This window comes from Pelobates fuscus, chromosome 1 (genome assembly GCF_036172605.1).
Source record: "Pelobates fuscus isolate aPelFus1 chromosome 1, aPelFus1.pri, whole genome shotgun sequence".
Classification (NCBI taxonomy): domain Eukaryota; kingdom Metazoa; phylum Chordata; class Amphibia; order Anura; family Pelobatidae; genus Pelobates; species Pelobates fuscus.
In genome coordinates, this window is record NC_086317.1 from 318,966,095 (window position 1) to 319,030,684 (window position 64,590).

Here is a 64,590-nt window from a genome sequence, read left to right on the forward strand (position 1 = left end):
ATAATGTGTTGCGGCCCATGCTGCTGGATTAGCTTGGTTCAAAGCACGGGCTCTATCCTCTAGTGCTTTAATGGCTGCTTGATTAATTCTTGTCCTTTCCTCATTGTTAAACAAAGTCATTAATAACTGCTGGCAATCAGCCCATGTCGGATTATGCGTCTGTACTATTGAGGTGAACAGATCAGTCATAGCTTGTGGTTTCTCAGTATACGAGGAATTGTGGGTCTTCCAGTTTAAGAGATCGGTTGTAGTGAATGGGACATATACGAAGACTGGGTCAGCATGTGCCATTTGACCTGCGGCATCGATATAGGCTGACCCGGGATTCAGGCGAAGAGGCATCTGATAGTGCTTTAATTGTTGGGTACCGGTCAGTTGTCGGGTTTGTATGGGGCTACGTAGAGGGGCGTCAGTCATGGGTTCCGGTCGGGGAGAGATAGGGCATGGGGATGTGGGAACTTGGTTTTGGGAAAAGGTTGTAAATAAAACACTTCGAGTCGAGCTAGAAGAAGCTTGACCGGAAGTCTGAAGTGGCGCCAAATCAGGGTATTCGGATTTAATGGGGGTTGGTTCTGATTCCGGAAGGGGAGATTTAGTACGAGAGGGGGTGGATTCTGTACTGGAGGAGGAAGCGGAAGTGGATGGGGGTAATGAGGGGAGGGTTGCAGGACTTCCTGCATTTGCGTCACTTCCTCTTAACGGAAAGTAAGGGGGCGGCAAAGGGATCTCGGACTCAGGGGGCGTGTCCAAAATGGGCCTAACACCAGTCCTAGTGGACAAACAAGTCCTAGCTACCATGAGGCGACACTGCTCCTCGTGGCATGTCTGAAGCCATTTTGGCGAGTCATTTACGGCCTGTCTCCAACAATCAATATAAGGAAACTGGCCGTAAAGTTCAGGCCTACCTGATACAGCCACGTGTAAGCGCTGTACCAGGGTTGGATCCAAACTGCCACGTGGCGGCCATGCCGCAACCAAAGTAGGCCACTCCCTAGTACACAAAGTGACCAAACGTACAGGAGACATTTTAACCCCAAAATCACAAGTTTTGAATCCCTTTTTAAAATTCTTCACCATACAACCTAAGGGATCCGGAATCGTTGACTGCGACGCACCCATACTTAACAATGGAACGTCGTCGACAACGAATACTATGCACGCGTACTATTCAACAGTCACACCCGTTTCCTCTGGCAACAGCACCACGTGGTACAGTTACCAAGTGAAACGTACACAATAATACAATAAACACTCAGGGAATTCCCGTACACACACAGCTGTTACACCAGTCACTAGATAATCAATATTATGCCCTTTGGCGTAACTATACAGTCACCCACGCTATAATTCTCTATATATGAATTACCCGTCTATAACACACCCCAGTAACATCGTCTTTTACAAATAGCGGTTACAGTACGGTTAGCATAGGTCAAAGCACAAGTTAAGGTCACAATACAATTATTAGTGGTTATGGTGTTAAAACATGCAATAGACGACAATGATTAGTACTTATATACAGTGTCAGTAAATATACAGGGTTATGGTACCGTGCACTATAATACAGCAACACACTATTAACACTCTCGCTAGACGGCTGAGCTCGCGCTATCTAACAAGATATACACTTTACTAAACAATCTTTATCACATTTACAATTCCCAACTAAACTATTGGCCAGTACCTTGAATGGACTACCTAAAACTATATACACCCGTTTTGGTTAGCCACACTGCCCAATCACCACATATAGCGAGCTAGAGAACCGAATTTACACAGGCGCCTCTTAGTCGCACTATCAAAAGTCTAGTGGGTTCCAAATTTACACGCCTTCCCACTTAGCCCAGATAGGTTGAGAGCTAGCGAACCGAATTTACACAGGCGCCGCTTAGTCTCCCGGTCCCTCCGACCTAGCGAACGTAATATACACCCTAGAACGCTAGTCTAGACAAGACACCGGTGTCCGGCTAGGGCTATTTACACCAGGACCCCGCCTGACTAACAAAATCAAACGGTCTGACTAAAGAGCGTTCGATCGAGCGGTGCGCCTTCGCTCCTTCCCTCCGACAGAGGGGGCAGATACACAGATTCAAACCCCTTTGGGCCTACCGCACAATCGGTATACCCCTAGTGGGTCCTGCCGTCTAAAACAGCAGTTGTCTTACCTCCTCGTTCCTGAACCTGAGTTCACACTCATCGACGGGGACACCCCAGCACTTCTTACGTAGAGGCCGATGATCTCCTGGACAACAGACCAGTGGCGCCGAGACGAAGGGAGGTCCACGCAGAAGTTCAGGGGTGCAGCCGTAGAGAACGTGGGCAAAGATAGACCGTCTCACGCCTCTGCCTCTCAGCTACCGTTGAACGATGAGCTTCCCGGCCAATGCACCAAATGATACCGGAGAAACTGACGGAAGCCAAGCACAGAGAGATGGACACAGGTTTCTTCAGGAAGGAAGAGATTCTTTATTGGATCACCGATCGGGACTCAGAGGGACTAATGTCACCAAAATACAGCAAGTTCTGAGCCCCGGACAATAGTGCAGGCTCCTTATATAGGCAGCCTCCCATATTAAGCTCCACCCGCACATTCTCTTAACCAATCAACACAAATAAGAATTAACTTCCTGTTTGACCGCATGGCCTGTCCAGCACAATGGAGGAGGGGAATACTATATCCTGTATTTTTGCACATGCTCCGTACACTACTGATCGTATCTTGCCACGTGCAACCAACTGATCGATACGTCAGCATATGCACGTACACATGCCACGTGGTAATCTCGGCCTACTAAATTTATTTTTACCGAGATTCCACCACATAAGTACTGTATATGGGGGGTGCTGTTGTACTCATGGGACATTGCTGAACATAAATATGTGTGTTTTATTGCAGTAAAAGCTAACAGTATTATGACATTTACAGTTTAAAATGCCATGTAGAACTTGGAAAATAAAAATAAAAAAATCTTAATCTCTCAAACTATGTTTTATATAAAATATATTTGCTGTGAAATGATTGTTTCTCCTGAACAAAATGATATTTAATACATATAGGTACACTAAATACAAGAGAGGTAAATTATGGTTGATTTTGTTGTGATCAGAACTAAAACTAGTTCAATTGCCTTTGTCCTTAAGGGGTTAAGGAAAGTATAAGAATTGATGACATGTTCACTTTAAATCATTCTAAATCAGTGTTTTACTGGATTATACCAAAGGAAAAGCTGACCTGACTGTGGAACAAATACCGGTAATATTTATTTACAAAGCACCATCACATTCATGCATTAGAAAGAGCATAAGTAAAGTATGTCATGTCATTATACGGTCGTACGTAAATATAGCACACACAACAATGTAAAAACACTATACATGAAAGATATGACTACATCATATCTGTACAGCAGTGACTTTCAACTACCGTATATACTCGAGTATAAGCCGACCCGAAAAAACTGAGAAAACTTATTGACTCGAGTATAAGACTAGGATGGGACTAGGGTGGTAAATGCAGCAGCTACTGGTAAATTTCTAAATAAAATTAAATAAAATGAGATCCTAAAAAATTATATTAATTAAATATTTATTTACAGTGTGTGTATATAATGAATGCAGTGTGTGTGTATGAATGCAATGTGTGTATGAGTGCAGTGTGTGTGTATGAATGCAGTGTGTGTGTGTGTATGAGTGCAGTGTGTATATGAGTGCAGTGTGTGTGATATAGATTATTTTAAGCAAACAAATATGTTTGAATGACTATCTGTTCCTGTCCAAATCTGAGATGATTAAATTGCGTATACGCAGAAGTAAATTCACACTGACACATGCAGTTCAGGTTAAAATAACTTCAGAAAATTTAATGGCATCTGGAGAAAAAGCGGGCTCGCAGACCCTTATAAGAGCAAAATTACATCATCATTGAATATCAAGATAACAACAAATAAACATCATTAATTGGTCTATGTATTAAGTGGTAAGTTAAATGCCCTCCCATCTATATTAGTAATTGGCTTAGGGGTTTGAGTGGCTAGTGGGGCATCCTCCCATCATGGGATGTCGTCATTTCTGACAAGGGTAAGACATGAGATTCAGTCGCCATTGCTCTTTAGCACGAGGCTCACTCGATGGGAGGTGGAATCTGGCAGCCAGCCATTTTGAGTTTAGCTTCAAGGTTAGTTTCTCAGGCTTTTTAGAGAATGGACATTTCATTAGCATGGGCTAGCTATGGTATACTTTGTTACATATTACAGGAACTTGATAATTCCGGTGTTAGTCATATCTTTCTAGAAAATACATACAATACATTCTCTTTCTAATATTCTAAATGCTGTTAGGAAAATCTGTCATATAATGAAGTTAGATGGAGTTAATGGAGAAATTTAATAAAGGTTTAATAAAGGTTTTTAATAATTCTACATCAGTCCCCCCTATGAAATGTTAGATTCTAAAAAGAAACTTTATTTGTTAAAGGGACACTATAGTCACCTGAACAACTTCAGCTTAATGAGGTTGTTTAGGTGAGTGCTACAGCTACCCGGAGCCTTTTTCTTGTAAGCACTGTATTTTCTGAGAAAATGCAGTGTTTACATTGGAAGCTTGGAACACCTCTTGTTGCAGTCAATCAGACGGCCACCAGAGGGACTTCCGAGTTCAGAGGCCCTAAAAAGGCCTCTCGTCCGATGCATTCTGGGTGAATGCATCAGACGGGCTATCAGCACACAAAGCACTGTGAACGCGCTTTGTGTGCTGACAGCCTGTCAGCACTGCTGTGGGCGTGGCTTCAGCTGACAGCTGAAGCCCGAACCCACAGGGATGCTGTCCGGCCACAATAGTGGTTGAACGGGGGGGGGGGGACGGACCTACTCTCCTCCCCCCCCCCCCGGCCCCCACCCCTGAGCGGTGAGTGGGGGCCCTAAAAATAAGGGTGGCACATACTGCCCCCCCGGCCCCCACCCCTGTGCGGCGGGTGGGGGCACTAAAATTATCAATAAGGGGGGACCTATTGTCCCCCCCCGGCCCCCACCCCTGTGCGGTGGGTGGGGGCCTTAAAATAAAAAATAAGGGGGGGACATACTGCCCCCCCCCGGCCCCCACCCCTGTGCGGCGGGTGGGGGCCCTAAAATTCACAATAAGGGGGGGGGGCCCTAAAATTCACAATAAGGGGGGGGGGCCCTAAAATTCACAATAGGGGGGGGACCTACTGTCCCCCCCGGCCCCCACCCCTGTGCGGCGGGTGGGGGCCCTAAAATTCACAATAAGGGGGGGGGGGCCTACTGCCCCCCCCCCCCCGGCCCCCACCCCTGAGCGGTGGGTGGGGGCCCTAAAATTCACAATAAGGGGGGGGACCTACTGCCCCCCCCCCGGCCCCCACCCCTGAGCGGTGGGTGGGGGCCCTAAAATTCACAATAGGGGGGGACCTACTGTCCCCCCCCCGGCCCCCACCCCTGTGCGGCGGGTGGGGGCCCTAAAATTCACAATAAGGGGGGGGACCTACTGCCCCCCCCGGCCCCCACCCCTGAGCGGTGGGTGGGGGCCCTATAATTCACAATAGGGGGGGGACCTACTGTCCCCCCCCGGCCCCCACCCCTGTGCGGCGGGTGGGGGCCCTAAAATTCACAATAAGGGGGGGGACCTACTGCCCCCCCCCGGCCCCTACCCCTGAGCGGTGGGTGGGGGCCCTAAAATTATCAATAGGGGGGGACCTATTGTCCCCCCCCGGCCCCCACCCCTGAGCGGTGGGTGGGGGCCCTAAATACAAAGGGGGTGGGGACCCTAGTTAACCCTCTCCCCCCCCCCCCCCCCCAAAAAAAAAAAAAACTTATCTCCCTACCTACCCCCCTCACCCTAAAAATAATGAGGGGGGACCCTTTAACTAAAAACCTGTAAAGAAAAAAAAAATAAGATAAAAACAACTTACCATTCGATGTTTTCTTTCTTCTAAAATCTTCTTTCTTCAGCCCCAAAAAAGGCCAAATAAAAATCCATAATAACCGACGCAATAAAAAAAAAAAAAAAAAAAACCCGAGCGCAAAAAAAATAATCCATCTTCACCCATGGAGGGCTCCGCGCAGACTGAGCTCCGCAGGGCGGGGGAAGGCTTATAAAGCCTTGCCCCGCCCTGCAATTAGGCTAAGAACACTCTGATTGGTGGGTTTAAGCCAATCAGAGTGCTCTTTGTCATTTTACAAGCGTGGGAAAGTTCTTTGGAATTTTCCCACGCTTGTAAAATGACACAGAGCAATGTGATTGGATGGCTTGAAATCCATCCAATCACAGTGCTCTTTGTCATTTTACAAGCGTGGGAAAGTTCTTTGGAATTTTCCCACGCTTGTAAAATGACACAGAGCACTGTGATTGGATGGATTTCAAGCCATCCAATCACATTGCTCTGTGTCATTTTACAAGCGTGGGAAAATTCCAAAGAACTTTCCCACGCTTGTAAAATGACAAAGAGCACTGTGATTGGATGGCTTGAAATCCATCCAATCACAGTGCTCTTTGTCATTTTACAAGCGTGGGAAAATTCCAAAGAACTTTCCCACGCTTGTAAAATGACACAGAGCACTGTGATTGGATGGCTTGAAATCCATCCAATCACAGTGCTCTGTGTCATTTTACAAGCGTGGGAAAATTCCAAAGAACTTTCCCACGCTTGTAAAATGACAAAGAGCACTCTGATTGATAGAAAAGGTCGCTATCTTCTTTTGCAGTGCATAATAAACAATGTTCAATACACACTAGTTAACGTGTATGGCCCGCCTGACAATCATCACCTTTTCCTGGACCAAATTTTGTCGTTAGCTAACGCCCATAAATTCGGAAATGTCATAATTGGAGGCGACACAAATTTCATCCTAGATCAAAACCTAGATACGACCTCCTCCGCCAAGATTTCAGGCAATACCACTAAACAAAGGACACGCTCCATTTCCCTTCTGGAAAATACTCTTCAAACACACGGGTTTATTGATATTTGGAGAATTCTACACCCCCTACTCAAAGACTATACATTTCACTCCTTAGTTCATAACTCGTACTCCAGAATAGACCGATTCCTCATCCCTGCCACACTCGCACCTCAAATAGCTACAGCGGACATAGGTACCATCACCTGGACAGATCATGCCCCTATAGTACTGAAATTTGCAACGCAACACCCTACTAGTGGGAACCGCACCTGGCGTCTAAATGATACCCTCCTGACCGACCATAAACTAGTGACACAAATCACCAAAGAATTAGACACCTATTTTAGTTTAAATGACACTGGAGAAATCGGTATAGAAACTATTTGGCAAGCCCACAAGGCAGTCCTACGAGGCCAATTCATAAAACATGCTAGCCACAATAAGAAGCTTCGGACACAGGCATATATTGATCTGCACAAGTCACTAGCTAACCTCACTCGCATTAATAAAATAGCGCCATCACATACCGTCACACGGCAGATTCATGATCTACAGTCAAAACTGAAAGACATGGAACTGGAAAAAACTACCTACTTAATGTCGAAAATGAAACACAAATTCTTTAAAGACGGAAACAGAGCAGGGAAGACGTTAGCAGCACAACTCAAAGCTAAGACACTATCGTCTAAGATTGCATATCTCACTGCAAAACAGGGCGAAAAGATCACAGATCCACAAGCAATTGTGGAGGAATTTAGCCGCTACTATAGCGGCCTATATAACCTGGCTAAAGAACAGGACTGCCACCCCCCCACGCAAAACGACATCGACACATATCTGAAAGACATCACCCTACCGACCCTCACCCCAGAAGACTGTCAATCCCTAATACGACCCTTTACGCCCCAAGAAATAAAAGACGTTATTAGACAACTACCAAAACATAAATCACCTGGCCCGGACGGGTTTACAAACTCATACTATTATACGTTCCAAGATCTTTTAGTACCCTACCTGACTAAATTGTTTAACCGCTGCTTTCAGGATGGCGCTTTGCCTACCGCCATGCTGCAAGCTTTCATCTCAACACTACCCAAACCTGGGAAACCCCCAACCCAATGCTCCAATTTCAGACCCATATCGTTACTAAATTGCGACACAAAGATCTATGCCAAACTTTTAGCAAATAGAATCAACCCCATCCTCGCCCGCATTATCCATAACGACCAGTCAGGTTTTGTTAAAGGACGGCAAGGTACAGACAATACCAGGAAGATTCTTAATATACTATCCCATATTGACGCGACACACACAGAAAGCCTCCTGTTAGCCTTAGATGCCGAAAAGGCATTTGACCGTCTCAATTGGACATACATGATTTCAGTCTTACATAAATTCGGATTCCCTCGAGAACTAACCCGAGGTATCATGGCTCTCTATAAGGACCCAACAGCTCGAGTATCCAACTCAGGTTTTACCTCGCTGCCGTTCAACCTCTCGAACGGTACCAGGCAAGGCTGCCCGCTCTCCCCCCTCCTCTTCATCCTAGCGCTAGAACCCCTAGCACAAAAAATCAGACACGACCCACTTGTCTCAGGAATACAGATAGGGCAATCACAGTTCAAGCTTGCTATGTTTGCTGACGACATTTTAGTTACCGTTGGTAACCCAGATACTTCTCTACCACGCCTTACACACCTCCTACGAGATTATGGCAAAATATCATATTATAAACTAAACCAAAGCAAAACACAGGCCCTACCCATTCATATCCAAGCACCAACAGTTGACAAATTAAAGAGGATATACCAATTTGACTGGAGACAGAAATACGTCACCTATCTGGGTGTAAAACTGGCGTTACACCAGCACACCACCCTATCGCTCAACTATGGGCCCTTATCACACACATGCACCTCCTTCTTCCAATCATGGAAACACATCCACCTATCTTGGTTGGGGCGTATTAATGTAATTAAAATGATCTTATTGCCAAAAATCCTCTATGTTTTTCGGATGCTACCAATCCAGGTACCACCACAAATGCTTAGAAATATTCAATCTACATTGTCCCGTTACATATGGGATAAGAAAAAGCCACGTTTACCCATGTCCTTACTCCAACAAACATCGCCTGAAGGAGGATTAGGTGCGCCTAAAATATCCGCATACTACGAAGCTGCAATATTAGAATCGGCCATTCGTGTCCATGCTGACAGAGACACGTTCCAATGGGCAGACATGGAACACGACAAGTCCACACCACACTCACTATTACATATCATGTGGTCCCCTAAAGTACACCGTCCCCCAAAACTCTCACTATACCCAACCTCAGCCTTAATGTTAAAATATTGGGACAAACTACTGTCAACAGTATCGGAAAAGGGAAAATACTGTGTAGAGGCTCCTATTGAGGCATTGACCCTACTGACTCCATGGTTGTCACTGAAGACCTGGGCCAAATATGGGGTTAAATATATCAAGGACATATGCACATCCTACTCTATCGAACCATTCCCCGACTTACAAAAACGTTTGCATCTACCAAACTCCCTGATATTTCAATATCTACAATTAAAAAGTGTGTTAACCTCCCAAGTCTCATGGCATCACACAATGCCCCCCCAACGTGTAAACAATACTATTGCCATAATGTCCAAGTGCCGAAACGCACCATTAAAGCCTAAATCTCTTTCGATATGTTACAAATCTATCCTAGATTACCATGCCCTCCACTCCTTTCACTTCACACGCCAGTGGGAAAAAGAAGGCATCTCTAACCTAACGGAAGATGCTTGGCTCAAAGCCACCAACGCCCTGAAAGGTATTACCTCATGCTTCTCCCATGTAGAGGCGCACAAGAAAGTGATCTACAGATGGTACCTAACCCCCCACAAACTGAATCAAATATACCCTAACACTAACCCCATGTGCTGGAGATGCTCGAGCACTATAGGCAATATGATGCATATTTGGTGGGAATGTACGGATATTCGGCCGCTCTGGTCCAAAGTACAAACAATACTAAACCAAATCCTACAACACGAAACACTCATTACTCCAGAAATAGCACTCTTGCTCCTTTACCCGGCTCACTGGGATCGAGCAGACAAAAAAATAGCCTCTATCGTGCTATTAGCAGCACGCCACCTAATAGCACAGAGCTGGAAGAGCACTATATGTCCCTCTAGAAGGGAACTCATAGAAAGGGTAAAACTATTCTACAAGTATGAACTGCTCACTGCAGACTCATATACGAAAAGACAGCGGTTAGAACTAATATGGAAGCCCTGGGTTACCCTCTTAGAGAAGGACAACCCCTAGGAGTCCGCTTATATGAAACCCACAGCATACAACAGCGGTACCCCCACTAACCAGAACATCACTACTCGATAATGTTAGGTGAATGATATGCCAACATAGGTTATCACAAACTATTACAGGTTATTTGCTCCTAGATTGGTACAACTCCCCACGTAAGAAAAGAAATGTATGAGCGCCCACTTACAACTGTTGCATGTGGACCATCGAATTTTGTGGATAAGCGATTTTGTACAAACGATACAGAATACTGTGAATGACAATGTAATGTAAAGAGCACTATCGACACATTATATGTATATATATAAGTACTGTTACTACAATTTGCTGCCTTGGTATGTACCCTCCCAAACCCCGCACCCTCCCTTTTTCTTTGTTCTGTATCCCACACCCCCTAAGTATTTGAAAAATAAAAATCTTAAATTTCAAAAAAAAGAGCACTCTGATTGGCTTAAACCCACCAATCAGAGTGTTCTTAGCCTAATTGCAGGGCGGGGCAAGGCTTTATAAGCCTTCCCCCGCCCTGCGGAGCTCAGTCTGCGCGGAGCCCTCCATGGGTGAAGATGGATTATTTTTTTTTGCGCTCGGTTTTTTTTTTTTTTTTTTTAATTGCGTCGGTTATTATGGATTTTTATTTGGCCTTTTTTGGGGCTGAAGAAAGAAGATTTTAGAAGAAAGAAAACATCGAATGGTAAGTTGATTTTATCTCATTTTTTTACAGGTTTTTAGTTAATGGTCCCCCCTCATTATTTTTAGGGTGAGGGGGGTAGGTAGGGAGATATTTTTTTTTGGGGGGGGGAGGGTTAACTAGGGTCCCCCCCCCCTTTGTATTTAGGGCCCCCACCCACCGCTCAGGGGTGGGGGCGGGGGGGGACAATAGGTCCACCCCCTTATTGATAATTTTAGGGCCCCCACCCGCCGCTCAGGGGTGGGGGCCGGGGGGGGGGACAGTAGGTCCCCCCCCTTATTGATCATTTTAGGGCCCCCACCCGCCGCTCAGGGGTGGGGGCCGGGGGACAGTAGGTCCCCCCCCTTATTGATCATTTTAGGGCCCCCACCCGCCGCACAGGGGTGGGGGCCGGGGGGGGACAGTAGGTCCCCCCCCCTTACTGATCATTTTAGGGCCCCCACCCGCCGCTCAGGGGTGGGGGCCGGGGGGGGCAGTAGGTCCCCCCCCTCATTGATAATTTTAGGGCCCCCACCCGCCGCACAGGGGTGGGGGCCGGGGGGGGACAGTAGGTCCCCCCCCTTATTGATAATTGTAGGGCCCCCACCCGCCGCTCAGGGGTGGGGGCCGGGGGGGGGGACAGTAGGTCCCCCCCCTTATTGATAATTGTAGGGCCCCCACCCGCCGCTCAGGGGTGGGGGCCGGGGGGGGACAGTAGGTCCCCCCCCTCATTGATAATTTTAGGGCCCCCACCCGCCGCACAGGGGTGGGGGCCGGGGGGGGGACAGTAGGTCCCCCCCCTCATTGATAATTTTAGGGCCCCCACCCGCCGCACAGGGGTGGGGGCCGGGGGGGGACAGTAGGTCCCCCCCTCATTGATAATTTTAGGGCCCCCACCCGCCGCACAGGGGTGGGGGCCGGGGGGGGGACAGTAGGTCCCCCCCCCTCATTGATAATTTTAGGGCCCCCACCCGCCGCACAGGGCGGGTGGGGGCCCTAAATTATTATTGATAATTTTAGAAAGCGAGCTGAGCTGTCAGTCAGACAGCTCAGCTCGCGAACGCGCATTCCGCGCACATGCGCGGTAAAGCGCTCAGGTTCTTCATAGGGCGGCATTCAATGCCGCTCTATGAAGAACGCGATTGGTCCAGCGCGAAGCCGTCCCATTGGGCCCCGCGATTTCGTCATTTTGACGAAAAAGGGGGCGCGGCCTAGCGGGGAGCTCGGCGCTGGAACGGAGGTAAGTTTTTAATATAAAACCACCGATTTTTTTTTTTTTAATGAATGAAAGTTCATATAAAAGCAAGAAGGAAGGCTGGGGGACCTGTCTTTCTTGCTTTTATATGGTGACTATAGAGTCCCTTTAATTCCAGAAGACACAAAACCCTATGAAGTAACGGTTCTTAAAGTCTTCTTAGTTCTTCAGAGGGACATCATAAAATAGACAAGCTTACATTACCATATGGACCTGTGTTATCTGGAGTATAGGCACAACAAGTCATGGTGACAGGTAGTATTTTACATACACCCCCCTTCTCAGCTAGAATCATGTCTAAGGCCATTCTGTTCTGGAAGGTCATCTGGGATGTGGCCTGCAACTGTTCGGCCAAGCCCTGGAGGGCATCTCTGGTGTAGTTGACAAAACGTTGTTGGTTGCAATAGATACAATAAATGAAAATTAAAATATTATTATTGCGTATGTACCTAACATAATTTTCCCCTATAAACAGCGAGGGCCAAGCAGGGGTTCAGACCCAAGTATACAGTGTTACAGAAAACTAAGATTTACGAAGGAGGGTCTGAAATTTACTTGGCCTCCTCCTTAGCCCAACAGTGTGCGTATACCTGTCGAACTAAAAATCAAAAGGATGTATATACTAACAAGGGGTACTGTGAAGTGAAGTTAAAATTTAATAAATACCTCAATGGCCGGCAGGCACTATCGGTTTAGATAAGAAAATTGAGGCTTATAACAATGTGAATGTAAAGCTGTATGTTCCCGTAATGTTGACAATGTTGGCTTCTGGGTAAGTCCTTAAACCGATGTGCACATGTACGTGTCATTGATTAAAAAATTAAAAAATAAAGAATTAAAAAAATATATATATATATATTATTATTAGCAGTGACGGTTTGGAAAATGGACTCAAACTTTTCTTTAACTGCAAAAACATCTGGTACCCCCCTTGGCACACCTATGGCATCAATATGTATGTATATATGTGTCAAACTTCCCTTTAGAGGGGTGCTCCTCTTTGTGTTCTGAAGCATGAATGTGGTGTGTCAAGAGTACCTTGTCATGTATTATGTGTATGGACATAATAACCTTGGCTAGGGCACATTTGCTTATTCATCACAGTATTAAACCTGTCCCACGCTACATCAGTGTAGGTGGACTCAGATCATTTAGTCAATATTAATATCACCACAAACTCAGGATGGGCAGATAATCCTGAAGAAGCTTGGCGTTTGAATTTCTTTAGCTTCACGAGGTCTCCTTTTGGGGTCCTCGGCTTTCCATCGATGGCAGGTGGTCAGGCATTATTATGGCGATCAAACACCTACTTGTTGGTATCTTTTTGTTTTCTAACAAGTCATTTTTCCTTTAGAGTCAAAGGTTTGTCAAAATCAACAAATGTTACTTCCCATGTTGCAGAGAGAGTCTTGAATCTGGAACAGTGAATCCACTGAGTGATCTCTGCAACTTTCACAATGCACTATTGGGGATATGGTCTTGGTTGTCACATTGATGACCGGCTAGGCTTCTGGCCATCCTGACAAAATGTCTATTATAACTAGTGCATATTTGACCCGGCAGCTCTTTGACACCTGGATATAGTCACTTGGATTCTTGAAAGGGATAGTGAGAGTTAGCTAGGTGCTTAGGATTCTCCTCCTCTTCTGCCGGAGCTGTCCTTGGCACAAATGACACAGGATCGGCAGTAACTGATGATTAGAGGAGTAATTCTAGGTGCTTCAGAGTATTTAAAGATCAAAGAGTTCATGAGGGTCTTGGATAGGTATAAAAATCCATGGGCCCACTGCCCAGTACATGTTTTTTGGGTAAACAGAACTTGAGAGTGTTGGAGTACAGCCCGTCTTCAAGGGTTGCCCCTTTCTGTTTTCCAGCTTTGTATTTCTTCAGGGTCAGCAGCTGCTTGTCATTCTTCAGAAGCTTGAGATCTGTGGATAGGATCTACATGGTGATTGTAGAAGTTTCTTCAGCGGACATCCTTCTGTCCACTTCCCTTGGTGCACTTGTGGCTTGGTTGGCAGCTTGGTCAGCTGAGTGGTGCTTCTTGTCTTCCAGATTGATCCAAAATCATGTGCCGCACCCAGGGCATATCTTGAGTCAGTGTAGGTATTGTCTTCCTTCAGGCATTTTGTATGCCACTGAGAAGGCTGTGAATTCAGCGTCTTGAGCAGATGTGGGTGAGGAAAGTGAAGATGCTTGACGTACCTGATCTTCTGTAGCAACAGCAAATCCAGTATGGTACCTTTCCTCTTTATCCGCAAACAGAGTGGAGTCAGGATCTGGTAAAGCTACTGCATGCCTTGTTGAGAGGTGTCTTGTTTCTTCTTTCATCTGTTCAAAGCAACCATGAGGAGCAGTAGAAGAGGTTTCCTCACCTATTTCTGTGTGAGATTGGGGGTATTTGTCTTTCTATTTACAGTTCTCTTGCTGACCCCCCTCTGTAGAGAGCTGATATTGATCTTTAGTGTTTCATGTTTTTGTTCTAATGAGTCAGGTTCCTTTCATGAGATTTCTGGGGACTTAGTGAAGAAAACATGAGGGACAGCCACCTCCCAGTGATGATACAGGTGTCTTACTTCCATGGGTATCTGGGTCAGGACCGCACTATTTCCTTGAGAGTGCCCAAAACAGGTCTTTCATGATGAAGTGTACCTCCACCAGTCTGAATAATTTTCGTTAGTGTGGTATTCCCCCCTGGGAAGTGGCGGAAGAGTGGCCGGAGCAACTTTTCTTCAAAATATAATGTCAGGTAGAGGCAGAGTTGTCTATGGGCGGAGGAAATTGGTAAGGAATAAGAAGGGAGGAAGCATATAAAGGATATAGATATGGTGGTGGGGAGATGGAGGAATGAGTAGTGGATGGAGCGAGAGGGGAAGAAGGTGGAGTAGGAAGGACAGGAGAAGTAGGAAGAGGAGAAGGTGGAGTAGGAGGAGGAGAAGGTGGAGTAGAGAGAGGAGTAGGAGGAGGAGAAGGTGGAGTAGAGGGAGGAGTAGGAGGAGGAGGGAGGAGTAAGAGCAGGAGGAAGGAGTAGGAGGAGGAGAAGGTGGAGTAGAGAGAGGAGTAGGAGAAGGTGGAGTAGGAGGAGGAGAAGGTGGAGTAGAAGGAGGAGTAGGAGGAGAAGGTGGAGTAGAGGGAGGAGTAGGAGGGAGGAGTAAGGAGTAGGAGGAGGAGAAGGTGGAGTAGAGGAGAAGGAGGAGGAGAGAGGAGGAGGAGGAGGAGGAGAAGGTGGAGTAGAGGGAGGAGTAGGAGGAGTAGAGGGAGGAGTAGGAGGAGAAGGTGGAGTAGAGGGAGGAGTAGGAGGAGGAGGGGGAGTAAGAGCAGGAGGAAGGAGTAGGAGGAGGAGAAGGTGGAGTAGAGAGAGGAGTAGGAGGAGGAGTAGAGGAGAAGGAGGAGGAGAGGGTGGAGTAGAGGGAGGAGTAGGAGGAGAAAGTGGAGTAGAGGGGACTGTAGATGAAGGGGAGGGATCGGTGGAAGAAATAAGCGGGGGTGGGCAGGTAAGAGAGCAGACAGGTGATGTAGCAGTGGAGGATACATCAGAAATCAAGACTAGGTAGAAATTAGGAGGCAGGTAGGATTCTCTTCCGCTATGGAGGCTGCAAATAGCCCATGTACAATAACTATTAACTGACCCTATGCTTTCCCTAGAGAAAAATAATAAAAGGCTAACATGCTCATCTTGTCTGCACAGGCCTCGAACGCTTCACTCCGTGGGTGTCCCGCAGTGGCTAACCCACTACATCTCCCACACCAGACTTGTGCCCGTGGAGACAGACGCTATCCCTGACTCTCGTTCTTTATTTTATTTATTTATATCTAACTTCTCAAAATGTAATTCTTACTTCTATCACAAATATACATTATCACAATTTTATGTCTCGCAAATGGGATAAAACTTATTCTACTCTTCACTGACAATGTATTTTTTTTTTTTAAACATACAAATTAAACAAATAACATTATCTTCTGTGAAATAAATGAAAAAGATAATGGAGATTTTGTTAAGCTTTAAATAGCTATACATTAATTCACCTTTCTTGTTTTCCAGTTTCTAGCTGTTAATGACAATGTACAATGTAATAGAGCAGCAGGAAATGCTAGCAGAGTGCTTGGTTGCATAGGGAGAGGTATTAGCAGTAGAAAGAGGGAAATGCTCATGCCATTGTACAGAACACTGGTGAGACCTCACTTGGAGTACTGTATACAGTACTGGAGACCATATCCTCAGAAGGATATGGATACCTTAGAGAGAGTTCAAAGAAGGGCTACTAAACTGGTTCATGGATTGTAGGGTAAAACTCACCGGGAAAGGTTAAAGGATCTTAACATGTATAGCTTGGTGGAAAGACGAGACAGGGGAAACAACACAGTAAAAGTGGAGACTATATTTAAAGGAAGGAAAACTACCACAACAAGGGGACATAGTCTTAAAATAGAGGGACAAGGTTTTAAAAATAATATCAGGAAGTATTACTTTACTGAGAGGGTAGTGGATGCATGGAATAGCCTTCCAACTGGAGTGGTAGAGGTTAACACAGAAAAGGAGTTTAAGCATGCGTGGAAAAGGCATAAGGCTATCCTAACTATAAGATAATGCCAGGGACTAATGAAAGTATTTATAATACGGGGCAGACTAGATGGGCCGAATGGTTCTTATCTGCCGTCACATTCCATGTTTCTATGTAAAGCACTTGCTGCTAGTAACAGATCTAGGATCAATACACTATAATGCCCAAAGTCTCAACTTCTATGCATATGCAATAATAAAATATCTGGGCTTACAAAAAAAATTATGTTAGTCAGTCTTTAATCTTGGAGGCAATCATTATCCAATAAAGACAGATTGGAACACACTCCCACCTTATCCATTTGTTAATAGTTAGGCTTATAATGTTTACTGGTTCCTTTTCAATTAGATCAAAACATTTTGAGACCAATCCTTAATTGTATTACCATTAAATTAAATTATTGAAACTCTCTGGCTTTTCCCTTTTGTAATTATAACTTTCCTGTTCATAATATGTGGGATTTAAGGAAGACAGCATGTCTTAAGATAGGATGAGCTTGATAGGAGTAGGTCTCGTCAGCCATGAAGTGACACGATATATGGGCGGATATGACCTCACTGATATGGTAAGGGCAGAAGTAAGGGCAGGAGCCAGGACTGATGTCACTTAAGGACAACCTTCTTTTGCTCTAGGGGCCATTTTCTTTTAGGGCATTTCAGCTTTACACTAAATTATAGCCTAATAAAATAAATCAGAGGAGCAACATTCTGTTCGGCAAAATGAAATACTAAACTATGGACAGACTTGACGGATTAAATAAGACAAATTCCATTGCTAACACTGAAGAGACAAAAACTGAATCGCAAGAATGCCACCCCCCTCACTCCTCCCCTCCCCCCCCCCCCGCACCTCTGCACACAGAGACCAAAAGCAGGAGAGGGAGGGAGGAAGGGGGAAGGTCCCGGGTGGGTCAGCAAGAGACGAGAGAAACTACAGGCACAAGATTTAACCATGTCACTGCTGTACAGTAACAAGACAGAAGGATAGTTACATTACAATTATTGCAAAAGCAAAGAGACACAAAAACACAACATTTAGTAATACTCTCAGTGAAACTCAATACAAAACCCCAACCCTCTACTAGGGTGGGCTTCTACCATCTAATGGCTAACACAAAATACAAAAACCCCACAGCATTTAAGATTGGATGGGGATGTTGACCGTGGTCAGCTACATTTCGGTCATTACTGACGGGATGATGGGAGTGGTCACCTCCTGGACGCCATGACAGGGCTCTGGCTGGGAGAGCCTTCCAGTAACACAATTATTATGATATACATACATTCTTAACTCTTTGTGATCTAGTTCTTCCTCAACCCAACCTTCCTGCTGAATAGCTCTTGCTACTCTGTACCAGTAAAGCATTATCTGTAAGCTTGCCTTTCTTCTCTGTCAGTAATCTACGCCAGCTTTCTGGCTGTAATCTACCACATGAAGGCACAGCAATCTTACACACCTTAGTAATCTTTTCAACTCCCTTAACTATCTCTTCACCCTCTCTGTCTTCAACTAGATCACACGCTAACCAGCCCTTACTGGGCTTTTATAATCCCTGTCCCATTCCCCCCTATAAAAGGCGTCCCAGATATAGAGTAAGGAAAATGAAACAGAGTGTCTACAATGCTCGACTGCCACTTGGAAGGGTGGGTCCCCCCAAGTGCGTCTTCCCAAAACGTAGACTAGTCACTAATTCCGCCTACCCGAGGTAGCTACGGATTGGAGCGAGGTGAGAAGTGTGTGACCAATCACTTCTCTCACAAGAGAAATAGGAGTGGAAAGTGTAAATAACACAGGAAGTAGAGTAAAAAGTAAAAGTAAAGTGAAAGTAGAGACAGACACAGGAGTTTGAATGACTCCCAATTAAAACAACAATTCAATTGAAATACAGTGCATGCATCACAGTTCAAATAAATTCAACAGTAATCCCTTCCTTTACTCATGTGGCCAAAGCCACCTCCCTCAACCTCGTAGTGTCCCCGCTCGGAGAATGACTTCCTCAAGTCTCACTACCAGCGGCCACAGAAAACAGCTAACACCGGCCCGAGATCTGTATGCCTCCCCCGTTACAGCGGTCCAATAAGTGTGACCACTGTAACGGATCACCTGGCACCCCGACTGGGTACCTCCGTTAATGGATGCTCCTAGCGCTTCCTGAGGACTCCAAGCACTCTGGCAGACACCACAATCACCGAATCAGAGAAGCATAGGAATCCTCTCTAGCATATGAATGCTGTAGACCGTTGAATAGGAACCATACGAATAGGCTTACACTCCTGGCAGTCAACTGGAACAGCATGCAATAAATCCTTCCCCCAATAATGAGACGACACTTCACTTTGAGGGTAAAACAGGAACTCTGGACTGGCTCATCCAGCCTGGCTTTTATTACAATAATACACATACAGGCCACCCCCAGGGGGAGGCATAAAATAACCAATCATATACATGGTTCAGCCCACACATCCCTTCCCCTCAGATAACATTAAATTATCTGGTACACCTTTTCAGCCCAGTTCTGGATGTACCCCAAAAACAGGGGGACCCTTATTCAGGGGGACAACATACTCAAAATTCAAGTCATTCGGATGAATGGTTCGGCAGATATGGGTTTCCAAAGATTTGACCGACCGCATGGGTAAAGTATCCGAAAACAGTTCCATGCATTTTGGCCCTGCGGTCGGTCACAGAAAAGGGAATAGAAACAGGTGAATTACTTGGATTATAGAGACTAAGAGGAATTCGTATGAATCCCCTAGTTCGTGCATTTCTTTCTACCGAACTGCGGGCCGTTCGGTAGTTTCCCCACGAAATCCTGGAAATCTGGAGGTCTCAGCGGTGCTTGCCTAGTCGAGTGTCCGTTTTCAGTTCCAGACACTCGACGGCAAAACACCGCTGTTCGGTAGTTTAAGATGGCCGCCGCCACGTGTTCGGCTCCCGAATGGCGGCCACCCAGAGGACACAGACCACACTGCACTGATTGCCAATTACCCGTTTGCAACATTGTTGCAAACGGTAATTGGAGGCACACTCGTTCCTGGGTGGTCTGGTTGTTCGGTAGTTTCACTCAATATACGGAATGGAGTGATTCTACCGAACAATCAGATGAATGCTGCATACACATCACCCAGGTTAAACTTAACACATATATAAATACATATATAATACTACAGGCAGCACACTAGAACATGCTTCACAGTCTTAAAGGGACAGTAGTCCCAAAAGTCCCAATGTGTCCATAGATGCTGTTAAAAGGGCCAGTAGCAGCAATATACAGTACAATATGCCCAAATATAAATCTTTAAATGTACCAGTTTTCCAGGGGCCATAGTCAGCGGGTAAGAGGCAGGCAGCCAGGCCCCTCCAATGCCCAGTGGCGGGGTGGGTTCCGCCACAACCACCACTATCCTCACCCTCGTAGCGCCCCTATGGACCCACCCATAAGTCTCACTACCCCGTGGTGATGGAGACAGCAATGCCTGCCCGAATCCACGCACTACAAATAAAATTGGAATGCCACCAGCCTCAGCGCTCTAAGCTGGAGGGTACCACCTCTCTGCAAGCAGAGCTATGTGCACAATGAGGCTAGCTAGGCTATCAAAGTGACACCATGGGGAATCCCCAGGAAGCAATGAGTCTACACCCCTCCACAGATTCCCCCCTCCTCTTTTTCCTTACTGCTGCAGCTACCCAGCACCTAAAAGAGGTAAACAGGCAAAGAAGACCCCCAGGAAAACTTCCACAGGTCCACCCCCCTTTTTCCCTGCAGCCACAGCCACGTGGCTCCTAAAAGGGGTAAACAGGCAACAGAGGACCCCCAGGCAAACACCCACAGGCCCACCCCCCTTTATCCCAAAAGGGGCAAACAGACAAACAAAGGACCCCCAGGCAAACTACCACAGGTCCACCCCCCTTTATCCCAAAAAAGGGGTAAACAGACAAACACTCTACCCGGGCACTTAAGCTAGAGACAGACCAATACAAACACACCCAGGCAACAGATAGTCAAAATGCAGGTAAAAAGTATTAACAAATAAGGTATAGGTTCTCTGGGCAAGATATTACCTGTCTTTGATGTCCTCTTGGCAGCAGTCACAGACACTTGAACAGATAAATCAAAGGGGAAAAGAAACATACCGGGCCTGCTGCAGTCTCCACCGTGTATTCAGAGGTGATCAATCTCCTTCTTTCCCCCAGGATTCATCTACCCAGGTCTTCTTGGACGGCTGCCAGATAGGTCATAACCCAAAGCCTCCACGTTGGATGCGCCAAATTGATATAGATTATTTTAAGCAAACAAATATGTTTGAATGACTATCTGTTCCTATCCAAATCTGAGATGATTAAATTGCGTATTGTCAGGCCTGAAGCCTCCCGATGTCTCCTCATGCTTCCGGGTTTGACGGAGCTTAGCCACACCCCCATTGACGCGGTCTGCTATTTAATGCGACCGCACCAGCTGATAGACGCTGGATTATTGAAACGCGTACCGCACCTAACTCACCGGCTCACATACCTCGCTGAGACGACCACATGCTACTGGACCGGACTGGAGGATTATTCAAGTCCCCAACATCTCTCCTCATCACCGATAAGTGCCTGCACTCTCTGCAACCATACACTGAAGCAACCGCCTCAGAGGAGAGCTGGGGACACAATCCCTCTACTTCTGGAAGCTAAGTATCTTAAAGTCTCTGAGATAAGAGCTAACAATGCTAAAGCTTTATTTCAACTTACTAAAGTCTGCTATCAAGTTTTCCAGCAAGCCTGCTACAGCTTTCCTCAAATCAAGTATTATTCAAGTTCAGCTGTACCTGTCTTGCTACAGATAGTCTTATTTCTTCATACTAAAGTCTGCTATCAAGTTGTCCAGCAAGCCTGTTACAGATTTCCTCAAATCAAGTATTATTCAAGTTCAGCTGTACCTGTCTTGCTACAGATAGTCTTATTTCTTCATACTAAAGTCTGCTATCAAGTTGTCCAGCAAGCCTGTTACAGATTTCCTCAAATCAAGTATTATTCAAGTTCAGCTGTACCTGTCTTGCTACAGATAGTCTTTATTTTCAACTTACTAAAATCTGCTATCAAGTTGTCCAGCAAGCCTGCTACAGCATCCCTAAAAACAAGTACTATTTAAGTTCTGCTGCACCTGTCTTGCTACTGATAATTTCAATGTATACAATCTCTTATAATTTGAACTGTTAACAAGAATAACGGACTCTAATGAATTCTGAACCTTGTCATTGCTAACTGAAGCAAACTGTTTATTATTTAAAGAAACAGTACCTGTAATTCTGGAACTGAAGTCTCAGTTCCATCTAAGTGTCTTAATAAAATATCAAAGTCCTAAGAAATCTGCAGTTGTGTTCCACATCATTTACTGTGAACGTGACAGAATAATCCAGCCTTTGTAATGGAACCAGCAGATTTCGATTCTAAAGTACTGTTGCTGAATCAACGAGTCGATTCACTTAACCAAGGTGTGCAAGACCTGCAGGTTACAAATGAAAGAATTCTCACTTATGTCAGAGACTTACAAACACATAGTCCTCATACTGTTCTGCACTCAACTAGCGATCCTGCTGTATGTAACCCTGAAAAATTCTATGGTGATCGTTCCAAATATAGGGAGTTTTTTAATTCCTGCAAATTATTGATTGCTTTAAAACCTAGATCTTATCCCACAGAAAGATCTAAGGTTTTTTCAGTTCTCATTTCTGTGACGTGAACCTATGTCCTGGGCCCATTCCTTTTTGGACAATGATGATCCCATCTTAGATTCACTGGAGGAATTCTTTAAAGCCATGTCTCTTCTCTATGAAGATCCATACAAACAAAATACTGCTGAATTAACAATTAGAACCTTGCTGCAAAAACATAGACCCGTTGAAGATTATATCGCTGAATTTAAAAGATGGGCAGTAGAAACGCAATGGAATGACATCGCATTGCGCAACCAGTTTCGAATCAGCTTATCTGAAGCTGTAAAGGATGAACTATCCAGAATAGAACTTCCTACTACTTTGAACGCTCTGATTCATCTATCGGTCAGCATTGACAGAAGGCTTAGAGAAAGAAAGGCCGAAAAGGCTCTCTCAACTTCAATTGGGAAAAAATCATTTCATCCTCCAAAGCCTTCTGACAACTCATCCTTACCAACCGAACCTATGGAAATAGGGGTAATAAGAAGCCCCCTCACTCCTGAAGAGAAAAATCGACGACGTATATTAAACCTCTGCATGTATTGTGCCTCTCAAGTTCATTTGGTCTCTGATTGCCCCTTATTGAAACGGATAAAGGGCAGTAGGCAGACTCATGCCTCTTCCATCCTAAGTGCACTCCCCTCTACAGCAAATACTCAAATGTCCCCTATCATTCTCATATTACAGTGGGACAATGAAAGAATTATGACCAAGGCTGTCATCGATTCCGGTGCAAATGGAGTGTTCATCGACTCAGCCTTTGTAACAAAGAATAAAATTCCTTGTATTCGTAAAAGAACTTCTGTTCCTGTTAGAGTGATTGGCGGGTCCCTCATCTCATCGGGACCAATACTTCATGAAACCATCCCTCTAAAAGTAACCACCAATCATACTCATACTGAATTTCTTACATTTAATGTTCTTCCATCACCACTTTATCCTGTTATAATAGGGATCAATTGGTTAAGAAACCACAACCCTCAAATTTCTTGGTCCCCTTTTTCTCTCACCTTTAACTCTGACTATTGTAAGAAAACATGCTTACAACATATTCCAAGCTTTCAGACTACTAAAGAACCAGCTATACCCTCCTGTTATTCGGACACTGAACTGGAACCTCCTCCTCATACAGTCGTTGGGACTCTATCTTCCCTTCTCGACGACATAAAAGGACTCAGTAAAGATACTCTTAATCTTCCTACATCAGTTAAACTATCAAAGAAAGACGGTCTCTACTATTTCAAGGACCGAATTTACGTACCTCCTGCTTTCAGAAATCAAGTGCTCAATTTTATCCATGATTCTACCCTGGCAGATCATCCAGGTATAAAAAAGACCCTTGAATTGTCCAAGAGATATTATTGGTGGCCTCATCAAGACAAAACCGTTGAATCATATGTTAAAACTTGTTCATTCTGCCAAAGATCCAAACATGGACATCAGCACCTAAGTAGTCAATTATTGAACCTACCGATTCTCGGAAAACCTTGGCAATCCATTTCTATGCACTTCTTGGTGGATCTTCCCCCTTCTCAACAGCATACCACCATTCTAGTGGTAGTGGACCGCTTCACGAATATGTCCCATTTTAGCCCTTTAAAGAAGTTACCCTCATCCTCTGAACTCTCAAAATTATTTCTTGACAATATTGTAAAACTTCATGGACTGCCTGACGAAATCATTTCAGACCGAGGGACTCAGTTTACCTCCAAATTCTGGAACGCCTTATGTGCTTCTCTCCATATCCAACGTAAACTGTCATCCGCATATCTTCCCCAAACTGAAGGAGTCAACCAATGCTTAGAGCAATATCTACGATGTTATTGTTCTCACTTACAAGATGATTGGATAACCTGGTTGCCCATGGCAGAATTCGTATACAACAACTCCTATCATACTAATAGCAAAATGACTCAATTTTTCTCCAACTATGGATTTCATCCCTCCTTGTTTCCTGCTCAGGCAAGTCTTTCGTCTAACTCCTCCGTTTCGAATCAAATCTCTCACATGTCATCTTTATTCAAATTTTTACATGAACTTTTGGAATTTGCATCATCCTCTCAAAGAAAACATTTTGATATTAAAGAAAGATCTTCCCCCGATTATGGGATTGGGGATCTTGTCTGGCTTTCCTCAAAGGACATTTTCATAAATTGGCCATCTAAGAAGTTAAGTTCCCTTTTTCATGGTCCATTTCCAATTAAGTCAATAATCAACTGTAATGTTGTTGAATTGAAGCTTCCATCTACTTTGAAAATTCATCCCGTTTTCCATGTATCCTTACTTAAAACTCATCATCCTCATCCTTTCCATGGAGCTGTAACTACTTCTCCTGATCCTGTTCTAGTCCAAGGTATAGAAGAATACGAGATTCACAAAATTCTGAATTCAAGGATTCATCGTGGCTCTTTACAATACCTCGTTAGATGGAAGGGATATGGAATTGATGAAGATACTTGGGAAAACTCCTCTGGGATCCATGCTGACAAATTGATTTCCGCTTTTCACAGACGCTACCCTTCTAAACCATGTTGAGATAGCACCCTGAGGTTGCTCATTAAGGTGGGGGTACTGTCAGGCCTGAAGCCTCCCGATGTCTCCTCATGCTTCCGGGTTTGACGGAGCTTAGCCACACCCCCATTGACGCGGTCTGCTATTTAATGCGACCGCACCAGCTGATAGACGCTGGATTATTGAAACGCGTACCGCACCTAACTCACCGGCTCACATACCTCGCTGAGACGACCACATGCTACTGGACCGGACTGGAGGATTATTCAAGTCCCCAACATCTCTCCTCATCACCGATAAGTGCCTGCACTCTCTGCAACCATACACTGAAGCAACCGCCTCAGAGGAGAGCTGGGGACACAATCCCTCTACTTCTGGAAGCTAAGTATCTTAAAGTCTCTGAGATAAGAGCTAACAATGCTAAAGCTTTATTTCAACTTACTAAAGTCTGCTATCAAGTTGTCCAGCAAGCCTGTTACAGATTTCCTCAAATCAAGTATTATTCAAGCTCAGCTGTACCTGTCTTGCTACAGATAGTCTTATTTCTTCATACTAAAGTCTGCTATCAAGTTGTCCAGCAAGCCTGTTACAGCTTTCCTCAAATCAAGTATTATTCAAGTTCAGCTGTACCTGTCTTGCTACAGATAGTCTTTATTTTCAACTTACTAAAATCTGCTATCAAGTTGTCCAGCAAGCCTGCTACAGCATCCTTAAAAACAAGTACTATTTAAGTTCTGCTGCACCTGTCTTGCTACTGATAATTTCAATGTATACAATCTCTTATAATTTGAACTGTTAACAAGAATAACGGACTCTAATGAATTCTGAACCTTGTCATTGCTAACTGAAGCAAACCGTTTATTATTTAAAGAAACAGTACCTGTAATTCTGGAACTGAAGTCTCAGTTCCATCTAAGTGTCTTAATAAAATATCAAAGTCCTAAGAAATCTGCAGTTGTGTTCCACATCATTTACTGTGAACGTGACACGTATACGCAGAAGTAAATTCACACTGACACATGCAGTTCAGGTTAAAATAACTTCAGAAAATTTAATGGCATCTGGAGAAAAAGCAGGCTCGCAGACCCTTATAAGAGCAAAATTACATCATCATTGAATATCAAGATAACAACAAATAAACATCATTAATTGGTCTATGTATTAAGTGGTAAGTTAAATGCCCTCCCATCTATATTAGTAATTGGCTTAGGGGTTTGAGTGGCTAGTGGGGCATCCTCCCATCATGGGATGTCGTCATTTCTGACAAGGGTAAGACATGAGATTCAGTCGCCATTGCTCTTTAGCAAGAGGCTTACTCGATGGGAGGGGGAATCTGGCAGCCAGCCATTTTGAGTTTAGCTTCAAGGTTAGTTTCTCAGGCTTTTTAGAGAATGGACATTTCATTAGCATGGGCTAGCTATGGTATACTTTGTTACATATTACAGGAACATGATAATTCCGGTGTTAGTCATATCTTTCTAGAAAATACATACAATACATTATCTTTCTAATATTCTAAATGCTGTTAGGAAAATCTGTCATATAATGAAGTTAGATGGAGTTAATGGAGAAATTTAATAAAGGTTTAATAAAGGTTTTTAATAATTCTACATCATGTGTATGAGTGCAGTGTGTGTGTATGAGTGCAGTGTGTGTGTATGAGTGCAGTGTGTGTATATGAATGCAGTGTGTGTGTATATGAATGCAGTGTGTGTGTATGAATGCAATGTGTATGTGTGTGATGCAGTGTGTGTTTGTGTGTTGCAGAGCCTTGGTGGGGGGTGGGCATTTTTATTATTATTTTTTTAATTATTATTTTAATAATTTTTTTGTTGTTAAATTATTATTTTTTGTTTTATTATTTTTTTTATTATTATTCATTTTTATTTAATTATAATTTTTTTAAATATTATTTTATTATTATTATTATTTATATATATTTATTTTTTCGTCCCCCCTCCCTGCTTGATACATGGCAGGGAGGGGGGCTCTCACTCCCTGGTGGTCCAGTGGCATTGGCAGTTCAGTGGAGGGGGGCTGGCAGGAAGCACTGCAGCTTCTGTCAGCTCCCTTCTCCTCCGCGCCGGTCCGGTCAGCTCCCCGTGTAAGTCTCGCAAGAGCCGCACTATGACACCGCGGCTCTCGCAAGACACTGGGAGCTGACAGAGGTGCTGACCGGACCGGCGCGGAGGAGAAGGGAGCTGACAGGAGCTGCAGGAGAAGTAAGTAAACGCTCTCAGCAGCCCCCACAGCCCTATTGTCTGTATTATGGCAATGTAAATTTCCATAATACAGACATTGACTCGAGTATAAGACGAGTTGGGGTTTTTCAGCACAAAACATGTGCTGAAAAATTTGTCTTATACTTGAGTATATACGGTAATCACACCTATAGCTAGGCCTTAGCTGACTTATTGTATTGTGTTATGAATACAACAAGCCAAAGTCCATCAAGCTAAATATTTACCAGATCTCATATTCCTCATCCAGTGGAAGGTAAATAAACCTATACAAAAGTAATTTCTGATTTAGCATGAAGTAGGAACAGAGAGAATTCATTGATGGCGCTATAGGAATAAAATTGTCATACCAGTACAATACAACTTGCAAGTTTATTCAATAAAATCGGGATGGACAAAATTTGGTGAAAATTGACACATTCTCATATATACATAAAGGAACACTATAATGACAGGAACACAAACATGAATTCCTGTCACTATAGTTATGAAAACACATTTTAGGCCCTCGGGCCTCCTGTCAGCTAAGTGAAAGGTGATTGTACTCACTTTTTCTCCCTCACCGCGGCTGGCCCCGCCCATGCCCCTGGGCTGAGGTAATCAAACTTGATTATTTCGGGCAATCCAATGCTTTCTCATAGCAAAGCTTTGGGAGGCTATTGCGCATGTGCGTCAAAATGCCATGCTGCTCCAATCAGCATCTCTTTATAGAGTTGCATCTCTCTGAGGAACGTTCGGTGCCTCCATGCAGATAGTGGAGATGCTTAACGTCACATTGTGCAGCACTGACCCATGAAGCACTTCTAGTAGCCGTCTGAGTGACTACCACTACAGGTGTTCCTAGGCAGTAATGTAAACACTGCTTTTTCTCTGGAACTGCAATTTAACATTGCAGCACTGAGTGCAATAGGAACACTGTACCCAGACCACTTCAATGAGCTGAAGTGGTCTGAGTGCCTATAGTGTCCCTTTAAGCTGCAGTTCTTCTGATGACTATACAGTGAAGCAAAGGGGTATTTGATCCCTTGCTTATTTTGAGCATTAGCCCATTGACAAAGAAATTATCAGTCTATAATTTTAATGATAGGTGTATTTTAACAGTGAGAGACAAAATAAAAAAAATCCAGAAAAACGCATGTCAAAAAAGTTATAAATTGATTTGCATGTCAATGAGTGAAAAAGGTATTTGACCCCTTCGACTTAGTACTTGGTGGCAAAACCCTTGTTGGCAATCACAGAGGTCAGACGTTTCTTGCAGTTGTCCACCAGGTTTGCACACATCTCAGGAGGGATTTTGTCCCACTCCTCTTTGCAGATCCTCTCCAAGTCATTAAGGGGACACTGTAGGCACCCAGACCACTTCAGCTCATTGAAGTGGTCTGGGTGCTTTGTCTCTATTGCACCTACTGCTGCAATGTAAAACATTACAGTTCAAGATAACTGCAATGTTTACATTGCAGCACTTCGTCAGCCCTTAGTGGCTGTCTACTAGACAGCCACTGGGGGCGCTTCTGGAATCGTAACAGAATTTTGGTCCGTTATCTGACACTGGACGTCCTCACGCTCTGCATGAGGACCTTCAGCATCAGATTTTTCCACATAGGAAAACATTGATTCAATGCTTTCCTATGGGGCGGTCTACTACGCGCACGTCATTTGCCGCGCATGCGCATTAGACCACGCTCGTCGTGGGATGTCGAAGGTGGCGGAGCTTTGACCCAGCACCGAGAGACATCGGCGCTGACATAATGTAAGTAAATAAAGGGTTTTTAACCCTTTATTATCAGGGGGCAAGAGGGGAGGGCAGAGGGATCGTGGTGTTAGGATTACAGCTTTGTATTCCTGGTAATACAGTATCCCTTAAAGGTTTCGAGGCTGACGTTTGGCAACTCGAACCTTTAGCTCTCTCCACAGATTTTCTATGGGATTAAGGTCTGGAGACTGGCTAGGCCACTCCAGGACCTTAATGTGCTTCTTCTTGAGCCACTCCTTTGTTGCCTTGGCTGTGTGTTTTGGGTCACTGTCATGCTGGAATACCCATTCACGACCCATTTTCGATGCCCTGGCTGAGGGAATGAGGTACTCACCCAAGATTTGATGGTACATGGCCCTGTCCATCGTCCCTTTGATGCTGTGCAGTTGTCTATCCCCTTAGCAGAAAAACACCCCCAAAGCATAATGTTTCCACCTCCATGTTTGACGTGGGAATGCTGTTTTTGGGGTCATAGGCAGCATTTCTCCTCCTTCAAACACGGCGAGCTGAGTTGATGCGAAAGAGCTCAATTTTGGTCTCATCTGACCACAACACTTTCAGCCAGTTTTCCTCTGAATCATTCAGATGTTCATTGGCAAACTTTAGACGGGCCTGTACATGTGCTTTCTTGAGCAGGGTGGACCTTGCAGGCGGGGCAGGTTTTCAGTCCTTCACGGCATAGTGTGTTACCAATTGTTTTCTTGGTGACTATGGTCCCAGCTGCCTTGAGATCATTAACAAGATCCTCCCGTATAGTTCTAGGCTGATTCCTTACCGTTCTCATGATCAATAAAACTCCACGAGGAGGGGGGCGGAGCCTGACCACGAGCCGGAGCGGACGCAACCCTGCATCACTCCCGACCAAAACCCGCACCAAAGCCAAATATTTGAGGCTTCAAACCCTCAAATAACCCACTCCTGACTGGGGGCAACAGCTGAGCACAACTAAGCTGCCCCCCATGCCATGTGTGTACCCGGCACAGGTGAACAGGCGGAAACGCAGACCTGAGGCCTACAAATCCACTGCAGCCCTTGATTGGTCAGAACTACTGGGCAGCTTTGAACCACCGGAAGACCCAGAAGTGAAGGACTCCCCCACAGAACATATACCTACCCCAGCAACGATGGGCCGCCGGTCCCAAAAACCTCCACCGGAGTGCCTCTCGGGGTCCAGGGACATAGGTGCCATGCTGCAACGACAACCGCCTCCCAAAATGGCGGGAGCAGCGGAATACAAAATCACCAAGGTACCATCAGAACCCATACTGCCTGATTTACCTCCAGAACAGGCACAAACAACCAAGGGGAACCCATATGGGTCTGCCCCAGTCACCCAGCAGGACTTTCACAACCTCGTTGGGGAAATCAAAAACCTCCTGGCAACCAGTGAAGCGGCCATTAAAGCAGAGGTGCAGGCTATCACTGACAGGATGCAGTCCACGGAGGATGATATCTCAGGCATCAAGCAGGGACTGACAACCCTACAGAACGCTGTACTGGTCCTACAAGCCCAACAACAAGCACTCTCTCTCCACTACATAGCCCTCGATGACAGGACAAGACGTAACCACCTTAAGAACAGGGGAGTGCCAGACGCCATCACACCCGATGAACTGCCTCACTATATGAGGCGCCTCGTGGCCTCCATCCCTGCCACCAAAAATTTACCATAGAAGGGATATACCGCCTACCACCCTCGGGCAGAACAGCCCCAACTATGGTCCAAGATGTGATTGTACGCTGCGCCACTTCCCATGACAAGAGAATCCTGATGACGGCACTCCGGGGCAAGACGCCACTAACATTTGGAAGGAGCACAACTCTCCATCTATCAAGACCTCACCAGATCCATGCTACAATGGAGCAGATCGCTGAACCCAGTCACCAGCATCCTCAGAGAAGCGGGAATAGAATATCACTGGAGATCTCCCAGACTCCTGGTGGTCACACAAACAAGGGAACTGTACATAAACTCTCCACAGTAGCTGAGTCCGTGACATTCTGTAAGGCCTCCCCGCACCCAAGCAGGATACCAACAAATAACCCGCACTGGATGCCTGACCTCTTCAAGAGCCGAATAAGCAGCAGCAACCAGAACATACAATGTTCAGCTAAAGATGTTATTTATTCAACTTGTATGCTTTGAGCCATACCCAGTCCACCTGTTCCCCTCTAAGAAGGAGGGTTTTGTCACTCCACGTCAATGGACTTGTAGCCCTTTCCAGCCTTGTGTAGGTCTACAATCTTGTCCCTGACATCCTTGGACAGCTCTTTGGTCTTGGCCATGGTGGAGAATTTGGAATCTGATTGATTGCTTCTGTGGACAGGTGTCTTTTAAACAGGTAACGAGCTGAGATCCCTTTGACCCCTTAAGGACACATGACGTGTGACATGTCATGAATCCCTTTTATTCCACAAGTTTGGTCCTTAAGGGGTTAAGAGAGTGCTCCTAAACTCAGCTTGTTACCTGTATAAAAGACAACTGGAAACCACAAATCTTGCTGATTGATAGAGGATCAAATACTTATTTCACTAATTGACATGCAAATCAATTTATAACTGTTGACATGCGTTTTTCTGGATATTTTTTTTTTTTGTTATTCTGTCTCTCACTGTTAAAATACACCTACCATTAAAATTATAGACTGATAATGTCTCACTGTAGTGTCTCTTTAAGCTAACTGTGGTTGGAAATGAGTCAGCCTACCAAATTTCAAACAATAAGCTGGATGCATGCAATGTTTGGTTTAAAAACATTCATTTTTTCATCCAGAATATTAACAAAATTTAAACCAAGTGCATCCAGTATTTGTCCTTTTCTTCTTTTTATAATTCTTTATTTTTGGCGTGCAGAGTTGTTACAGTAGTAAATAAAGGCATTGGTTGTGCATATAAACAGAGAGGGAAGACATGCCGATATAACAAGTAAAGTCTAGCTAAACTGCACTTATTTTTTGATAAAGATGTATAACAATATATATCAGCAGATAAATTCAAGGTTACAGAAGCAAAGGGTTTAAGTTTAACTTTACTAACTGACATGCTGCTTAATACACGAGTTGCAAGGTTAAGAGGGGCAGAGCACCCAAACAAAATCACATTGCCGCTGAACTGCCAGGCTAAAGGTTAAGGTTCCCCCCCCGAGAACCCCCTAAATTATGCAAGAGGTGAAAGGTGAAAAATGCCCATTAGCGATAAGATTTAAAATTAAAGAAAAACATTAAAATCAATATAGATCATATATACTAAAAGACCTTGGTTAGAAAAGAATTGGATTGGCTAAAATCGTCAAGAGGGCAGGGCCAAACACCATTTTGGCCAATCAGCACCTCCTCATAGAGATGCATTGAATCAATGCATCTCTATGAGGAAAATTCAGCGTCCCCATGCAGAGCGTGGAGATTCTAAATGGCAGTGCTGCCTACTGTGCAGCACTGCCCCAGGAAGCACCTCCAGTGGCCATCTGAGGAGTAGCCACGTGAAGGTGTCCCTAAGGGCAATGTAAACACTGCCTTTTCTGTGAAAAGGCAGTGTTTGCATTAAAATACCTGAAGGCAATGATTATACTCAGCAGAACAACTACATTAAGCTGTAGTTGTTCTGCTGACCATAGTGTCCCTTTAAGTATTAAATGGACAGCTTGAGCAGCAAAGTCACTTTGTCTCATTTAAGTTATTTGAGGCATAGATGCAGCCTTGCTGATTTAAACAGAGCTGTGTCTGAGAAATGGCATAGTTTACATTTTCTAATTTTCCTGCTGTAGTGAATATGGAGCCAGGAGTACCCTAACGCCACCCCAGTCTGACACTTACCTAGGTCACCAGGGCAACTCTTTACAACTGATACTCTCAACCAATGAACAATGCCCAAACTCTATAAAGCTGGTTACGTTAAATAAGCAGGACATTCAAGACTAGCATTGGGATCTGCATGAATTAGACTATCCTGATGGGAACAAAATGCAGTTTGGAACTTGGGATAGTGATAGTCAACACTGGTAAATCACAATTTTTATTTTTTTTTAAACAGCAACTTGTGAGCAATTCAACTGGTGAGTTAAAAAAAAAATCCTCAAAAAATTAATCTTTTTTTTTTACAACTTTTTGTAGTACAACCTATCATTCAGGAAGGGCAGTGTTATAGTGTAAAAGGTCCCTCTCCTCAATAAACATGTATGTTTAGGTTATTTTTTTGGAGATTTTTTTACCTCCCAACGACAATCATATTATAGGATTCACCTGCACCTCTGAAAATATCAAGTTATATGTAAAAATAGACAATATTTAGGGTTGTCATTGTCACTTCCATATCTGTTTCAAAATGGCTTCTGCTTGTTACCATATCCAATTGCTGACTAATTGTCTAATGTGCATGGCCATAGACTACTCAAAGCACATCCTGGTGGCCAGAAACTCTGAAATTAAAAATGAACAACAACAGAGCCTATAGGTTTGCGTTGAGGGCCACCTATATAAGCATTGTAATCTGTCACCAAAAAATGCTAATTTGGGGCATTGCTGCCATATAAGATTTGGTATGAAGCCTTTAACACATGCATACCAGCACCAATCTGACACTGATTTACTTGTTCAACAGATTAGAACTGGCATAGGGTACTATTGAATGTCATCATAAAATATTGCTCTTTAAAATCAACTGAAATAAAGACTTTAACAGGGCCTTTGCAATAAGCTGCTTTTATACTACTCTGCTAAGTACCATCTTTATGCCCAATAGACAATGTTATCATCTAAAGACAAATATAATGAATGGCATCAAGAAGCAACCACTCTGTACTTAAACCATTTTCTACTCATAATGTTTCAACATGAGACTGACATATCAAGGCACTCAGTCCAATATCTGATTATATTTGGATTTGTATCATATTTAATATGTGTATTTTAATTCCCTTAATTTTGCATAAAACAATTTACCTCTTGGGGGAAAGGGGGATTCGCCAATCTCTTCTAGAACATTTTAAAATTACCGTACTGCAGATACTTGATCTGCTGTTACTATATGGCCTGTAACAATACAATGAAGAAACCGTTACTGGCTGATCATGTTACAATGCAAAGAACAAACAAGTGTCGCAGAGATAGATACATTATGCATAAATATAGTGTTGAATTAGATGTAACTAAAGTTAGATGTTGCACCAGTTTTAAAAAAAAAGGAGAAATACTGAAAGGATTTTGCTAGGGTTTGTGATAGATCAATAGGACAAACTAATCCATATTTACCTGGAAATGTAATTGGATTCAGGGTGCAACCAATGCTGGAGTATCAGTTGTCAAGGCTATCTTTATGCCTTTCCTGGTAAACAAATCGATTTAAGAAACTAAACTGATCTGTGGTCGCTGACTTGCAAAATTTAGAATATAGTTGGAAAGAATTACCTTCTGCATGGTTGATGGATGGAAGACAGATATGTAGCGAGATAGATGGGTGAATAAATTGCTTTTACTTTATGTACCATATAAATCGAAGATCAGATGACAAAACAAGGCAAATGATCATGTATTTTTAGTGTAGCAGACTTGCAATAAAAGAGAGGCAGCAGAATAAAACGCATTTTTACCACACAACTAGATATGTTTGAGACATGGGTTCAGGGTTATTATTTCTCATTTTGGTTATGAAAATGTACATGTAGGTTTGTTAATGTACAGGAAAAAGGAAGTGGTGGAATGGTCAATTGTTCCATATCTTAGAGAATGCTCTGTGTAGAGCTATGTAATAGTTATCTAACCACACAGCAAGATAGTCCTTGTTAAAATCTCACTGTAATGTAACTGTGATGAGATGATATTTTATTTCTTTAGAGGGAGAGATTCTGGTTCACAAAACGGCTTATTCAGCAAATCCACTTATTTTATCAGGGTTATTTACTAATCGGAGAATTCAACATTGTTATTCACTTCATTAACCCCTTCAGGACGGAGTCAATAGTGCACGTTCTGATCAAAACAAAATGTAAACAAAAACTGGAATTTGCGCTATATGTCTGTTCACCCGTAGTTCCCCTCTTTCAAATTATATGCACCCACACTTATTATATATCATTTTGTTCAGGAGAAACAGGGCTTTAATCTATCATTAACTATTCATATATGGAACATCATTTATTATGAATAAAAGTAAAAAAAAAAGTGAGAAAATAAGATTTTTTTTTAAATTTGCATTTCCGTCTGACATTTTATCTGTGAATGTCATAATACTGTTAGGTTTTACTGCAAAAAAATGCACATATTTGTAATCAGCGATGTCTCACGAGTACAACAGTACCCCCCATTAACAGGTTTTATGTTGTTTTGGAAAGTTACAGGGTCAAATATAGAACATTCCATTTTCAAATTGAAATTTGCCAGATTGGTAATGTTACCTTTGAGACGGTGTGGTAACGCAGCAATGAGAATTACCCCCATAATGGCATACCATTTGAAAAAGTAGACAAGCCAAGGTATTGAAAGTGGGGTATGTTTAGTCTTTTTTAGTAGCCACTTAGTCACAAACACTGGCCAAAGTTAGCGTTCATATTTGTTTTTGTGTGAAAAAAGCAAAAAACGAATATTTGGCCAGTGTTTGTGACTAAGTGGCTACTAAGAAAGACTGGACATACCCCACTTGCAATACCTCGGGTTGTCTACTTTTGCAAATGGTATGCCATCATGGGGGTAATTCTCATTCCTGGGCTACCATACGCTCTCAAAGGCAACATAACAAATCTGGCAAATTTCAATGTGAAAAAAATGAAATGCAAGCCTTATATGTGACTCTCTAACTTTCCAAAACACCATAAAACCTGTACATGGGGGTACTGTTATTCTCGGGAGACTTCACTAAACACAAATATTAGTGTTTTAAAACAGTAAAACATATTACAACAATAATATAGACCATAAAAGTGCAGTTTGCTTGTAAAAAATGCAAAAAACTTCACTTTTACTTAAAATATCATCGTTGTAATACAATTTACCAGTTTGAAACACGAATATTTGAGTTCAGCGAAGTCTCCCGAGTAAAACAGTACCCCCTATGTACAGGTTTTATGGTGTCTTGGAGAGTTACAGGGTCAAATATAGTGCTTGCGAATTATATTCTCTGCACTTTCTCCCTGTGTTGTCAGGCATGTCAATCAAATTTTAATTAATCAAATCACATAATTACGTTAAAAGATTATTTAAATATACATGTAGAATTTTAATATATATGCATTTATAGGTATTTAAATTCTACGTGTATACTAATGTAATCTTTTATGTAATTATATGTATTTATCTATTTATATATATTTTGTGGTTATTTGTATTTTATATATATATAGAATGTCATTCTAAGTGTATTTTGTTACCGATATATATATATTAATAACAAAATACAGTTAGAATGAAATTACATATGCATATATAATTTATATTAAATTTTGTTTCAATATTTTATTTATTTATTTTATTATTTTATTTATTTATTATTTTAATTATACGTATTTATATATAATATATATATGTACATCTATTATATATAATATATATATACATATTATATATATGTAACGTCATTCTAAGTGTATTTTAATATTAATATATATACTTATATTAATATTAAAATACACTTTGTATGACGTTACATATATATAATATGTATATATATTATATATATGATATATATATACATATTATATATATATAAAAATATATTTACCGTATATACTCGAGTATAAGCCGACCCGAATATAAGCCGAGGCCCCTAATTTTACCCCCAAAAAACTGGGAAAACTTATTGACTCGAGTATAAGACTAGGGTGGGAAATGCAGCAGCTACTGGTAAATTTCCAAATAAAATTAGATCCTAAAAAAAATATATTAATTGAATATTTATTTACAGTGTGTGTATAATGAATGCAGTGTGTGTGTATGAATGCAGTGTGTGTATGAATGCAGCGTGTGTATGAGTGCAGCGTGTGTGTATGAGTGCAGCGTGTGTGTATGAGTGCAGCGTGTGTATGAATGCAGCGTGTGTATGAATGCAGCGTGTGTATGAATGCAGCGTGTGTATGAGTACAGTGTGTATGAGTGCAGCGTGTGTATGAGTGCAGCGTGTGTATGAGTGCAGTGTGTGTATGAGTGCAGTGTGTGTGTGTGTATGAGTGCAGTGTGTGTGTGTATGTGTGCAGTGTGTGTGTGTGAGTGCAGCATGTGTGTGTGTGTATGTGTGCAGTGTGTGTGTGTGAGTGCAGCGTGTGTATGAGTACAGCGTGTGTATGAGTGCAGCGTGTGTATGAGTGCAGCGTGTGTATGAGTGCAGCGTGTGTATGAGTGCAGCGTGTGTATGAGTGCAGTGTGTGTATGAGTGCAGTGTGTGTGTGTGTGTGTATATGAGTGCAGTGTGTGTGTATGTGTGCAGTGTGTGTGTGTGAGAGCAGTGTGTGTGTGTATGAATGCAGTGTGTGTGTGTATGAATGCAGTGTGTATATGAGTGCAGTGTGTGTATGTGTGCAGTGTGTGTGTATGTGTGCAGTGTGTGTGTGTGTGTGTGTGTGTGTGTGTAATTTCATTATTTATTTTTTTTATTTATTATTATTATTTTTTTTCATTATTATTTATTATTATTATATTTTATTTAATTATTATTATTTTTTTTCGTCCCCCCTCCCTGCTTGATACATGGCAGGGAGGGGGGCTCTCCTTCCCTGGTGGTCCAGCATTGGTAGTTCAGTGGGGGGGCTGTGGGGGCTGCAGAGAGCGTTACTTACCTTTCCTGCAGCTACTGTCAGCTCCCTCCTCCTCCGCGCCGTCCGGTCAGCTCTTCTGTCAGCTCACACTGTAAGTCTCGCGAGAGCCGCAGCTCTCGCGAGATTTACACTGGGAGCTGACCGAGGTGCTGAACGGACGGCGCGGAGGAGGAGGGAGCTGACAGGAGCTGCAGGAGAGGTAAGTAACGCTCTCTGCAGCCCCCACAGCCCCAGTCTGTATTATGGCAATGCAAATTGCCATAATACAGACTATTGACTCGAGTATAAGCCGAGTTGGGGTTTTTCAGCACAAAAAATGTGCTGAAAAACTCGGCTTTTACTCGAGTATATACGGTAATTTATTTTTACACTTGTCTTTTATTTATTTTTTTATACTTCCCACCAGCAGGGGGACTGTCTGATATTTCAAACAGTCCCCCTGCTGGCAGATCCACAGCCAGCTATAGGGGGCCATGTGATCGCTCTTTGAGAGCGATCACATGGCCCCCGGGGGCCTGACTTGCCGTGGGAGGGCTGCCTGGGCTGTGAGGCAGTCCTCCCGAAGCGGATCGCGGCGGAGGTAAGTACATCTTACCTCCAGGGGCTGGAAGCCGTTACGGCGTGCTATGCCGTCATAACGGCTTTAAAGCCCACTTAACCCGTGACGGCATAGCACGCCGTAACGGCGTTAAGGGGTTAAGATGAGAATTTGAGGTGAATTTAGAGTGAACTTCAAATTTTAGGCCAAAGTAGTCAAAGTTTAAGTATAGCTAACTTAGAAAGCGTTTCCAGCTCAGCTATTTTGACCTTAAATTTCTAATTGACTTTGAATTTACCTTAAAGGATTACTATAGTGTCAGGAAAACAAAGCGGTTTTCCTGACACTATAGTGCCCTGAGGGTGCCCCCACACTCAGGGTCCCCCTCCCGTGGCGCTGAAGGGGTTAGAACCCCTTCAGCCACTTACCTTTATCCAGCGCTAGGCTCCCTCGGCGCTGGTGACCTCTCCTCCCCGTCCGACGTCAGCTTCCTCGTCCGACGTCACTGGAGCCGAATGCGCATGCGTGGCAAGTGCCGCGTGCGCATTCAAATTGTCCATAGGAAAGCATTTCTATGAAACTGCTATATTTGCATCTGAAGGGTTAAAACCTGAGGGAACTGGGACCCAGACCACTTCATTGAGCTGAAGTTGTCTGGGTGACTATAGTGTCCCTTTAAATTCTAACTTTAGTGAATAACCCTGATAGTGAATTTCAAGTCGAAGGTCAGAAAAATGGAATGGAAAGCATAGCGGAGTTAGAGACGATTTATCCAGGCATGGAACAAGGACTTGGGATATAATATCAAACCCAAGACCTGGAAACGAGCTTATGCAACTTACATTGGGCTATCTTCCTCAGCTACTCAACTAGATATATTGCATAAAATCCTATACAAATGGTACCTGTGACTGCGAGACTTGCTAATATATACCTAAAAACCAGCAACACATGCTGGAGGTGCAATTCGGAAGTGGGGACTATGATTCTCATATGCACATATATGACATGTCATCTTGTTTAGGCATTCTGAGGGGAAATAGCCAGATTAATAAAAGACAGTGTGGGGGGTCGGAATGGAGCCCTCAACTGAAATGTTTTTACTAGGTATATTGACCATCAGACATCCCCAAAGTGACTATGAAAATATTATATTAAATCCTCACATCAGCAGGCCTAGTAATAGCAAGAAAATGGAAATTGGTGGATACCCAATCCATAGCAGAGCTTGTATTCCAAATGTCTAAGTTATGAACACATGGCCTTGGATCAGCTCCAGCTGGGTAAGGCGACTTGAGGGGCAAGTGAACTATGGTTGTTGTATCTGACCAAATACTCAGAAAACTGTAATTAAAATGAGTTTGCGAATGAGACTTTTGGTGTCCCCAGATGAGGTTTGGGAATGGCGACAGAGAGGAGAAATACACGGTTATATTGACCCCCTCTGCCCTTCCACTCACTCACTCCGTAACAGTGTACAGTACCATGAGCACTTCAGCTTCTCAGTTCTTAATAATCCTGGCAAGGATACGAACTGTACATACACAACACCTACTTCTATACTGAGGATGCCACGAAACGGAAGAACCAGATTCATAGGGTAGGTGAATAGTGATGATTGATGGATAGAAGATAGTATGACGATACTGTATTATGTTGGGGGAAAAAAATTAACGGTTTAAAGGACCAGTATAATGCCAGGAAAACAAACTTGTTTTCCTGGCACTATAGTGTTAATAGGTCTCCCCACCCTCAGGGTCCACCTCCCGCCAGGCTCAAGATGGGTTAAGGGGTTAAACTCTTACCTTTCTCCACCGCTGGGCTCCCTCGGCGCTGGGGACTCTCCTCCCTCTTACGAAGTCATCTGCCGAATGCACATTCGTGGCAAGAGCCGCGCGCGCATTCAGCCAGTCCATAGGAAAGCATTATCAATGCTCTCCTATGGACGCTGGCGTCTTCTCACTGTGAAAATCACAGTGAGAAGCACGGAGGCGCCTCTAGCGGCTGTCAATGTGACAGCCACTAGAGGCTGGATTAACCCTTAGGTAAACATAGCGTTTACAGCTGCAGGGTTTACCCTAGGGACCTGGCACCCAGACCATTTCATTAAGCTGAAGTGGCCTGGGTGCCTATAGTGCTCTTTTAAGTAGTTTTGGCCATGCCTGGTGGGTCCCCTTTAAAACCTTCAGCCTAAAATGAAAAAATAAAAAAAGGATGACTTGGAGAATTTTACAATTTCAAATGCAGTTGGAATTCACTCTGAATATCTTACCATTCCCAGTGTATGCATTAAACACAAGCTGCTATTCAGATTGCCGCTGTGCGCACACATAAAGTTTGTTGACAGGCTGGCCACGCCCCCCCCCCCCTCGTGTCGTCACGCCGACCAGGCTCGGTCGGTGCAGGAAGCAGGAAGGAGGTTGAAGGGATCGGTGTGACGTCACATCCCGGTCTTGGTGCGGATCCCCATGGATAAGGAACTCCCGGCAGCTCAGCGAGACCGACTGGAGGACAGGACAGGTAACATGGAGAATGGAGCTGGCAGTGATACATGGCAAGTGGGGCATGTGCTGCACACTGACAGCACAATGTCAGTGCTGGGGGGGCTGCTCAATATCTAAACAAAGACAAACCACAGGTAACAGCGTGATAGAAATGTCTTGGTATACATGCTGACCAAGGATTTGCCCTCTCTGTCATAATATTACTATTTTTTTTTTTTTTTATATAGCGCCAGCAATTTCCGTAGCGCAGTACAATAATATGAAGGGGTTTTGCCTAACTCTCTGTGTGGAAGGGGGTTAACTTTCATTCAGCACATTACAACCCCACTTTAATTTTACCCAGAAATGTTTCCTTTATTACTGTTATTTATTTATTTATTTATTTTACTCATCCATTTCTTATTTATGGACTTTATTATGAATATTATCAGGATACACATTTTGGGAAACTTGTGTGATATATATATATATATATATATATATATAAACATTTTTTTTAAAATGACATTTTAAGGGTTTGTCCTTATTAGAGTGTGAACGAGTTGCACACTGCTTCTGTCTTGTACCTGAGCTCTATTAATTAGTTTCCTGACTCTCTGAGGAGGATCTCTAGCAATGAGCAATCATTCCCTCTGAGGTTTCTAATTACCTGGCAGAGGTAGACGGCTTATTATAATTGGCCACAGTGTCATTCCAGTAGCATGTTAGACTTTGACCTAAATAAAGATTTTAACATTAGAAGATATTTATTGGGCGGTCCTCTAAGAGGTCAAAAGAATGCTGTTCATAAGGATCTCTAGCTTGCCTATTGTTTCATACGTAGGTTTCTGATTACAGAGCTAAACATTAATAATTTATGTTTTTCTGAATGCTTTTATTTTTCACAGCATAGCCCCATGTGTGCTATCTCTTTTACCTTCATCACCAGCGTATAGATATCATATTTACTCAAAGCCTCACTTGATAGAATAACATCACGTATTTCTTGTCTAGGTTATGGTTCATCAGTAGGATTCTTTATATCGTCTATTAGTTATATAAAGCTTATGCAATTTGGATAAATAGATGCAGCTTTTAGCTCACATCATATTTCTTAACTGCAATAATTATCTCCTCAGGGTTAGGGAACCTGAGACTATGCACCCCGACCACAACAATGAGCCGAAGTGGTCTGGGTGCGTAAAGTTTCTCTTTAAAGCGTCTGTCTTTTTTATTTTATTTGTAGTGCTCCACTGTAGCCTATTTTTAGTTTTGTTTATTTAGTTTCTCGCTGAAATTATTTTCTTTGTAGTTTTATACATAAGGGAAAGTATGGAGTACTTATCCTTGTGTAGAAACTCTCTAGTTTGCCGAAAAGTGTAGCTTTAACCAAGCTCCATGTCAACTTTGGCATTGGTTGCCAATACTTACTTGCCTCTCTACAGCGTCACCAGCTCCTCCCAGCAATGATGATCACTAGATCACAACGAACTGGGCATGGGTGTGCTTTTACTTGCAGGCCTTTGGGAGGCAGAGTAAGAGACATCCTGTAAGAGCTATAGTGTCTGCGTCCAGATGGTAGCATTATTGATAAAGATTCAGGGGGATCGCCGTGGCCTAAAAAACAGTAAGTAAATCTTGAGTGGGTGTTATGAAGGGTAGAGGGACCCTATGACAGACTGAAGTGGAGAGAAAGTAACAGAGCCACTTTACTATAACCCCAGCCTCAATATATACAGAATCCATAGGTAATTTGCATCATACAAAACTACAGCAAGGCATTATTCTTTAACTTATTTATACAGGCTATTTTGTATGTATTACAATAAATATTGCACTTTTAGTTACACTTTAAAGTGCTTCTAACTCTCCTTTGCCTGTTAGAACACTTAGATGATGCAAGTACATATTCCTATTGATGTCAATTAACACAACCAAGATCCATAATGATGTAAAAAGGTCTAACCTTACTAACCGGCTATGTATAGATACATAACCTTGTCTCATCTCTGTTTGTTGTCTATGTCACACAAATTTGATCCAAAAAATCAGAGATTGACTTGTAATATAGTTGTAATTCAGCTGGTTGTGAATTGCTGAATTAGCAAATTTCTATGGAGATTCTGCTGTTTAGATTTCACCGAACAACACATTTATGGAAATGAAAAAGTGCCTTTTGTTTATGGCCAAATGAGATTCAAAAGGCAAAGTTTTGCCTGCAAAAAACAAACAAGAAAATCGCTAACCAAACACTTTTTGATGCTGTATGGCACTGTGTGAATAGACCGGTAAGATTTTTTGAGAAAAGCACAGGAAGAAGAGGAAAAGGGCAAAGTCCCGAAGGGAGCTGAAATCCGATCGCACTCGTAACAGCTCTTCTCATCACCAACTGGAAATCATTATGGACTGTATAAACAGGTTTCCTTTTAGAAGTATACACAGTGAATGAATACAGTCATAAGAGTGCAGAGCAGCAGTAGGCTTCTGTAATCCTCTATTTACATTCATTGGCTTATTTTGTTTTTTATTGTCCTGTTACTTACCCCCTTGTCACCAGTAGGAAAAGTTATAGACCATTTTACACTCGATTAGTTAATTTTTTGCTCAGAAGTAGTGTACATTGGAACTATTCCTTCAAACTGAAGGTGATTCTCTGCCAAAATAGTAATGTTACAATGCATTCATCTTTGTCTTGGCACTATCTGAGTGCCGTATTCAAACGAAAAGTAATTGGAAATGACAGCATGTCAGTGGGTGGGTCTGGTAGATACTCATCTCATTCAGTAAAGTAATAAAAGAATTGTCGATTAATTGTAAAACTAGTATTAGCATGAATAGGGGGGAGGGAGGGGGGAATGCGGGGCTACTTGAGGTCGTATGGTCTCCACCACCGAAATCTAATCCAGTGCTCCTCATAGAGTGTGACAGCCATGTAACCCTGCATTGCAGTTACTTACATTGTTACCTTACAGGATTAAAAGAACAGGCCACTGCACCCAGATAACTTCATTAAGGTGACATTAGCTGTTATGTAATAGAAAACACATCTGTAACTCAAATGTTACAATTATTATTTACTAAGGTGTGAATTGTCAGGCTATTTTAACAATACATGTAAAATTCACTTTGAATTCCTGACACTTCTCATCTTGTTCTGCCAAATATAACCGCCTCCGTTTATATTAATATATTAACGTGCATGCTTTGTTAGAAATATGGAATAGAAATTAAATATCTCGATATACGAAGCCGTCTGATTCCAATTTTATAAGCATAACTGACTTGGAGATTTTTTTTTCAAATTCAGCTATTTTGGCCTTAAAATTATGCTTATAGTCACCAAAACAACTTTAGCTTAATGAAACAATTTTGATGTATAGATCATGCTCCTGCAGTCTCACTGCTCAGTTCTGTCATTTAGGAGTTACATAACTTTGTTTATGCACCCTAGTCACACCTCCCTACATGTAGTGTGTGCAGCCTTCCTACACCATTTATGTAAGGAGAAAGGTAATGTTTATTGTACCATCTGTTTAGTTTAAAATTAATCTCCCTCCTGTTAATAGCTTGCTAGACTTTGCAGTGGCCTCCTGTGTGTGATTAAAGTTCAATTTACACAGAGGAGGAAGTAAAAATGTCTAAAGTAAGTAAAGTAACATCTGATTGTAAATAGACTGTGTGAGTCACAGCCAAAGGGAGGTGTGGCTAGGGCTATATGGACAGAAACAAAGCGATTTAACTCCTAAATGGCAGAGAGTTGAGCAGTGAGACTTCCGATATATAATCTATATACTGTAACTTCTTGTCTTTCTCACCATAGTACCCCTTTACATTTTAAATTAGCTTTGGCTTTCTGACAAGTCTCACTTTAGTAAATAAACCTTATATTTGTAGATTGTCTTCAGTTTACATGCCATTTTATCATCTCAATTGTTGAGAATGTTTAGAAGCAAATTACAGAGTTCAGGCTAAAGTGGACAAAACTTTGACTAAAGCAAAGTTGGAGAATAATTCTATTTCAATGCTTCTTCTATTTTAGACAGTGTCTTGCAATTTGATTTTACAATTTAATGTTAAACCCTGTTATATTGTCATCATCTTAGAGCTATTTATTCTTTCCAGTCCTTCACACATTGTTTGCTCTGTTTGTCACATCTCACTGTACAATCTTAGGCACAGGACTGACATGTTTTCTGCATCATTAATAAAAGACTGGACTGCATACCAAAACTTACCCAGAGCAGGTTACTCAGATTTTGAAAAAAAAAATTTTTTAACTTACATTTTCTTGCCTTAAAGGACCACTCTAGTGCCAGCAAAACATACTCGTTTTCCTGCCACTAGAGTGCCCTGAGGGTGCCCCCACCCTCAGGGACCCACTCCCGCCGAGCTCTGGGGGGAGGAAGGGGTTAAGCTTACCTCTTTCTCCAGCGCCGGGCGGGGAGCTTTCCTCCTCCTCTCCTTCTTCCTTGCGACGTTATCGGCTGAATGCGCATGCGCGGCAGGAGCCGCGCTCGCATTCAGCCGGTCGCATAGGAAAGCATTTACAATGCTTTCCTATGGACGCTTGCGTGCTCTCACTGTGATTTTCACAGTGAGAAGCACGCAAGCGCCTCTAGCGGCTGTCAATGAGACAGCCACTAGAGGTTTTGGAGGCTGGATTAACCCTCAGTATAAACATAGCAGTTTCTCTGAAACTGCTATGTTTATAAAAAAAAAGGGTTAATCCTAGAGGGACCTGGCACCCAGACCACTTCATTAAGCTGAAGTGGTCTGGGTGCCTAGAGTGGTCCTTTAAATGTATTCTATAGTTTTAGGAATACAAATCTGTATCCCCCTCCTGCCGCTAAAGAATTAAAAAAAAAAACACCTTTTAATCATGCGAGTAGGGTGGCTTAATGCGCATTCACAGCAAGCACTGTGAGCTTATTAGGACCTCCCCATAGGAAACCTTTTTTGGGGGACCAAAAGTCTGTTGGCAACCAGAAGGTGCCTCTAGTGGCTGTCTGATTGTAAGCCACAAGAGGTAGTCTTAGACCTGCAATGTAATATAATTATTGCCATTTCTCAAAAAGTGCTTTACATTGCAGAACAAAATGGGACAGGGACACTGCACCCAGACCACATCAATGAGATGAAGTGGTCTGGATGACCATAGTACCCTTTAAATGAACTAGAAAATGCATCAGTAATTGTTTTTTCAACTGTTTGCTTTTAATTTGATATTTTTCCCCAACATTGTTTAGAAACAATTTAATAATAAAAGAAGATAATTCATATGAACATGCAATTAGATGTATTGTGCTGAATTTTGTTTTTGTTGAGGGTTAAAACATACCTTCTTTCTCCTTTGCAGAAGTAATAGTGTTTTGCACAGATGGCAGCAGGTTTACCAGTAGTACCAACGTCACTGGATTTTTAGCACGGATATCAATGTGACTGCATAGTTAGTCTCAAAGTATTTTCAAGATGACCCAAGATCGAGGGAAATATGATTTCTACATTGGTCTTGGATTGGCGATTAGCTCAAGCCTTTTTATTGGTGGAAGCTTCATCTTGAAGAAGAAAGGACTTCTGCGACTGGCTCGGAAGGGCTCTATGAGAGCAGGTAAAATGCTGTATTGCTTATTGGACACTATATTTTCCATCAGAGTTACTGTAGATAAGTGACCAGTACCGAAAATGACAGCGATTTATAAAAAGTGGCACTGTTTTCACACTAAAAATGTTACATGTTTTTTATTTGTGTCAGTATTTTCCTTCATCTGCTCCACATTCTTTTTCATGTTCTTACCTTTCCTGACCGTTTTGTCCTTTACCTTTTTTTTTTTTTTTTAATTTATTTCTTCAATTTAAATTGTGGTGGTGTTGATGTAGGAAAAAGAGATGCTGATTTTCTAAAATAGATGTTCCCTTTTCTTTAGTCACTTGATGTTTTGTGTTTATTAATACTTCCAAGCTAAACAAAGTGGTGTGGCACTCCTGGGAAAAAGGTAAAGTAACCAATAGTTCCTGGTACTTCATGTTGGAGGCCCACAACCTCCAGGTAATGGCATCCAATAGAAGTCCAACAGGTAAAATACATCATGTAGTTTATTGAAGATGGGAAAGCAAAAAACGTTTTGGCCCAATGGCCTTAATCATGTATGGGGAATACAAGCACATAAAAGAGTTTATATACATGAAAGTTTGAAGCCAAAATTACAAGCTCATTCCAAGAAGTGTGCAGTAACCATGACAATGAAACACAAAACAATGGTAGTCACAACATATTTCTATTGTATTATATTTCTATAATATAATCAAAATCTATACAGCAAATACACAGAAAATATGGTGCAAACATGCATAATGCAGCATAATGTTCAGGTCAAGTCCTTACATCCTAACTATAGATCAAATCATGTTTTTCAAAGTGCGATATACAGCAAGAAAAAGAAGAGAAAGTTAGCATGAAAATAAATCACCATGGAGGATATCGCTTGTGCAAAGCAGTAAATGATAAACTATAATAAATCTCTAATGTGGCATATATAGGGTTAACAAGTGGGTACCTCTATCAAATCCCATACTGAAACATATATTGCTAGTTCAATATGTAAATGATGGGTAGAATCTGGAGCACTTTCTTGTGTGTCGGCTTGGGAGAGGGACTTGAGGCCACCAACAGATTGGTAACGTATATGGGAGGCTACGGCCTCTATCACCATTTGTGTTAATCATAAAGAAAAGGCCTACAAAACCATCTTACGATGGAATCTTACTCATATTAGACTATCGCAAATAAGACTATCAGTTTCTGATCTCTGCTGGAAACGATGTGGACAGAGAGGTACATATATTTATCTCTGGTGGGAATACCCAACTATCGCACCACTGTGGCTTAAAGTATCACAGATGCTCAGGACCCTACATGTTGATCTTACAAGAGCCCACAATGAAATTGGTGGTTAAAGTGGCACTGACAGTGAGAAGAGCAATAGTAGAACATTGTGGCAACTCAATTACACCCTAATGTTAAACAAGGTGAGTGATGCAACAAACCCTGGTTTCAGCCCTGGTCCATTAGTGCACTAAAATGGCTACAAGAACCTCAAATGAACCCATATATCACTTCCCTGGATATGTTTACCTTACATGTTTGAACTCTTAAACTCATTTAACCCCTTAAGGACCAAACTTCTGAAATAAAAGGGAATCATGACGTGTCAGACATGTCATGTGTCCTTAAGGGGTTAAGCAATAATGAAATTGACCGGTAAGCTAACATGGAATAACTACCCTAGCCTTTTTATCTACTCTTACTTAAACACACTTTGGCTGATCCAGGACCTTTTGCCAGCAATATAATGGTGTTTGCAGATGCAGGGCACTCTTGCCACCTCAATGTTTGTTTTGTTCATGGGTGGTTTATATTTAATCAGATATTCAGTGGATTAGGAGCTAGTGTGAAGGAGCTTCTTACACATCCACTCGTGATGGCTGCCACGACACTTTCTATTGGTGGCCTCAGCGTCTTTACATCTTTGCACCACTTTTCAAAACACTATACTTTTTATACATAATCCCCATTCTACATCATACCTCACTTTCTGTTCCTCCATTTACTACGTTAATAGGTAGTTTCCACTGCACATACAGTTTATTATGCAGTCCGTCTACAGACAATAAGCCTTAAAGAAATAGTCTTAAATGTTAACAATACATATATTTACTTTTAACTTTGAATGTTGTTCTAGATTACTGGTAACCTTTTTGTTTAAAAATAAAAAAGCATTACACTTATGTAACGGATCGACGGGTACCTCCGTTAAAGGATGCTCCTAGAGTTTCCTGAGGACTCCAAGCACTCTGGCAGACACCACAATCACTGTATCGGAGAAGCATATTAATCCTCTCAAGCCTCTGAATGCTGTAGACAGTTGAATAGGAACCATACAAATAGGTTTGCACTCCTAGCAGTCAAACTGGAACAGCATTCAATAAATCCTCCCCCAATAATGAGACGACACTTCACTTTGAGGGTTAAATAGGAACTCAAGATTTATTCACACACTGCCTTATAAAGGATTCTCCCATGCAAGGGAGGGATTTACAATACACCAATCACACAATGGTTACATCCCACAGATTCCCTCCCCTTAGCCTGAGAGGTAATCCAATTATACATACAGTTTAAAACCTACTTTTTACTCAACTTTCATAACTCTAAAACCATACATCACATTCACATAAAAATTACATATTCACAATCAATCCATTCAGGGGAACAACATATTAAAAAATGGCATGAATCAGACCAGGGGTTCAAAAGTTAGTAAAGTATCTTTTAAAACCCCCTGCCAGCATGGCTTTCCGGCCCAGACCAGTTTCACAGTCTTCTATCCTGGAGATAATTGAGAAGTAATTCAATTATCTCCCAGGACAGAGACAAGACTCCATTATGCACATGGTGAGCACAAAGCATTAAAATACTATAAAATACACAAAGTCACATTTTATACATAAAACAGACATGTCACATATCCCCAGATAGCTGGGATCTGAGCGCACAATACTACCAAATAGTGCTCAGATCCTATTCACACAGTTCAATTGCCATGGAGCCGAAGTCTTTAACTACACGAATGTGCTCCATGGCATAGCTATCTGGGTTAGTCGGTTCCATAGTCCAAAGGCAAGAGGAGGACAAGCAGCCCCCTCCAAGGACACGTGGCGAGGTCGGTTTCGCCACAACTTATATGTAATTCAGCATCCCCTGATGTCTGATCCAGTCATGTGTACCTCATGGAAAAACATTGCAACACTATCGTGCATGCACAACAATTGCCTCACACCTCTATAAGCTGCTTTTGCCGTCATTGTGGAGTGCATGATGATGCCGAATGTGTAAAGAACTTGAAAATTGAGGTGCAAAGCTAGGAATCCTTTAGCTTTACAGATGTTGTGGACATATTCCATAACGCTGACAAATCATCTGGGTCGATGTATTCCACAACCAAAGGTTGCCTACTCCTGTTCTAGTGGCATCAGTCTGACCGCCACTAAATGTGGTATCAACCATATGTGAACATTGTCATTTCTAAGAAACAGCAATATTTTATATCGACTGGAGAAAAAAAAAAAAGAAAAGCTAATTTGCAGAAAAACTACTACCTTAGGGGCAACGGTAATGTGCTCTTAGGACAACATTCAGACATTGTTATTGACTACTTTACTGAAACATTGTATAGGTTTGTGGGGGTGGGGGTGGGGTGTTCTTTTTCATAATGGAGCAAGTTACCATTGAACAGTTAGTTAATTTTGTTTTTTTCCTATTCTAGGTCAAGGAGGCCATGCATATCTCAAAGAATGGTTGTGGTGGGCTGGACTACTCTCAAGTATGTATCTTTAGATAGCATAAACATTGTCTCACATAAATCCTCTTGCTAGAACATATCACATTGTTGTCACATTCAGTGTTGATCTTTTTACACGGTGTATTTAGTGCCACAGAACACCATGGTGATCTATCAATACATTATTGTTATAATAAAAACCAGAGTAAAGACTAAGCAGGAGGTACTTTATAATTGGCAAATATTGACTGTATGGAATTTGGAGCCTGGCTATACTGAGTTTACCTCTCTGCCTAGCAAGCAGCCAGTGAATTAGTGCACATTTTTATTGTTTTGAGAAGTGGTTTATAAATAGAACTGAAAGGCTGACAAAAATTCCACCTGATATGACTCTCCTTAAGTGTTCTACATGGCATAATCTTAAAGGAACACCTGCCTGGTGTAGTGGTTACAGTGTCAGGAGTGCCCTCACTACATCCCAAGGTAAATAGTCATACCATTTGAGAATTGTTTGCCAAGTTACCTGTGGTCCATCAGGTGCCGTGACTGACTCCTCAGCAGCCGCAGAGCTCTACCCTAAGGCTGGCAGTGCAGGAAGGTGATCATTCCTGCAACTGATGCCCCCAGCCAATGGAGCCAGCCCTGCATGGCACAATGTAGCTCAGTGGAGCTATTGGAAACTCCTTGCAGGAGCTTCAGGCTCCAAGGCATGAAGTGGCAGGCTCCAGGAGGACCCCAGGTAACTTGCCAAACCATTCTGAAACTGTTTGCCTCCTTACCTTGGAAGGGAGCCTGCACATTCTTGGCACCATAACCACTAATAGTATAAGCTAAATATTCAGGGACCAGGGGAAGGCTTACTGATATATATATAATATATTTTCTCGGTGCATGTTTATATATAGACGCACAGATACAGCTATAATATAGCTATATATCTATATCACCAACATGTACAGATCCTAACCTCGCTCTCCATTTCCATATTTAATTTCTAGTGGGTGCTGGTGAAGTTGCTAACTTTGCAGCCTATGCCTTTGCTCCAGCCACCCTGGTGACACCTTTGGGGGCTCTAAGTGTTTTAGTCAGGTAAGTGTTCTTATATGGGCTAAATATTTTGCCTTTGAGTGAAATAAAAGGAACTTTGTATTAATAACTTTAGGCTTTTTAAATTAAGTTTTCTGTTTGAATTAAAAATAATAAAGCACTATAACCACAATTTCCCATTGTAATAGTTATGGTTCTGTATATCTACAGTTGCAACACGTTTTTTTCTCTGTATTCAGGGTTTGCTGCAGATTGATTCTGTTCCTGTGAAATAATCATTACTGAAAGAGACACAGCTCACATGTGGCAATTGCTGTGATCCTCAAACAATGATCCATAAATAATCATTAATTTCTTCTTTGAGCTACAGTTCAAAGCAAGTGAGACAGAAAAGCCTCCTGGTTATGGGGATTTATCTGCACTTTTATAAAATCAGCTTGCAGTTAACCCCTAAAACACTTTAGCAAACTGGAATGGCCTTTTAACATACACTTCTAGAAATATTGTTTCTATGTTTATGTCTATATATATATATATATATATATATATATATATATATATATATATATATATATATATATATATATATATATACGCACACACACTCTTACAGTCATGGGAAAAGGAAATTACACAGTCTTTGAATGATATGATTTTACATATCAGGACATAATTACAATCATCTGTTCCTTAGCGGGTCTTAAGACATAAATGCAACCTCAGATGAACAACACCACAACATATTACACTGTAATTATTTATTTGATATTGTGTATCTCAGAGTTTTAATGATTTAAACTGAAAGGAATGTAGACTGCTTCCCAAATAATGACCATGGTCTCTTCCTTTCCAGTGCCATCTTGTCATCGTATTTCTTGAGTGAAAGGTTAAACCTTCATGGGAAGATTGGATGTCTCCTGAGTATATTGGGGTCAACTGTGATGGTCATCCATGCCCCTAAGGAAGAAGAGATTGAAAACTTGAATGCAATGTCAATTAAATTAGCAGATCCAGGTACATCCCCTTCAGCTTGTCTTAGGAGTTATAACAGCAAAAAAAAAAACACATCAAATAACATATCAAGTATAACTGCAAAAAAATCCACAAGTTCTCTATTTATATGATTTCATGTTGATTGGAAATATACACCTATAAATAGAGAACTTGATCTGTGTTTTTTGTAGTTATAATCCCTTTTGATTTCCGGGTAAGAAAAGCCTGTAGCAATATACATCCACTGTCGTCTCCCTTTTAGCAGCCCTACTTCTTCCTTTGGAAGGACTAAAAGCCCACAAAAACTTGTCTGCCTGGCCCCTGGAACTACATGTCCCAGGAGTCAGGCAATAGGAATTCCACATTCCTGCAAACGAATGGTATTAATCGGAAATTACAAAATAAGAACATTTTCCAATGAGAAAACTACCCCCTTCCTGTATTTACTGCAAAATGGAGATTACTGAATGAAAAATACCTGCAGTACTGTGCTCCAAAGAAAGACCCCGGTTTAGCTTCTGATATGTAAATAAATAAATAGGAGAAGCAATGTAAAGTGAATACAATACCATACAGTGATTATCCAGAAACATTTCACTATAAAAATACAGACCAATGATGTTAAGAGTGGTACTTTAGCTGCAGACGTAGCTCTGTCTGAGTTTATGGAATGTACAGTTCAACGCACAATGAAATAATCTGCTGATGTATGTCAACTTTGGAGCTGGTGCCATAAAGTCTAGGACTTTACATGGCTTATTGTCAATACTTTTCAGGGTTGTAAATGTTCTTAAACACTTATAATGTTTAATAATACAAATCATTCTACACAATATCAGTTGTGCAATTGCTTTGCCATCAGTGCGATTGCACGCATTGGCTACTTACCACTTACTATTGGTAAGGATAAGGCTTTGTGGAATTATTGTATAGGGGCTTAACTGTAACATCACAATAAGCAAAAAGGTCAACCAATAAACCGTGCTGTGCCAGTCCATTCATTATTTTGTGTCACTTGTCAAGTTACTATATTCTGTAGCTTTGATGTATCCAGGACATATATTGGGTGGTACAATTAATGTGTGATGTATCATGCAAAAGTGAGTGGCTACTGCTGAAGGGTTACATGTTAATACTTTTTATTGTCAGTGAAATGTGTGACAAAATTGTATCTCTCTCTCCCCTTTATGTCCATTTCAACTTAAAGGACCACTATAGGCACCCAGACCACTTCAGCTTAATGAAGTGGTCTGGGTGCCAGGTCCAGGTCCAGAGAAACTGCTATGTTTACAAATGGGTTAATTCAGCCTCTAGTGGCTGTCTCATTGATAGCCGCTAGAGGCGCTTCACAGTGAGAAGACGCCACCGTCCATAGGAAAGCATTGAGAATGCTTTCCTATGGACTGGCTCAATAAGCGTGCTGATGACGGCGAAAAGGAGGAGGAGGGAGCCCGGCGGGTGAAAAAAAAAGTAAGGGATTAACCCCTTCCACCCCCTAGAGCCCGGCAGGAGGGGGACCCAGAGGGTGGGGGGACCTAGAGACCCTATAGTGCCAGGACAACAAGTATGGTTTCCTGGCACTATAGTGGTCCTTTAAATACAGTAAGTACAGTGAAAAAAATCATGATATGCTTCACTGCTTAGGTTTATGCTGTTCTGTGTATTATTTCACAGAGAAATTTCAAAGCATATGCCTGACCCTTCCTATACATTTTACAGGCTCACTGAGCACAATGTGAATGAATGTCCCAATTGAATTCCTATGATGGCTAGGTTCAACATTACACCCATGCAGAACCATCAAAACCCTACCAATGGAAGAGCTTTAGACCTAGATCCTGTGTCATTAGAATGGATAAACGCCGGGACAACATGATTTTTCTTACAAGATATATCACGCTCTGATTTTATTAATTTCTGAAACATTTTGTTGTTGGTGTTCATTTACAATAGAAAAGTATGTTTTGTGATCTTGAAAATTAAATGTTTTTTTTCTTACTCTTTACAGGTTTTTTAATTTTTGCCACTGCGGTGGTCATGGTGTCTTTGATCCTGATCTTTGTTGTGGGTCCTCGTCATGGGCAATCTAATATTTTGGTTTACATCGCAATTTGTTCTGTCATTGGAGCCCTTTCTGTCTCATGTGTTAAAGGATTGGGTATTGCTATTAAAGGATTCTTTCATGGAGAGCCGATTCTGAGGCATCCTATTTTCTGGATTCTACTTTTCAGCCTTATAGTTTGCGTTAGCACTCAGATAAACTATTTAAACAAAGCTCTGGACATATTTAACACTTCATTAGTGACTCCAATTTACTATGTGTTCTTTACCACCTCTGTGCTCACATGCTCTGCAATCCTCTTCAAGGAATGGCAACATATGTCCACTACTGACATGATTGGCTCGTTCAGTGGATTCCTAACCATTATTATCGGGATCTTCTTATTGCACGCTTTTAAAGATGTTACCTTCTCACTATCTAACTTGCCTGTTTCTCTGCGAAAGGATGACAGATTGTTAAATGGAAGCCTGTCAAGCACTGTTTATGAGCACCTTAATGGTGATGAAGAAAGCCAAACTCGTGATAATGAACTACAAATAAATGAAAGCTTTTCGTCTCGTAGAAATGGAAGCCTGGCAGCATTTTGAATAGCACAATCTTCATTGCCAGAAAAATAAAACTTTTGTGATGACTCACTTTATAAACATGAAGTCTTTGTAATTGGGTTTTTGATACTTTATCTTTATGGCTTCAAGTTGCATCAGTACCAACAAGGAGAACGCTAACATGCTTCTCTCAACCAGACTGCTCCACATCTTCTACACCTGAACGCCTCAATGCTTCTAAACACTTGAAAGGTGCAGAGACTGAATGTCTGTAAAATAAGTGTCTCACATTGCAGCAAAAATGTAATCCCATATTCTTAAATGTAAAAAACAAAAACAAATCACGTTTGCCCAGGAGATAATTAAATGGGATGTTCTAAAGAACATGCTGAAACCATAAGGTGCCTGCAAAAGGATATTAGATGATGTACCTTTATCTGCTTCTAACTAAATTATGTGTACTTTTTCATTGGTACTGATATATATTTTTGCATACTTTTCTTATATTTGGGATTATATGTGTCTTTACAACACTGATAAAAATCATTGCTGGATTAGAGAGATTGGGAACTGTGTTAAACAAAGAAGTTCTGGAAGGCAGAACGAGTTCCAGAACAGTATTTAAGAAATGTTGTGGCTCATGGCCAGCGAAACAACCATTATATATCCATATCAGCTTGTTGATTGAAAATGATATTCCATTCTCTCCTGGTAGACAGCAGTTAATGTGAATGAATATGCTATTCAGAGAGCTGCTATGGTAAGGATGTTATTGAACTGGCTCGTCATGGCTGTTTGCCAGAGTTGCAGTTAACCAAAATTGTTAATTTGGTAATGAAAGGTGATTTTATAAAGATATGTAGACAATCTCTTTAAGCTTGATTTAATTTCAATTAAGTATCAAAGGAGGGGTTTAATTTTGATTTCTATGATGCTAAATGAACCTTTTAATGTAAATTTTTCTGGTTCCTTAATATAGGCATGTAAAACTGTAAATAATTTTTAAATTTAATTTTAAGAATTAAGCAAACGCACTGATAACTTTTGCTGCATATAAAAAAAAAATACAAAAAGACAGCATTTCTGTTTTCCTTATTGTTTAAATATTAATTTAATCATATTGATGTCCCATTTTTTTATATTTGAGTAAAGTATTATGGCACCTGCCTGCATTATTATATTCTGCGGTACTGGACAGTAATTTATTGATAACTGTCATTGTTTTGACTGCACATTTAGGTCCTCTGATAACTGGGCAGAAAGAACCACCAGGTGCTCACTTTATCCATCTCCATTTAGGCAGTTCGAGTACTATAATGCAGTATTTCACATGGCGATGTTATCTAAAAATGTGTCCTTATCCTCTCTGGCTTTGGTGCATCTCAATGATCTCTGCATTTCCCACCTATCTAAACCTTGTTAGGTGTGCATGACCATATTAGACAAGGTCTTTCCTACAGAAATGTACCAGAAATCACCATGGGGTAAGACGATGTGGGCCGTGTAATCTATCTTGTTTGCTTGACTAATTTAGGCAGTGCAATCAAGCTTACTAAGTGGCTATGTATTAACATTTTCTAGAGGGTGGAGCCGAGCTGAATGGCTGAATGGCTGCACACATCCAGAGCTCTCAACAACTACACTGTACAAACCCATTGATAGACCCTAAAATGGGGACAAAAATGGCATGGAAAACACCCATGAGCGAGAGGAAACAATGGGACACAAAATTAAGAAATTGAAACCTGAAAAGCCACGGATGGGCTTAAATAACAAAGATCTGCGGCAGGCACATGGCTCAATTACCAGGAGACATACTCTGAAATCTCCGATGACATGTCCCCAGACGAGGGGGTGGAAAATCTTCCTGTAACCCCATGCCCAGCACCGAACAACACTGGACAAGACAACTCTTCGGTGACTACTGCAATGCTAAAACTGCTTCTGGCAGACCTCCAGAAGAGTATCCAGACGGATGTAGCATTACCCCGTGCAGAGTTGCAGGGCCTAAAGCAGTCAAGGGGCTCCAACAGCAAAGCGAGCTGAGTTACCGCCGCTTCACTGCCATTGAAGACTGGAGGCGGAAAAACTTTAAAATAAGGGACATTTCTGAAGAGGTATAGATGGCTGAAATCCCACATTTCCTGAGGTGCTTATTGGTAGCTTTACTTACCCCAAGACAGGGCAAAACGGTGGGAATTCTTGGAGTACCGAAGTCCCCACGTGCCCCAGACAATGTGCCAAGAGACTTGGTCCTCCAGGTGCAAAGTGGTAAAGATAAAGCAGCGGTGTTGGCGGCTGTCAGGGACCACATGCCATTTTGTTTGAAGACATGTCTCTCACGTTTTTTTCTCAGATCTGTCAGGGAGCACCGTAGCCTGGCAGAGATCACTCAAACCACTTACCACCCTACTGAGACAGCTGAAGATAACGTACCAGTGGTGACTAACCCGCGCCCTAATGATCCAAAAGGGTGAGACCAAGCACCTGATCCACAACCTCTCGGAAGCAGCAGCCTTACTGCCCACACTCAACTTACCTCCAAACACCCTGACAACTCCAGCGGATGGGACACCAACCAGGAAGCGGCCCCAGTGGAATCCATACACTAAAATCCCTTTCACTACTCGCCGGATGACTACGGGATGATATGCAGCGGCCACTACCTGAAGGACAGTAGGACTAACAACCATCACCTAATGAAGCCTTACAGCACTCTTTAGAACTGTAGGCTTAATTTAAAGTTTGACGTTAGGGTTTAGCTAAGTTAGTTTTTTTTTTTGCATTATTCAGCGCACCCCAAGAGTGTGTCCCAACATAATCAGCCCACATTCAGATCGACTGACCAATTGAGCCGACCAAATCATCCTGTATCAAATCTCCAGAAATGCATTTTGCCTGTTTATTGATTTGAAAAAAGCCCATAAATGGGTGAAACACCTTTTTAAGGGCCTTCAGGATTGCAATTTATATTTATTACTTTTGATTGTTTCTATTTGTTGTTTTTACTTTTATTTCTAATGTTCATTTGATCGGTTGTGACTGCTGGCCTATATTCCCGAACCTGGTTTGGATCAGAAAAAGGTTTTGCCACTCCATATTTGGCAATTTATTGACACACTTGGAGCCAATCTTTTATAAACTTCAGGTAAAGGTGACTATACTAACTGGTTTTATTACTCTCACATACTTTACTTTGAGGTATTGTACCAGATTGTTCTTTTTGCCTTATATGTACTTCAATGAAAACAGGTTTTATTAGCAGAAGAGATTCTGTTGCCAAAACAGAGGAGTACAAGTTTAGAGCCAGATCATTTAAAAGTCTCATTTTATTGTGAGCATAATGTGACTTATTTGAGTTAAAGGACCACTATAGGCACCCAGACCACTTCAGCTCAATGAAGTGGTCTGGGTGCCAGGTCCCCCTAGTTTTAATCCTGCAGCTGATGTTTACATTAAGGGTTAATCCAGCCACTAGTGGTTGTCTCCCTGACAGCCACTAGAGGCCGCTTCCGCGATTCTCAGTGTGAAAATCCCATTGAACTTACGCTGGACGCCCATAGGAAAGCATTAAGTAATGCTTTCCTAGGGGCGGTTTGAATGCGCGCGCGCCTCTGGCTGCACATCTGCATTTGGCTCCACTCTGGAGCTGACATCGGCAGGGGGTGAAGAGGTCACCGGTGCTGTATTAAGGCAAGTGGTTGAAAAGGCTTTAGGGGGGACCTAATAACCCTATAGTACCAGGAAAACGAGTTGGTTTTCCTTGCACTATGGTGTTCCTTTAGGTGTACATACATTATTGCACTCTTGTGTTTTTCCTTCTTTTTTTCCTGAACAAACCCCCTGTACAAAATTCCAATTAAGGTGTTTTTTTACATTGGTTTTAGTGCTGCACTAGCACCTTAGTCTTTGGTGTATATTTGGTGTATAAGTAGATTTTGGGTATATTTCTCAATAGCACGAAGTGGAAAGAATACAAGGTCTATGTATATTGTAAGCTCTGTCCCAACCAGTCTCACCCCAAGACAAAACATGTTTTTTGTGGTCTGTGCAGGGTCATCCCCCGAGCAGTACTGAATAACCTATTAAAAGGGATTACCGGTTGGTTAAAAGGCCTGTGCAATGTTTCTCATATTGGAACATAGTAGAATGGCTTGAACAAATTACTGGTGACAAGGAAAGGCCAAATCTGAAAATATGGAGACCAGGAATATTAAGTAATTTTCATAAAAATAGTATTTGTTGCCAACATGCCATCCTCTCAGCTAGAACAAAAAAAACAAAAGAAACATTAAAAAAATTAAGGAGAAATAACATTATTTATGGAGGGCCCACTGTGGCTGGGCCAGTTGACATGGAGCGGATTACTGCGATCATATAGTACAGTTGTATCTTGGGTATTCCCAATCCTTCTTTCCTGACAGGCTTTTGTAAAAGTCCAGTAACTTTTCTGGCTTTTTTCCACTTTACCGATTAGGATTAAAAGTAGTTTAGGTAGTCCCTAGCCTAATCGTATAGCCAGGATAGCCTTTTTCCCATCCCAAGCATACTTTAACCCCTTAAGGACACATGACATGTGTGACATGTCCTGATTCCCTTTTATTACAGAAGTTTGGTCCTTAAGGGGTTAACTCCTTCATTGTGTTAACCTCTCCCACTTTAGCTGGAAGGCTATTCCATGCGTCCACTACCCTCTCAGAATGGTAATACTTCCTGATATTATTTTAAAACTTTTGCCCCTCTAATTTTTTGTTTTGTTTTGTTTAATTAGATTTTTATTTGTATTTTCAAAATTACATTACAGGATATAATTATCTCCAATTAATTATAATCACATACAATGCACATCCCATATCAATATTTTCCATATCTTACAAATCAACCAAAACATAAGAAGAAAAAAAAACATACATAAATAAGTCAGCAATATAATAAAATTGTATAAGTTGTAAGTTGCAACGACTGGTTTACCTTATATTATATCCAAAATAAATATATTCTACAATATGTGTGTAGAGAGAGTTCCTTAATTTAAAGACATTTTCCATTTATCTATTTATTATTTGTAATTACTTTAGGGGGTAATATTAACTTTTCGTTCTAATCCTCTACTATTCCTGTTCTTTATATTCATTAATCGTATCTCCAGCATATAATCCATATTTCGTCCCTTGCTGTCCAGTGTGTATCTTGCATATCCCGTGTTATTTCAACTTTAGCTATCCACTTGTCTCTTGTAGGAACCCTGGTTTGCTTCCAATGAATTGGGATTTATGCTTTGGCTTCCCCTAATAGTAGCCATAGTAATTTTTGTTTATATCCGAAAAAGAAAAAGGCCAACCGAGAAGCACCTGTGATGGTGTCAGTGAAAACTTAAAAGGAAGTATCTCTTTAATTAAATTCATAACTTGTACTCAGACTGTATTCTTTTACAAAGCCACCATATGTGCTCCCTTTTCCTCCCCACATCTCCAACACGGATCACTATATAACGAATTAAAAGTATGGATATTTACAGGTGTTCTATACCACCGTGTTATACGCTTATAGAAGGTCTCTCTTTTTGCCAATCTTATTGGGGTCTCCATTGCTTTACAGAACATTGTTAACCAACCTTTCTGTAATAGTTGTATATGTAACATGCTCATCCACTTCCTCTGAAAAGTTGCCATTTTCCCTCCATTTGTTCTCTGGATTAGATAATATGTAGAAGATAGCCTTTTGTCTGTTTTTTAGTACCACATATATTTTCAAAAGGAGTTAGATCTCTATATTTCCATTGAGGCATGACATTTTTCTTCAATAATCCTATTAGTTGTGTGAATCTAATGGTATCCAATAATGAGTGACATTGTTTATCCTCCATCAATCCTATGACAGTTGGTAAATGTTTCCCTATTATAATTGAGGAGAGGGTGGGGTTTCTATTATCTAAAGGTTTTTGATTATATTCGCTCCCAATCCTCCTTGTAAGTCTGGGTTGTCTCCCAAGGAGTATATAGGTGGAACTCCTGTTGAAAGTTGCCAGATATTTTTATATTGTTGCAATTTTTTCAATATATTAGTAATCAAAGGATTGTGCAGTATTTTTTAAAATTTTACACATTTTCTAGTATCTGTCCACTCCCTCACTCTGTTAAATAAAATAGCTAAATAATATCTGTAAATATGAGGCATACCTACTCCACCTCTATCCTTATTTTTTGTCAATATTTCATATGATAATCGTGCTTTCCTATTACTCCAAATAAAAGAAAGAAACGGGCGTTTAACTTCATAGGAAAAAATCATTGGGTATTGATATAGGAAAACCTTGAAACATAAATAATAATTTTGGCAAAATCATCATTTTTAAAATGTTGATCCTGCCCAATTTTTTTTGAAAAATGGTACATTCCCATTATAAAGACAGACCTTGATTTCCTCAAATAAAGGTGAACGATTTATGAAGATTACCTATCTCCTCTGTCAGTTGTACACCTAAATATTTTACTTTCCCATCTGCCCACCTATACCCAAAACTTTGTTGTATCTCTCAACAGAATTAGATTAGATCTTATAGAAAGACCTAAGATTTCGCATTTATCAATATTAATTAAAAAATTTGAAATGAAGCGAAATAATTCTATTTAGTTAGTGTCCTCCATTAAAGATCTACACGGATTGGTAATAGAAAGAAGAACATTGTAACGGAGCTCCCTGTACCCCTGCCTGGGTACCTCCACCAAGAACCGCTCCCTAGCTGGAACAGGGCACACACCGCAGCCCTTCTGCCCACAGTCGCCGTGGCTTGACTGGGGTCCTGGAACTGCTCCCTTCTGGAGCCGAATGGGGAATCCGCTCTAGACACCATTAGGCACTTGAAGACACTCAGTCCTAGGAACTCTAGTCCTTACAAGGACTTTCCCCGCTGAATCCTACACGCTGGAACAGTGATTAGCCCTTTCCCCTCCCAGTAACCAGACGACACACAGTTCTGGGAGTACAAGCTGGAATACCTTTAATGGCAGCCACAACCGGCCTTATATGCATGTCCCCATGCAAGGGGCACTCCCCCCTGGACACGAGAGTAGACTACAGTAAAAACATAAACAGGTTTATATTGGCTCTCAGGTCCGGGACATTCCCATACAAAGCAAGATAATAAACAAATCAATATTTCCGTTACTAATTCCCATTATTAGTTCTTCTGACACTGCCTCAGTTATTTTCCATTATTACTCTCTGACACGGCCTCAGATCTATGCTTTCTCATGCAGGATACTTAAATAGTCTAGTATACCCTTTAAAAATGTGTGCAGTTATGTAATCTAAGGAATTGAGTTACTATAGCATGTAGTAAGAAATCCACCATCCAGTCTTAGTGTATATCCTACTTATGTCTTGTGTACTATTATGGTAAATTCTTCTGTGCCAAGCTCTCAGCATTCATTCCTGTTACTGGCACAAAATAGTTTGGTACTGTATGTATCTGCACAAAAAAAAAAAAAAAAAGTAAAAACAATCAATGGAACTAATTTTTTGTGAGAGGATCATGTAGATTTGGGTTCTTGGAACTGTAGTTGGACCCAGTGTAATAGCAAGCACCACTCCTAAATGGTCAGTTACCTCCTGCTACCTTCCCCCAGTGCAGCTGGTATTTCCCATTGTATTATGTAGGTCCTCTGCCAACTAAGAACTGAAGGAGTGCAAAGGCTTTTGCCTCGGGCTAAAACAGGTGATTGGGTTGTCAATTATCCACGCACTCTCCCCTTCTACTTTTTCCATGTAAACTTTCTACCTTCTTTTGTTTTATCCCTAATTTCTAAATCTCCTTAAAAGTGGGGTTTGTACCTTCCCTATGACGGCCCATATGGTGTAGCAATACCTGCTACCTACCACCATCACAGTTATCTCCCCCTCCACCCCCCACCCCCCACCATTTTCCCAAACCTTAAGAGGTCTCTTACTCGTTAGAACACTGTTGACACTCTCGAAGTCCGCTCCCCATGCAAAGGACTGGTAATGTTTTCCTGGGAGACAAATCTTTTTTTAATCTTTTTTTTTTTTATATTTCTATTTTCTTAGAATTCAGATTTCACAAAAACACAGTCACAAACAACAATCACTAACAAAAAAGTACTTACAATTAAAATAAAAAATGACAGTGTAATAGTTAGCTATACCACAAATAACATATGTTTTTGATCAAAACCTACACCACATCCATTTCACCCTAATCATTAACATAGCATGACACACACACACACATCATTATCTAGCTGGTCACATTGGTCATTGAGTGGGTGATGTTGTGGACTTAAGACTGTATGCACTCACTGTACACAGAGAGCCACACAGTCCAAAGTCCACAAAATCACACACTAAATGACTGATCCATTGGAAACAGGAACATGTAGAAGACTGATGGAGATAGAAGAAGACAAGTAGGACAGACTGTTCCTGCTGTTGTACAATAAAGTTTATGTATTGTTGGATATTTCTTTACTTTAAGTATTTTTTTTTTAACCTGGCACTATAACCATCAGGTAGTTTAAGCCATTTCCTAATGGTTTGATGAGGTACCTCATAAACGGCCCTCTCCCTAACTGATAGTGGTACCCTTTAATATGCCAAACCCACATAGGGATACCTTATAGTACCTACCAAATTCGGGAGCTTAAAGTAAGAAAAGTGTGTTTTCTAATTTGGAATTTTCAGCTGTAACAGTGTAAAGACAAATTAGGAATTAAAAATGGCTTTATCTTAAAGATTTGATGGTTCGGCACTTAGTAGATAACTTCATAATTTAGAATTTGGAATTGGCATTTGTCCGTGCCATACAGGATTGGTTGGTTAGGTAGGGGTACCTTCTACCAGTACTCACTACCTACCTTTATTACAGTTGCTGTGCTATTGATATAGCTCCCATATTTGGTATCCAATCATGATCAATAAAATGAATTGATTGATTAGATACCAGCTAAGGGAGCTATCTACTAAACAGTTCTTTCACCTTGGTATTGGATTTGGTACCCTCATCTGGCTAGATCACATAAATACCAATTTAGTGTTATCCAAGAGTTATATATGACACATTTAGTGGTGGTTAAAAAAAGCTGGCTGTATTTGTGGAATTCCATTCATTCAAATTGAATTCTCAAATGAAAATATCGAAACAAAAGTGTTGTTTGAAATGAAAGACTCAACAGACGATTATTTTTGGACAAAATTAAAATTTCCTCAGTGCCCAAGTCTATTGGTTATCAATAATTTAGGGAATTCTAGATTCCACTTGTAAGTCTAAACATATGTGATGCTATACCATGGCCTTGCACCTTGAATAAAAACAAAGCCATTTCTTGAGAGGAATTGGATCTGGTTTATGACACCCCCAACCATAGATTGTTATGGCAGGACTTATTTTCATATTCCTTCAATTAGGCTTCCATTTGTGGCAGATAGTCTGCCTGGCTGTTGTGCACCTCTGCAATTTTGTCTTCATGTGGTCTGTACTGGCCCCCATATCCTGGATGTCCTTTCAGATGTATGGAAGCTTTAAAAGAGTTAGCGAGCCTGTTGAACATGCATTTTAACAGCACTTGCAGGTTGGATGGAGTAACTGATCAAACCTCCTCAGAGCATTAGTCTCCGTCATCACTTGGAGAGCCTTAAGGCGTAAAGAACATTGCTCTGTCCCAGTTTAGCTTTTTATTGGTATAGGATGAGAAACTCTACCACAGTATTCATCTGTAGGTGTAAAGTTCCTCTTGTACTTGCAGATGAAAGCCAGAGAGCTTGCTCTCACTGTCCATCCACTCCAATTTGTAAGCCATACCCCTCCATTAAATTATTTCATTGTCCTTATGGCTATTGTTGTAAGTGAAGTCATCTACAGCTGCACACTGTGTGGCTGAACAGGGCCACTCATCAGTGGCTTTGT

The 64,590-nt window shown here is 41.8% G+C and overlaps 1 protein-coding gene across 2 annotated transcripts; it reads left to right on the forward strand.

The window, feature by feature from the left end:
- Positions 1–40,545: 40,545 nt before the first annotated feature.
- On the forward strand, positions 40,546–55,727 carry NIPA2 (NIPA magnesium transporter 2). Of its 2 annotated transcripts, none has more exons than XM_063459265.1 (6): positions 40,546–40,720; positions 46,040–46,291; positions 50,007–50,063; positions 51,020–51,110; positions 51,922–52,082; positions 54,070–55,727. In XM_063459265.1, the coding sequence occupies exons 2-6, from the start codon at positions 46,153–46,155 to the stop codon at positions 54,708–54,710; spliced, it is 1,089 nt and encodes a 362-aa protein (XP_063315335.1). In that variant the 5' UTR covers positions 40,546–40,720; positions 46,040–46,152; the 3' UTR covers positions 54,711–55,727. The 2 variants fall into 2 exon arrangements, with proteins under 2 accessions (XP_063315335.1, XP_063315344.1); XM_063459274.1 differs by lacking the exon at positions 40,546–40,720 and adding an exon at positions 40,818–40,838.
- The last annotated feature ends 8,863 nt before the right edge of the window (positions 55,728–64,590 follow it).

What these genes read in the sequence shown, in the direction of transcription:
- NIPA2 (XM_063459265.1), top strand. Translation starts at nt 46,153, where the DNA reads ATGACCCAAGATCGAGGGAAATATGATTTCTACATTGGTCTTGGATTG. An exon ending in GCTCTAAGTGTTTTAGTCAG is followed by an intron (nt 51,111 to 51,921) that starts GTAAGTGTTCTT and finishes CTTCCTTTCCAG; the next exon opens with TGCCATCTTGTCATCGTATT. An exon ending in AATTAAATTAGCAGATCCAG is followed by an intron (nt 52,083 to 54,069) that starts GTACATCCCCTT and finishes TACTCTTTACAG; the next exon opens with GTTTTTTAATTTTTGCCACT.